The following is a 72089-nucleotide window of genomic DNA, read 5'->3' on the forward strand; positions in this document are numbered from 1 at the left end:
CAGTCTATTAACATACTTGGAACTGAAAATGATAGATGAATAGCTACAATATTTTGTGGTTTCACACTTGTAAGATAATATAAATATAACACACACAAAAGTTGTCTTCTTTATTCCTACCTAGATTACACGGATAGAATTTTTCTCTTTGCCAATTTTTTTCTCGCCGTCCAATTGATACTTGGCACTCTTGTTTTCTTTGACATTCAAGGTGTCTGTCACAAACAGTGTGTATTAGTTTTATATTGATTGTATGAATCAGCAGTGCCAAAATGTGGTATTAGTTAAATTGTGCAGTTCTAGATTGCAGAACTGTGCCAAGCTTTGATTTCATGACACAATCCATCTCCCTTTTGTTTAAATACCTCCTAATGACATTAAGTTAGTTTTCCACCTATTTCTTGTTTTATCCCACTGAAAGATTAAATCAGAAAATTAACTTTTAAATCCCTTAATTTCCTAACATGTTGTAACTGCGTGAAGCAATCAAAGATATGTTAAAGTAGAATCTATTTCCATTTTCTTGATTTCAGTAGAATTAGCAGTTTTCTGAGTTTTCGCACCAGTTGTACCCAATGCCTTTTTTCCAAGTTTTCTTTTACTATTATGTAAGGTATATTTAAGTAAAAATGAGGATTTTAAAGGGGACTTGTCAAGCTGGTGTGATGATAAAATATCTGATAGTAAATAGGTCCATTACAGGAGATAGGAAACAGCAGATTTCAGAATTTAACCGAGTTCATGATTTATGTTTTGAAGAATCAATGAAGATTCCACTCTGGTCAGAAATCAAATGAATATTATATGTAGATTCAATCCCCAAAGTGCCCTGTATGGAAAACAAACCTTATATAATAGAATTAGCTGCCTACAACACACAAGAAGCAATATCACTATTCCTACTAATGATATAAACTTATCATTAGCTTTTTTGTTCAAGGACTAAAGAACAAATATCACAAAGAAAGAATACATCCCAAGCCGTGGTCGATTTGAAAGGTTTTGATGACCTTTTTGTTTCAGAATTGTGAAAGACAAGCTTGTTTCTTTAAATGATTTTACCGCCCCTACAATATAACCTGCAAGGTCACCTTGGCGTACGGGATGGAAGAAACAATGAGAAACAGCAGCATGTGCAATTTTTTGTCTCCGAGCTTAGATTGACAAGTTCAACCTTTCTTGTAGGGCATGTATAAATTCAATTGTCTTTTTACATATGTAAATGCAAATTGTATGGATATTTGCATATACCTTTTTATAATATTCTTCTCTGTGGATGGTCTTCATGGGCATGTTTCTATACAGAAAGATATAACCATTGTAGGAGATCTGTGTATTTAAATAAACTGTTACGTGATAAATTTGCTTAGGTAACCAAGAAAATAGATTATATTCTATACAATGACCAAAAGTGTATTTTAAGATATTTATAAAATTTTAAATTATTAACCTCTTACTGAAAACTTATTAAGGTGGGTGTTTCCAGGGAAAATATTACTAAATTAGTTGTGAACAATAAGTTTTACAGTTACTAATATTGTTTTAGTAGCATAGGTGTTCCATTTATACCATACCTATACAATCCTAGGTCTCGGCAGCCTTAACCAGTTCTGTCTTTGACACAGGATAACATTTTAATATGTGTGTTAAAGGGCCGGTTGACTGCTTATTTTAATGGCATAGCCGGCGCTTTTTCTCTGTCAATAAGAGTAAAACAGCATTTCAGGTTGTATGGAATTAGAAAGTGGAAGCAGCACTTCAAGAAAATCTAAAGAAAGTTCAAGCATTGATCATCCAGTATTACAGCAAAGTTTCAGCTCCTTGGTTACTTGGAATAAATAAAAAAGAATATATATGAGAAGCTGAGAGTGTGCAAGTCATGATAGCACAGACTTGTCAAGGAGCAATACTTAGTCCTGACTTTGAAAGTATTTCCTGAAATTTCCCCTGGAGTGAAAAGTATTTATCTCAGAAATAGTGCAATATTTTTAAATGAAGATATTTACAAAGGAATTATCAGTTTTAGAAATAAGGCTATGTTCACACTCGGCTTTTTTGGTAAGTTTTTGCTGCGTTTTTTAGCTGCAGATGTGCCCTGGTTTTATCCAAATCCATGCTAATAAAAAGCTGCTTTTTACAGTCCCAGCAAAGTCTATGAGATTCCTCAAATCTCATGTACACACACACACACAAACACCTGCACATTTTGTTCCTGACTGTTTTGTCAAATACCTGCATTTTTGCTGCAGATTTCAAAGAATGAGCATGTCAATTCTTTGTATCATTTTTGCAACCTTTTTTTCATTGATACAACCCATTTTATAGAAAAAATGCACCAAAAACGCCACAAAAAATGCACCAAAAATGCAGATGACTCAAAGGAGATTTAGTGCCTCAAGATCAGGTTTTGGTCAAGAAAAAAATGTCCAAGAAATCCCTGTGTGAACATAGCCTAACCTTATTAACCCCTTCAGCCCCCGGGCACTTTCCGTTTTTGCTTTTTGCTCCTTTTCTTCCGAGAGCCGTAACTTTTTTATTATTCTGTCAATCTTGCCATATGAGGGCTTGTTTTTTGCGGGATGAGTTGTACTTTTAAATGAAACCATAGGTTTTACCATATATTGTACTGGAAAACAGCAAAAAAATTCCAAGTGTGGAAAAACTGCAAAAAAAGTGTCATCGCACAATAGTTTTTGGGATGTTTTATTCACCGTGTTCACTATATGATCAAACTTATGTATCTATGTGATGCCTCAGGTCGGTGCGAGTTTGTAGACACCAAACATGTATAGGTTTACTTGTATCTAAGGGGTTAAAAAAATTCACAAGTTTGTCCAATAAAAGTGGCGCACGTTTTGCGCCATTTTCCGAAACACGTAGCGTTCTTATTTTTAAGGATCTATGGCTCAGTGATGGCTTATTTTTTGCGTCTTGAGCTGACGTTTATAATGGTACCATTTTTGCGCAGATGCTATGTTTTGATCGCCTGTTATTGCATTTTGCGTAAAACTTGCGGCGACCAAAAAACTTAATTTTGGCGTTTGGAATTTTTTTGCCACTACGCCGTTTAACAATCAGATTAATTGATTTTATATTTTGATAGATCGGGCATTTCTGAACGCGGCGATACCAAATATGTGTATATTTATTTATTTTTTAACCCTTTAATTTTCAATGGGGGAAAAGGGGGGTGATTTGAACTTTTAGGTTTTTTGGTTTTTTTTATTTTTTTAAAACTTTTTTTTACTTTTTTTTTTATTTTACTAGTCCCCCTAGGGGGCTATAGCGATCAGCAATCCGATCGCTGATCGCTATCTGCTGATCACAGCAATACAGCTGTAATCAGCAGATTCAGTCACTTTGGTTTTCCCTCTGCTCTCGGCCGAGGGAAAACGAAAGTGAAACATCGTAGCAGCAGGCGTCATCACATGACCCTGTGGTACGATGGCAACCACCGATAGTCACGTGATAACACACGTGACTTCCGGTGGGGGCGGCGGTAAGTAACAAACATGGCCGCGCGCATTTAAATCTTGCTGCCAGACTTTGGCAGCAAGATTTAAGGGGTTAATGGCCGCGGGTCGAAGCGATTCCACCCGCGGCTAGCAGGCACACATGTCAGCTGTTGAAAACAGCTGATATGTGTGCCGATCCACGCCGCCTGCCTGCGGCAGGGGGCGGGGCTTAACGGGACACGATCCTGGACGGATAGATCCGTCCAAGGTCGTGAAGGGGTTAAAGAAGAGCAAATAGATTAATAATTAATTGAATTTGTTCCAATTATCAGAGTTTGCTATAATCTGTAATCTTAGAGATCTGACTTGCATGAAACCAGCAAACGGTAGATAGTTGGGGCCACTTAGCTGAATTAAAAAAAACTCCCCAAAAATAGCCATTAGCCAACAGGTCAAACAGCAAATGCACTAGCAGGATGCAGCCGGCACCCTATAATAAAGGTGGGGGCAGCCAGTCCCCTCCTTTATCATAGGTGGCCAGCTGCATCCTGTTAGTGCATTTGCTGTTTGACCTGTTGGCTACTGGCTGTTTTATGTTGTTGCCCCCACCTTTATCATAGGGAGCTGGCTGCATCCTGTTAGTGCATTTGCTGTTTGACCTGTTGGCTGATGGCTGTTTTTGGGTGTTGCCCCCACCTTTATCATAGGGGGCCGGCTGCATCCTGCTAGTGCATTTGCTGTTTGACCTGTTGGCTAATGGCTGTTTTTGGTGAGTTTTTTGACTTCTTGTGAATTTATATCCTTTTATGTGAACAACCTAGCAAGTTCACTGGACTGAGAGGATGTTATGAAAAATTGGTATACTTGTCCTAGGCTTGCCCCTCACATATCCAGTAATCACAGCTCACCTTCTAGTTGTTTACTCTCCAGATCGATCTTTGGTCTGGATCATACAGAGCTGACTAGGCCTCACATGGTCATATTATGCTAATAAATAAACAGACCTCAGAGCAAAAAAAAATATGTATTTCTGGGGAAGATTCAATTTGGACTGAATTTTATTCAAACTGAACCAAAACTGCCAAATGACTCAAGTCAATCTGCCCAAAACATATTGTGAGAGATTTACTTATCTTTAGACTTTATTAGCCTATCAAGAGTAATTGAAAAACTCCATTAAATTATAGGGGTAGTCTGGTTTTCCTAAGTTTTTTTGTGTAAAAAGAGACTCAAAAATATGTTTATCTCAGTGTATCTAGCTACTGGAACTGTATATCATTCAACTGTAATTGGTGGGGGTTGACAAGTAGAAAAAAAAGATTGCAGCGCTCCACTTGGTGGTGTCAAAAAAGCACCATAGGTATGTATTTCACCAATGATATGTTTTGTTATGCCTAGTTTTTTGAAGCATAACATTAACATGGATTGTGCAGCTTTATACACCATCCCCCATTCAAATTAAGTACTTAAACAATCTAATATGTAAAAAGACGTTTAGGCACTGAATACATTTTAAACATCCACACCTTGCATAATATCAGTCAGAGACAAATTGGCCATCTGTCAATTCTGGCAAATGGCAGATGGGAGGGTATGGCAGTGAGCTGCATAGCCCAACAACCTTTTAACTTTATCCTCAAGATGTGGATACTGTTATTAACTGTAGCAAAGTAGAGAGCTAATTGCTCTAACACTAAAGCCCGCTTTACACGCAGCGACATCTCTAGCGATGTCGCTCGTGAAAGCACCTGCGCCCGTCGTTTGCAAATTGCTGCCCGTGGCGCACAATATCGCTAGTACCCGTCACACGGACTTACCTGCCTAGCGACGTCACTGTGGGCAGCGAGCAACCTCTTTTCTAAGTGGGAGGTTCGTGCGCCGTCACAGCGGCAGCAGGCGTCCAATAGAAGCGGAGGGGCGGTAACCAGCCGCATGATCGACACGCCCACCTCGTTGCCGGCGGACGCAGTTAAACTGTTGTTTGTTGTTCCCGGGGTGTCACACGTAGCGATGTGTGCTGCCTCAGGAACGACAAACTACCTGCATCCAGCACCAGCAACGATTTTTTAAAAATGAACGACGTGTCAACGATCAACAATTAGGTGAGTATATTTGATAGTTAACGGCCGTTCGTAGTTGTTACACACAACGACGTCGCTAACGATGCCGGATGTGCGTCACAAATTCCGTGACCCCAGCGATATCTCGTTAGCGATATCGTTGCGTATAAAGCCCTCTTTAGACAGGCTGCAGGTTGGTGCCACCAGAAGACATCAGGTGATATGATGACATTCATGCATCGTTCTGCCTGCATTTACCCAAAGACTCAAGATGAAGAGGAGCACATCAATGCTTGTTGGGGAAGTGGAGTGATTTCAGTATTTTAGCTTATTATTATTATTACTATTTGCTGGACCCCCCGATTGACATTATTAATAACATAAAGTGGAACAATTGGAGGCATAAGAGAGGTGGCATTTTTATAGATAAGGATGAACTATACATAAATATATATATATATATATATATATATAGTCACAATAAGGAAAGAGGTGCATTATATAAAGGTACCGGAAAGATGGCATTTTCATAGGGAGGCACAATTGGGGACATTTTTATGAGGAGGAACAACTTGGGCATTAATTTAAGGAGACACATTTTTAAAGAGGCTCAATGGGGCCATAAGTATAAGATGGCACTATTAGGGAGGGTTGAATATAACAAAAGAGACACAAAGAGGGTGGAGTTTAAATAAGAAGAGACAAGAAGGGCATTATTATCAGGAGACACGGTTTGCTCAGCATTATAAAGAGATACAATGGGGGCAGTGGTGTAACTACCGTGGTCGCAGCGGTCGCGATCGCGACCGGGCCCGGGAGGTTAGGGGCCCGGCGGCCGCCAGACAGATCAGCAGCCAGCTCCTGTCAGTGTGAGAGGAGCCGCGCTGATCTGTCAGACCACGCGGCCGCTATTTGACCCGCTGCCGCCGACACCGGGCCCCCCTGCCTGGTGTCAGCGGCAGCACCGGGGCCCTCTACCTGGTGTTAGCGGCTGCGGCATCTCCCCCATCACCACGCACTGTAATGATGAAGCATAGCGCGGCCGGCGCCACGCTATGCATCACCATTCTCCCCTTATGCGGTGATGTCACTCCCGAGCGACTGCTGTGCTGAGTGCACAGAGTGCAGGACGGGAGGACGCCAACCGCAACACCGGGAGAACGAGCAGGGGGGAGGACAGCAGCGGTGGAAGGAAGAGAGAAGGTGAGTACTTGTTGGTTTGGTTTTTTTTGTTGTTTTTTTTAATATAAGTGAGTAAACAGTGGCCAGAGGCTAGGGAAGGCAGTTCTGTGGAAGCTGCATTATTATACATGGAAGCCTGGAGAGGCTGCTTTATACATGGAGGTCTGAGGAGGCTGCATTATATATGGAGGTCTGGGGAAGCTGCATTATTATACATGGAGGCCTAGAGAGGCTGCTTTATACATGGAGGTCTGAGGAGGCTGCATTATATATGGAGGCCTGGAGAAGCTGCTTTATACATGGAGGTCTGAGGAGGTTGCTTTATACATGGAGGTCTGGAGAGGCTGCATTATTATACATGGAGGTCTGGAGAGGCTGCATTATTATACATGGAGGCCTGGAGAGGCTGCATTATACAGGGAGGCCTGGAGAGGCTGCATTATACATGGAGGCCTGTAGATACTGCATTATACATGGAGGCCTGGAGATACTGCATTATACATGGAGGCCTGGAGATACTGCATTATACATGGAGGCCTGGAGATACTGCATTATACATGGAGGCCTGAGGAGGCTGGCTGCTACATTATACATGGAGGCCTGGAGAGGCTGGCTGCTACATTATACATGTAGGCCTGAGGAGGCTGGCTGCATTATTATACATGGAGGCCTGGAGAGGCTGGCTGCATTATTATATATGGAGGTCTGGGGGGCTGCATAATACAAAATGAAGGACACCTTATACATGGAATATAGGGGTGCATTATGCATGGAGGAGTATGGGGCTGCATAATGCAATATGAAGTTTTATGGGGTTGCGTTATAATACATATAGGACTATGGGGGCTACATTATAATATATGGAGGACTATGGAGGCTACCTTATACATGGATTATGGGGGTGCATTATAATATATGGAGGACTATGTGGTGCAGTATTATATATTGAGTACTATGGGGTGAATTATAATGCATGGAGAACTATGGGAAATGCATTATAATACATGGAGGACTATGGAAGTGTATTCTAATATATGAAGGGTTATGTGGGAACCTTTATACTATTTGGAAGGCAATGTGGGTGCCATTATTGTATTTGGAGAGCTATATACAAGGGGGGCCAAGATACAAGCAGGGGATGGGAACGTTTTGTGCTGAGGTAAAAAGGCTCTTTTCCCTCAGCACCCAGCTTTCCCATGCTCTGCTATACATCTCTCAGCACCCAGCTTTCCCATGCTCTGCTATACATCATTTCTCAGCACCCAGCTTTCCCATGCTCTGATATGGGAAAGCTGGGTGCTGAGGGAAAGATGTATAGCAGAGCATGAGGAAGCAGTGTGCCGAGGACAAGATGGTATCAGAACATAGGAAATCTGGGTGCTGATAGAGGGATTTCAGATCATGGGAAATCTGGGTGCTGTGGGTAAGAGCCAAGTGTCAGCATCATTATCCTGTACCCCGAGTGTCAGTGTCATTATCCCGTACCCTAAGTGTCGGTGTACGTGGAGGGGGGGCCCAGGTCTGAACTTTGCACCGGGGCCCATCAAACTCTAGTTACGCCACTGAATGGGGGCATAAGTATATGAAGGCAGTCGGCTCCTGCATCATCAAATTATACATCATACAAGTATACTGCAATGAATTAGACCAGAATTGGACCAGAAGAGACCAGAAGGTAACTGGATAAATAGACTCTGTAAACAATGTTTCTGGTTCTCTTCATTTTCACTCCTATAATACTTCCCTTCTTACTAACTCCACTGATCCCTAGACCCAGAAATAAACTGGTCATCTCTCCATCCGTCCTCCCCACCCATTTCACCTTCTTCTCAGATCTGTTTCTCCACATAAAACCTTTCTCTTCAGACACACATGGCCACCTAATGGCCTCTCCTGCTGTCACCTACTAACACTCTCTGCTTCTCCTCACTGCTGGTGATCTTTATTGTTTTGATCGCCTGTTATTGCAATTTGCGCAAAATTTGTGGCGACCAAAAACCGTAATTTTGGCGTTTAGAATTGTTTTTCCGCTACGCTGTTTACCAATAAGATTAATTGAGTTTCGATTTTGATAGATAGGGCATTTATGAATGCGGCAATATGAATTATGTGTACATTTTTTATTTTTTTAACCCTTTAATTTTCAATGGGCCAAATGCGGGTTGATTTGAACTTTTAGGTTTTTGGTTTTTTTTTAAATTTTTTAAAACTTATTTTTACTTTTTCTTTATTTTACTAGTCCCCCTAGTGACTATAATGCTGGCGTCACATGGTACGACATATCGGGCGATATGTCGTTGGGGTCACGTCATTAGTGACGCACATCCGGCACCGTTTGACATATCGTACCATGTGACACCTCCGAACGACTGTGAACGAGCAAAAATACTCACCTTATTGTTGCTCATTGACACGTCGTTCATTTTCAAAATGTCGGTCCTCCTTCTGTGCTCCGGTTGTTCATTGTTCCCGAGGCAGCACACATCGCTCTGTGTGACACCTCGGGAACGATGAACTGCAGCTTACCTGCATCCCGCTGGCAATGCGAAAGGAAGGAGGTGGGCGGGATGTTACATCCCGCTCATCTCCACCCCTCCGCTTCTATTGGCCGGCCGCTGTGTGACGTCGCTGTGACGCCAAACGTCCCTCCCCCTTCAGGAAGAGGATGTTTGCCGACCACAGCGACGACATCCGGGAGGTAAGTACGTGTGACAGGGGGTTAATGACTTTGTGCACCACGGGCAACAAATTGCCCGTGACGCACAAACGACGGAGTCGGGTATGATCGCTCGTGCAATCGCACGATAGATCGTACCGTGTGACGCCGGCCTTAGGATCAGCAACCTGATCGTTTGTGCATTTCTGATGATTACAGCTACACAGCTGTGATCACCAGAAATACTCATCTCTTGTTACTGGCAGCACTCGACCGGGTGAAACGGGAAGGGAGTCATGATAGCTACAGGAGTCATCCCATGACAATGTGTTACCATGACAACCATCAGCTCACAGTGATCACGTCACAGCGCCACTGATATGGCCAAATAAGTGAAGATTTATCACAGGGGGATTTAAATAGCGATGTCACATTTTGACATCCCAATTTAAAGAGTTAACAGGAGCGGGTAGATCACGGATCTACTCATGCCTGCGAGACATACATGGCAGCTGTTCAAATCAGCTGACATGTATATGGATTACCGGCAGCTGCCTGCAGCAGCCGCAAATGATTACAATTATATGGCTTAGGACGTACAGTTACGGCCCACGGTCATCATGCTTCCATAACACCCATCCTCAAAAAGCCCACCCTTGACCCAGCCTTTGGGTAAAACTGTTGCCCCATATTACTTTTAATAACTACTCAAAACCACTTGAACAGTATATCCATCCTGAAGTGTTATCCCAGCTCTCCTCCTGCTCCCTCTTTGAATAGTTACAATATGGCTTCCGACCACATCATTTCACTGAACATGCCCTAAGTAAAGTCACCAATGACCTAGTAACTGCAAAATCCATGCAACACTACTCTGTTTTCCTCCTCCTAGACCTGTTTCCTGCCTTTGACTCTGTGGACTAGTCCCTCTTGCTACAGATTCTCTCATCACTTGGTATCACAGACTTGGCACTATCCTGGATCACTTCATATCTAACGGACCGGACTTTCAGTTTCTCCCTCTCTCACACCACTTCCTCATCTCCCTCCCTATCTTTCTGTGTCCCCCAAGGTTCAGTTCTTGGACCCATGCTGTTCTCCATCTACACATTCAGCCTTGGACAGCTCATAGAGTCCTGCAGCTTTCATTATCAACTCTATGCTGGTGATACGCAGATCTACTTGTCTTTCCCTGATATCAGCTCCTTAGTAACAAAAATCCCACAATGTCTGTATACTATTTCATCGATCATTTCTGCTCAATTTCTAAAACTGAACATGAGCAAAAATGAATTTATCATCTTTTCCTCACCTCACTCTACCACTCCATCTGACCTATCCATCAAATTCCATGGCTGCTCACTCTCCTTAGTCCTGCGTGCTTACTGCCTGAAAGTAACCCTTGACTCTGCTTTCTCCTTCAAGCCACATATCTAAGCCCATTCCACCGCCTGCCAACTCCATCTCAAAAATATTTTCCAGATCCAGAGATTCCGTGACCAAGAATGTGCAAAAACACTAGTCCATGCTGCCATTATCTCCCGCCAGGACTACAGTAACCTCGTGCTTTGTGTCCTTGCTTTTAACACACTTACTCCCCTCCAATCTATCCTAAATTCTGCTGCCTGACTAATCCAACTGTTCGCTCCCAACTGTTCGCTCCTCTGGCTTCCCATTGCCCAAAGACTCCAATTGAAAACACTAACCATGACATATCAATTGAAATACTATGTCCCAAGAATGACAAAAGTATATTAGGAGTGATACCTTTATAGGCTAACCAGAAAAATTATATTAGCAAGCTCTCAGAGCACAAAGGCTCACACTTCAGGCAAATTACAAATGAATTACTGAGACCAAATCACAGCATTTAAATGAATGTTACAACAGGACATGGGAAAGATGATGCCTCCTAAAGATAAGCCAAGAAAATCAAATTAAGTTTTTTCTTAGAAATGCAGATGAGTTGTAAGTGGTCTGTTCAGATCACTTCTGAGGTTCTTCTGGTGGAGGCGTGAAGTGTGCCCATGTAGTGAGTCATAAAACCAGGTGTTAAATTGAGTCCTTTTGTTAAAGATCCAAACATCCTTATCAGTTTGAATTCCCAAATTTTTCTCTTTCTGTCATCTTTAAAATGAACTTTCAGTATTAGTACTTTTATATCTGTCATACTGTGTCCCTGTCTAGAGAAATGTTTTCCCACAGGTGTCCAGTTCATTTTTTATTGTGTGCCTGTGTAGATTCATCCTTGTTTGTAGTTTTTGTTCATGATCTTGTGCACTGTATCATGTATACCACATTGGAGGATGTACATGAAAAGAGGTCCATGATCTTGTAGTTCTGATTTGTGTTGGCTATGTGGACCGTATTTGTTGGTAAAATGTGGGTACAGGTCTTGCATTTCTTGCCATTACAGGGAATGTGACCGTCTCTGATGGTGATGAGAGGACACTTCTAACAAGGAGACTCCTTAAGTTTGTAGGAGAGAAGTGGTAATTCTGGGAATATTACTTTCAGTCTGTGGTCCCTGTGGAATATGGGTTGAAGATCAGCACCAATTTTCCTTAGGATGCTCATGTGGGGATTATATGTGACCACAAGCGGTACCCTATTGTTATCCTCCCTCTGTTTGTAATCCAGGAGGCTGCTTCTTGGGATCCTTGTAGCTCTGTGGATCTGTTCATCTATTACCAGTGGATGGTAACCTTGTTGTAGGAATGTATTTCTCAGGGAAAACAGATGTAGTTTTCTGTCCTAACTGTCTGAGCAGATACGGATGTTCCTCAGAGCCTGACTGTAGATGATGGATTTTTTTATGTGTCTTGGATGAAAGCTGTTCCACCTCAGATATGCCGGACGTCCTGTAGGTTTATGATAATCTGACGTTTGCATGGTATTGTCTTTGATGTATATGGTTGTATTCAGAAAATTTATTTGGGACTTTGAAAAGTTGAGGGTGAGTTTGATTGTTGGGTGGGATTAGTTGAAGTTGTTGTGGAAGGTGATCCGATCATCTTTTGAGGCTGTCCAGATTATTATCAGATCATCAATGTAGCGGAAGTATGCTAGAGGTTTAATAGCACAAGATTCCAAGAATTCCTCCTCTAGTTTAGCCATAAACAGGTTAGCATATTGTGGTTACATTTTGCTTCCCATAGCGCTGCCCATACACTGTTGATATATATTATTTCCAAAGGAGAAATAGTTGTGGTGGAGCACAAACCTGATGAATTGCAAAGCTGGTTCCGTAGCCAGATTGTTTTTTTGGAGGAAATATTTGCATGCAGCAATCCCATCTTCGTGTGGGATGTTAGAGTAAAGAGACTCTACATCCATGGTGGCTAATTTTGTATCCTCTGGAAGTGGACCCAAGGCTGACAATTTGCAGAGAATGTTTGTGGTATCCTGGATGTAACTGGGTGTGCTTCTCACCAGGGGTTTCAGAGTGTTCTCCACCGAGCCTGCCTGAGATATTCTCAGTTAATGTCCCAATACCAGAGATGATGGGTCTCCCTGGATTACCTTCTTTATGTGTTTTGGGTAACATGTTAAGGAAAAAAAGAGAGAAAAAGGCGATCATAAAGGCCCAAAAGACCAATAGACAGGAATTACAGTACAATGTACTTTTTATTAATATTTTATTATGTATTCTTCATATAAATACAACAAGTGTGAGTGTGGGCAGAAACCATACGCCAATGTATACATACAGCGGGAAATATCATAGTTCAGTCAATACAATTCATTACATAAGGCTGCGCATTCCTGCAACTTGTATGCAATATTCAAAGGGAGGACTCTAGTACCTGTACATACAAGGCACTCCAATTATATCATGTACATATACAAATCCAATAGCACAATCCTTATGATATATATATATATATGCCAAGGATAGATAGATAACCATATATATCATATTGGAGAACCTAAAAGCATGCAAAAGTACGGAGTCCCCCATCTCATTCATGGTTACAACTCAAGGTTCATAAAGTAGTCATTATACGGGACGCCACTAGGTGTCACTATGACCATGTGGGTGTATATAACTCTCACCTGGTTAATAGTAGCTCCCTAACTAACACTAAACGTATTTGCATCAATAGATACGATCAGTCAATATGGACCCGGAGCTAACTACTAGATAATACACAGGAGAACAATCTATTTACTTACAATGAGTAGATTCCAGCTAATGGTGATAAGGCTCCCCATTCATAGTTACAACTCAAGGTTCATAGAGTAGTCATTATACTGGACGCCACTAGGTGTCACTATAACCATGTGAGTGTATATAACTCTCACCTGGTTAATAGTGGCTCCCTATCTAACACTAAACGTATTTACATCAACAGATACGATCAGTCAATATGGACTGGAGCTAACCGCTAGATAATACACAGGAGAGCAGCCATAAAAACCAATCTATTTACTTACAATGAGTGGATTCCCGCTGATGGTGATAAGGCTCCCGACACGTGTTTCAGTTCACTACCTTCGTCAGGGGGCGTGTCTAATCAACCAAGAGGAGGCTTTTTATATCTCCTGCCTCCAATTACCAACAGATACTTCCGTGACGCACCCATCGTCATGGCTACTTGCCGACGCCAGTCAGGCCGCCGCGTCACCAGCCATCCAGCCCAGGACACCACATGGCCCATGAACAGAAGACCAGTAGAGACGCAGCGGCCGGACCAGCGCCGGCAGCCAATGACGGCCGTGCGTACATGTATCGGGTAATAGTATACAAAGTGCAAAAATCGTGAAGTGCATAACTAAATATAAATGTGGACATATTACCACCATGGAGGGAATATACAGATATAGACGGTGATCGGAAAGAACATCATTTTAGCAAAGCAGACACATGTGTGCATATATACACACACATGCATGCCACTCATAAAAAAAAATTTATTACCAACTTTTGTTCCCAAATTCCATCTATTCGGGCATGTCTCAATAGGGCATGGCCGATACTTCAAGCCGACCCCACCCTTAATAAAATCATCCCTGAACAATTATCAATTACTATGCGTCGCAGTAAAAATCTTCGCGATCATCTTATCCGCAGCCACTATACAAGTGATAGGAAGGATTCAACCTTTTTGGGTAAAATTAATCCCATTGTTAAAGTAGGTTGCTTCCCCTGTGGGGAATGCGTGGCATGCCCCAATATATGCCGCGAGAGTACCTTCACTGACGCTGACAACTGCAAAATCTATCATATACGCAAACGTATTACGTGTAATTCAAAAGCAGTTGTGTATTATGCAACATGTCCATGTCCTAAGATCTATATTGGACTTACCACGCGTCAGTTGAAGGTACGTACTCGCGAGCATGTATTGGCGATTGAGGCCGCACGAAATACAACTGATGTTGAGAGCCTCAAGACCCTTCCTAAACATTTCTTTAAATTCCATTCTTGTAATGGTGGTTTGCTTAGGGTTAAAGGTATTGATCAACTTGATTTGGGGATTCGTGGTGGGGAGGTTAGCAGAAGATTGGCCCAACTTGAGGCCAGGTGGATATACACATTGGGTACTGTGTGTCCATCTGGCCTCAACGATAATATCAGTTTCGCGTCTTTCTTATAGATACCGAGAGTCCTATGTCATCCAATATATGCCTCTTTTTGACTCCTATTGAATACATTTAAATTGTATTTTACACGCCTCTGGTTTTTATATGGTGTTGGTTAACTTTTGTCTAATCAACCCCCTTTTTTCTTTATTTATTTTAGTTATGTGAACATGTTACACATGTGTGTGGTGACCCGATGGACGTAGTATTTATATTGATCTACAGGACCTGTGTTCATACTCTCACATATGATTGCGAAGACGGCTGCAGTATCTGGCTATCTGGATGAAAGAGCGATGCTAAGCAGCAATTTTTGTGGCAGTCGTAGTGATGAGAGACAGAAGTATGAGATGTTACATCCTAACTGTGATTTCTCAATTCACTATTGGCTGTTTTGTATTTTTTGCTATATCTATACTTGTTCTTTCTTGTTCATGCCGTTTTTTATGAGTGGCATGCATGTGTGTGTATATATGCACACATGTGTCTGCTTTGCTAAAATGATGTTCTTTCCGATCACCGTCTATATCTGTATATTCCCTCCATGGTGGTAATATGTCCACATTTATATTTAGTTATGCACTTCACGATTTTTGCACTTTGTATACTATTACCCGATACATGTACGCACGGCCGTCATTGGCTGCCGGCGCTGGTCCGGCCGCTGCGTCTCTACCGGTCTTCTGTTCATGGGCCATGTGGTGTCCTGGGCTGGATGGCTGGTGACGCGGCGGCCTGACTGGCGGCGGCAAGTAGCCATGACGACGGGTGCGTCACGGAAGTATCTGTTGGTAATTGGAGGCAGGAGATATAAAAAGCCTCCTCTTGGTTGATTAGACACGCCCCCTGACGAAGGTAGTAAACTGAAACACGTGTCAGGAGCCTTATCACCATCAGCAGGAATCCACTCATTGTAAGTAAATAGATTGGTTTTTATGGCTGCTCTCCTGTGTATTATCTAGCGGTTAGCTCCGTCCATATTGACTGATCGTATCTGTTGATGTAAATACGTTTAGTGTTAGATAGGGAGCCACTATTAACCAGGTGAGAGTTATATACACTCACATGGTTATAGTGACACCTAGTGGTGTCCCGTATAATGACTACTCTATGAACCTTGAGTTGTAACTATGAATGGGGAGCCTTATCACCATTAGCTGGAATCTACTCATTGTAAGTAAATAGATTGTTCTCCTGTGTATTATCTAGTAGTTAGCTCCGGGTCCATATTGACTGATCGTATCTATTGATGCAAATACGTTTAGTGTTAGTTAGGGAGCTACTATTAACCAGGTGAGAGTTATATACACCCACATGGTCATAGTGACACCTAGTGGCGTCCCGTATAATGACTACTTTATGAACCTTGAGTTGTAACCATGAATGAGATGGGGGACTCCGTACTTTTGCATGCTTTTAGGTTCTCCAATATGATATATATGGTTATCTATCTATCCTTGGCATATATATATATATATCATAAGGATTGTGCTATTGGATTTGTATATGTACATGATATAATTGGAGTGCCTTGTATGTACAGGTACTAGAGTCCTCCCTTTGAATATTGCATACAAGTTGCAGGAATGCGCAGCCTTATGTAATGAATTGTATTGACTGAACTATGATATTTCCCGCTGTATGTATACATTGGCGTATGGTTTCTGCCCACACTCACACTTGTTGTATTTATATGAAGAATACATAATAAAATATTAATAAAAAGTACATTGTACTGTAATTCCTGTCTATTGGTCTTTTGGGCCTTTATGATCGCCTTTTTCTCTCTTTTTTTCCTTAACATGTCCTGCGATTTTTGCCCATAATCAGTCAAGTCCTAATTATCATGATTGACCTTATTCTAGTGTCTTAATATGAATAATACATCACAACTTGCTCTTTTTTATATTTCAGTTTTCACTGTGTTTAGCACAGATTTAGTGGTGATGATGGACTACAAGGCCATGGAAAACACATGGCAGAATCAGGTTGAACAAGTGTTTGGTGGGCCGTCTATTAGTATATCTAATGAGGAGTCACCTGGCCTGGATGATAGATTCTCGGAGATACAAAGATTGATTACCAGACGCACACGGTTGTGGTGGAATAGGGCACTATTGGAACGTTATATAGCTAAAAAACTAATCCCTAGAGGTCTTCGCATAAGAGTCACTCCTTCCTTCACAATTGATGATGAATCATTCATTGAAAAATGGGAGAATGCTTGTAATCTGTGTTCTACTACTTTGATGCAATTGTTAATTGAATTGGATTCTTCCTCTCTAAATAAATTGGATAAGATCTTGGATCAGAAACAAGCAGAATTCAGAACACTATGTTCAGAGGAAAGGTTAAAGATCTTTGATGATATGCTTACTCGAAGACTGGAATTGATAATCAAAAAGATCCATTCCACACAGACCTCTAAGCTACATAGAGATCAAAACGATTCCAATATGAAGTTGGTTTATGCATGGAGACGACCAAATGACGGTGCAGCCGGACCTAGCAGAGCATCCTCACAGTCATCTCTAAATACTATTAGTGATATTTCAGATACATCTGTATCTGGTATCACTACACGCTCTGGAGCCAGACTCGATGGTGGGACCCGATCTAATCATAGATTTTTTAATCAACAAAATGGATCTGCGTATAGGAGACAGGACAACAAGGTAATTAACCTTAGCTCTTATAAGCTATCTAACATTGATTTGCAACTTTTGGAAAAAGGGTTGTCCTTTTCTCCTACGTCTAGTTTTGATCTGTTCTCTGTCATTAAAGACCTGCATATATTTGCACGGTCAGTCATTTTCAAAAAACATTTTTTTGATGATACCTTGCATAATTTGTTCCCTACAGAAAAGGAACAAAATGCGGTGATTATCCTTGAGGATTTGGCAAGAGAACATAACACTGAGATCGGAGGTAAGATTCCTCCCACCATCAAACCTCGCTCCAAAAAATTCCTTCCGTTGTCCACATGTCCTAATATGGAATTATTTGTGAAGGTTGTCACTAAAGAGTTAGAAAAAATCTCTCCCAAAGTGGATAGCGACAATCTTACGAGAGCTGAGCGTGTCAGACTCCAGGAGCTCAAACAACTTCCGGGAGTGGTGCTGAAGCCGGCTGATAAAGGCGGCAATGTCGTCGTCTGGCCTACCAATATGTATGAGAGAGAGGTATTCAAACAGCTTCAGAATGAAACATGTTATAAAAAATTGACATTCAATCCCCTCTCAGCATATGTATTACAACTTAAAAACATTATTGGTAAGGCGACGGATGACGGCATTGTCGACAGTGGGCTGGCTTCGGCACTCCTTGTGGCTGAGCCAACCATTGCCACTTTTTACTTGCTGCCGAAACTACACAAGAATGCCACCACACCCCCCGGAAGACCTATTGTTTCGGGGTGTGGGAATTTTCTTGAGAGGGTCAGCCGGTGGATTGATTTTATTCTTCAACCTATGGTTGAATGTTTACCATCATTTATCAAAGATACCGGCGACTTCCTCAGGAGAATTGATGGCTTGCATGTAGGCAAGGATACGCTGCTGGTGACGGGGGACGTTGAGTCCCTCTACACCAGCATCATTCACAGTGATGGAATTGAAGCAGCAAAATTCTATCTTGATACTGCCGATATGCCTCAGGACTTTCGTGAGTTGGTGTTGCGCCTGCTCGAATTCTCTCTTACCCACAATTTTTTTACTTTTATAAATTCCTTCTACCTACAGCTCCAGGGTACTGCAATGGGGGCGGCTTTCGCCCCGTCTTATGCTAATTTATTCCTGGGGCTGTGGGAGAGGGACCTTCTCCTGTCAGATCGGGAGCCGTTGGTGTGCCGTGTCCTTCTATGGACGCGGTACATCGACGACATCTTTATGATCTGGCAGGGGTCGGTGGAAGAACTTAATTTATTTTTAGTAGGAGTGAACTCGAACACGCGCAACATCAAAATTTCATCCAAATGGTCCGCAGAACAAATTGAGTTCCTGGATATTGTGGTGAGAAAGGACGCAGGGGGTGTTCTGCAGTCTGACTTGTATCGCAAGCCTACATCTACTAACATGTTTCTACATGCATCCTCATCACATCCAACATTTATGATCAGGTCGGTGCCGGTTGGACAGTTCCTCCGGTTAAGGAGGATCTGCTCGACCGACGCTGATTTTGAACGACAGGCCTTGGACCTTAAGGGGAGGTTCAGAGAGAGGGGATATAGTGGGAGGATGGTAAAAAAGGCCTACCATCGGGCCAAATATACGCCTAGGGACTCCCTTCTGTATTCCCAAAAGATACCAGAATCCAGTAATAAAATTCGATTTATTACCAACTTTTGTTCCCAAATTCCATCTATTCGGGCATGTCTCAATAGGGCATGGACGATACTTCAAGCCGACCCCACCCTTAATAAAATCATCCCTGAACAATTATCAATTACTATGCGTCGCAGTAAAAATCTTCGTGATCATCTTATCCGCAGCCACTATACAAGTGATAGGAAGGATTCAACCTTTTTGGGTAAAATTAATCCCATTGTTAAAGTAGGTTGCTTCCCCTGTGCGGAATGCGTGGCATGCCCCAATATATGCCGCGAGAGTACCTTCACTGACGCTGACAACTGCAAAATCTATCATATACGCAAACGTATTACGTGTAATTCAAAAGCAGTTGTGTATTATGCAACATGTCCATGTCCTAAGATCTATATTGGACTTACCACGCGTCAGTTGAAGGTACGTACTCGCGAGCATGTATTGGGGATTGAGGCCGCACGAAATACAACTGATGTTGAGAGCCTCAAGACCCTTCCTAAACATTTCTTTAAATTCCATTCTTGTAATGGTGGTTTGCTTAGGGTTAAAGGTATTGATCAACTTGATTTGGGGATTCATGGTGGGGAGGTTAGCAGAAGATTGGCCCAACTTGAGGCCAGGTGGATATACACATTGGGTACTGTGTGTCCATCTGGCCTCAACGATAATATCAGTTTCGCGTCTTTCTTATAGATACCGAGAGTCCTATGTCATCCAATATATGCCTCTTTTTGACTCCTATTGAATACATTTAAATTGTATTTTACACGCCTCTGGTTTTTATATGGTGTTGGTTAACTTTTGTCTAATCAACCCCCTTTTTTCTTTATTTATTTTAGTTATGTGAACATGTTACACATGTGTGTGGTGACCCGATGGACGTAGTATTTATATTGATCTACAGGACCTGTGTTCATACTCTCACATATGATTGCGAAGACGGCTGCAGTATCTGGCTATCTGGATGAAAGAGCGATGCTAAGCAGCAATTTTTGTGGCAGCCGTAGTGATGAGAGACAGAAGTATGAGATGTTACATCCTAACTGTGATTTCTCAATTCACTATTGGCTGTTTTGTATTTTTTGCTATATCTATACTTGTTCTTTCTTGTTCATGCCGTTTTTTATGAGTGGCATGCATGTGTGTGTATATATGCACACATGTGTCTGCTTTGCTAAAATGATGTTCTTTCCGATCACCGTCTATATCTGTATATTCCCTCCATGGTGGTAATATGTCCACATTTATATTTAGTTATGCACTTCACGATTTTTGCACTTTGTATACTATTACCCGATACATGTACGCACGGCCGTCATTGGCTGCCGGCGCTGGTCCGGCCGCTGCGTCTCTACCGGTCTTCTGTTCATGGGCCATGTGGTGTCCTGGGCTGGATGGCTGGTGACGCGGCGGCCTGACTGGCGTCGGCAAGTAGCCATGACGACGGGTGCGTCACGGAAGTATCTGTTGGTAATTGGAGGCAGGAGATATAAAAAGCCTCCTCTTGGTTGATTAGACACGCCCCCTGACGAAGGTAGTGAACTGAAACACGTGTCGGGAGCCTTATCACCATCAGCGGGAATCCACTCATTGTAAGTAAATAGATTGTTTTTTATGGCTGCTCTCCTGTGTATTATCTAGCGGTTAGCTCCGGTCCATATTGACTGATCGTATCTGTTGATGTAAATACGTTTAGTGTTAGATAGGGAGCCACTATTAACCAGGTGAGAGTTATATACACTCACATGGTTATAGTGACACCTAGTGGCGTCCCGTATAATGACTACTCTATGAACCTTGAGTTGTAGCTATGAATGGGGAGCCTTATCACCATTAGCTGGAATCTACTCATTGTAAGTAAATAGATTGTTCTCCTGTGTATTATCTAGTAGTTAGCTCCGGGTCCATATTGACTGATCGTATCTATTGATGCAAATACGTTTAGTGTTAGTTAGGGAGCTACTATTAACCAGGTGAGAGTTATATACACCCACATGGTCATAGTGACACCTAGTGGCGTCCCGTATAATGACTACTTTATGAACCTTGAGTTGTAACCATGAATGAGATGGGGGACTCCGTACTTTTGCATGCTTTTAGGTTCTCCAATATGATATATATGGTTATCTATCTATCCTTGGCATATATATATATATATCATAAGGATTGTGCTATTGGATTTGTATATGTACATGATATAATTGGAGTGCCTTGTATGTACAGGTACTAGAGTCCTCCCTTTGAATATTGCATACAAGTTGCAGGAATGCGCAGCCTTATGTAATGAATTGTATTGACTGAACTATGATATTTCCCGCTGTATGTATACATTGGCGTATGGTTTCTGCCCACACTCACACTTGTTGTATTTATATGAAAAATACATAATAAAATATTAATAAAAAGTACATTGTACTGTAATTCCTGTCTATTGGTCTTTTGGGCCTTTATGATCGCCTTTTTCTCTCTTTTTTTCCTTAACATGTCCTGCGATTTTTTTCCCATAATCAGTCAAGTCCTAATTATCATGATTGACCTTATTCTAGTGTCTTAATATGAATAATACATCACAACTTGCTCTTTTTTATATTTCTGTTTTGGGTAACATGTAGAAGGTACCTATTTGGGGATTGTCTGGTATTAGATCCAGTAGAGAGGATGACATAGAGCCAAACTAATTGATGATATTTGTTAGTTCCTTTGTGTATTTTTTGGTGGGATATTCCTGGAGCGGAGTGTAGTATTTTTTATCCAAGAGTTGTCTGTGTGCTTCCTGGATGTAGTTTGTCATATTCATAATTACTACAGCTCCTCCTTTGTCTGCTGGTTTAATAATAATATTTTTGTTAGATTTTAACGATTTTATGGCTTTTCTTTCCTCCTTGTTAACACTAGAACTACTGAGGTAGTCATTTTGACTACTTTGCACTATGTATTTCTATATAGGTTTCACGAGTCCAGTAGTTCTAGTGTTAATATTGTGTGCTACTTTGTGGTGTTTGTCAAAATGTCAGATTTGACTTTTTAATGGAAACAGTCTATGTAGTTGTCCAAAGTTTGGTTTTGCCCAGGTTGTGGGGTCCAGTTTGTCCTCTTCTTCTTTTTTGATGTGTCTTTCACATTGACTTGTGATGTAATATCTGTGTGGTCATGGAAGAATTCTTTTAGCCGTAATTTGCGGAAGAATTCTTCAACATCACTACAAAACCGAGCCGTGTCAAGTTGCTTAGTGGGACAGAATGTTAGTCCCTTTGATAGAACATTCATTTCTACCGTGCTTGGCTCATCATGTGAGAGGTTCACAACAGAGGACAATGTATTTAAGTTGTTGTGGGACTTGGGCTTATCTTCAGCTACATTGAGGGGTACTTCACACACAGCGAGATCGCTACTGAGATCGCTGCTGAGTCACGGTTTTTGTGACGCAGCAGTGACCTCATTAGCAATCTCGCTGTGTGTGACACTGAGCAGCGATCTGGCCCTTGCTGTGAGATCGCTCCTCGTTACACACAGCCCTCGTTCATTTTTTTATTGTTGCTCTCCCGCTGATAAGCACACATCACTGTGTGTGACAGCGAGAGAGCAACAATCCTGAATGTGCAGGGAGCAGGAGTCGGCATCTGACAGCCTGCGGTAAGCTGTAACTAAGGTAAACATCAGGTAACCAAGGTGGTTACCCGATATTTACCTTCGTTACCAGCCTCCACAGCTCTCACGCTGCCAGTGCCGGCTCCTGCTCCCTGCACACGCTAAGCTAAGTGGTGTGTGCTGGTAACTAAGGTAAACATCGGGTAACCATACCCGATGTTTATCTTAGTTACCAGTGTCCGCAGCTTCCAGACGCCGGCTCCGTGCAAGCGCAGAGTCGCTTGCACGTCGCTGCTGGCTGGGGGCTGGTCACTGGTCGCTGGTGAGATCTGCCTGTTTGACAGCTCACCAGCGACCATGTAGCGATGCAGCAGCGATCCTGACCAGCTCAGATCGCTGGTGGGATCACTGTTGCGTCGCTAAAGTGTGACGGTACCCTGAGACCTGCTTTCTTCCTGAGTCTGCTAAGTTTCTTTTTCTTGTTGATAATCAGGCTGTTTTGTAATTTGTTGTAAAAATCCTGTAATGTGTCCTTAATTAGATGTGATCCTGGTCCTTGTATTCTGTCCTTTAAAAAATCTATGTTGTTTTGGATGGTTCTCTTTTTGTTGTAGAAAAATCCAATGAGGTGATTCTGTAGTTTCTCAGATAATCTGTAGCAGAGTTTCTGTGAAAAATGCGTATTGTAGGTGAAATGAGTTGGGTTCCTTATTGTGAGGCCTTTAGGGATCAAGTTTTCTTTTTTGCATCTGGATAGAAAGAAGATGTCGCTGTTCAGTTGTGCCAGTTTCTTCAGTAGGTTTTTCAGATCCATATGTGTTCGGTACACTGGGGTATCTTCCATTCTTACAATGTGCAATACAGGGTAATATTGTCGTACCGTGTTAGCCAGAATAATCAGTAATTCATTTGTAATTTGCCTGAAGAAGGAACCTTTGTGCTCTGAAAGCTTGCTATTATAATTTTTCTGGTTAGCCTATAAAGGTATCATTCTTGGGACATAGTATTTCAATAGATTTTTCTGGCTAACACGGTACCACAATATTACCCTGTACTGTATATTGTAAGAATGAAAGATACCCCTGTGTACCGAACACATATGGATCTGAAAAACCTACTGAAGAAACTGGCAGAACTGAACAGCGACATCTTCTTTCTATCCAGATGCAAAAAAGAAAACTTGATCCCTAAAGGCCTCACAATAAGGAACCCAACTCATTTCACCTACAATACACATTTTTCACAGAAACTCTGCTACAGATCATCTGAGAGACTACGGAATCACCTCATTGGATTTTTTTACAACAAAAAGAGAACCATCCAAAACAACACAGATTCTTTAAAGGACAGAATACAAGGACCTGGATCACATCTAATTAAAGACACATTACAGGATTTTTACAACAAATTACAATACAGCCGGATTATCAACAAGAAAAAGAAACTCATCAGACTCAGGAAGAAAGCAGGTCTCAATGTAGCTGAAGATAGGCCCAAGTTCCACAACAACTTAAATACTTTGTCCTCTGTTGTGAACCTCTCACATGATGAGCCAAGCACGGTAGAAATTAATGTTCTATGAAAGGGACTAATATTCTGTCCCACTAAGCAACTTGACACGGCTCGGTTTTGTAGTGATGTTGAAGAATTCTTCCGCAAATTACGGCTAAAAGAATTCTTCCATGACCACACAGATATTACACCACAAGTCAATGTGAAAGACACATCAAAAAAGAAGAAGAGGACAAACTGGACCCCACAACCTGGGCAAAACCAAACTTTGGACAACTACATAGACTGTTTCCATTAAAAAGTCAAATCTGACATTTTGACAAACACCACAAAGCAGCACACAATATTAACAAGGAGAAAAGAAAAGCCATAAATTCGTTAAAATCTAACAAAAATATCATTATTAAACCAGCAGACAAAGGAGGAGCTGTAGTAATTATGAATATGACAAACTACATTCAGGAAGCACACAGACAACTCTTGGAAAAAAAATACTACACTCTGCTCCAGGAATATCCCACCAAAAAATACACAAAGGAACTAACAGATATCATCAATTAGTTTGGCTCTATGCCATCCTCTCTATTGGTTTTAATACCAGACAATCCCCAAACAGGTACCTTCTACATGTTACCCAAAACACATAAAGAAGGTAATCCAGGGAGACCCATCATCTCTGGTATTGGGTCATTAACTGAGAACATCTCAGGCTTGGTGGAGAACACTCTGAAACCCCTGGTGAGAAGCACACCTAGTTACATCCAGGATACCACAGACATTCTCTGCAAATTGTCAGCCTTGGGTCCACTTCCAGAGGATACAATATTAGCCACCATGGATGTAGAGTCTCTTTACTCTAACATCCCACACGAAGATGGGATTGCTGCATGCAAATATTTCCTCCAAAAAAATCAATCTGGCCATGGAACCAGCGCTGCAATTCATCAGGTTTGTGCTCCACCACAACTATTTCTCCTTTGGAAATAATATATATCAACAGTGTATGGGCAGCGCTATGGGAAGCAAAATGTAACCACAATATGCTAACCTGTTTATGGCTAAACTGGAGGAGGAATTCTTGGAATCTTGTGCTATTAAACCTCTAGCATACTTCCGCTACATTGATGATCTGATAATAATCTATACAGGCTCAAAAGATGATGTCATCACCTTCCACAACAACTTCAACAAATTCCACCCAACAATCAAACTCACCCTAAACTTCTCAAAGTCCCAAATAAATTTTCTGGATACAACCATATACATCAAAGACAATACCATAAAAAAGTCAGTCCTACAGGACGTCCGGCATATCTGAAATGGAACAGTGTCACGGGGTCCTTCTCCCATATCACACAATCAACAGAGCGAGAGATAGCTGTATAATCCAAAGAGCATTTAATCCAAGCAAATCAAATGGTCCATAACATAATCCACGAAACAGGGTAAAATTAATCCAGTAACACAAATATCGTCCGGTAAGCGATAAATGTCCAGTTCTCTCTCTGAGAAGTCTCAGCTTCGACCAGAGGATCAATCTTCCTGCTTCATTTTTGAAGTTCTCTAACAGACTGCCAATCTTCAAGTAAAAAAGAGAGTTTAGTTGAATCCCTGCACCCCTCCCCCAGACCTAGGGACAGAAACACTGTAGGGGGTGATTATCTACAGACAATAGAATGTACACATAAGCAGTACAAATAATGGATAATGAATCACACCTAAACATGAACCCACACAAAATGGTACATGACCCACAATATCCCACCATCACAACCTGTCCCTCCTTTTTAATAAGTGAGTATGCCATGAGGTCTACACAGACCTCTAGCCATCTCACTTAAGTCCATGTTTCTCAGCCGTTAATAGTCTATGGTTCTTCTTGCTGGGACAGTCCATCAGTATTCCGGTGTTGGCTTCCACACTTGTATTGGATGGAAAAGCTTTAGATAGTCCCTTGTATAGCGGTAGGGTTGGAAGGACAAGCTTCCCTTTGTGTCCTCCTTCACTCAAACTGTGTTTCCTGCACCCACAAATCGATATTGTAGATCTCCCACATCATTTCCTAGGAGAATATCTGCAGGCAGGCCGCTCATCACCCCAACCACACATTGCTTGACCCCAAAGCCAAAGTCCAGATCCACAGTCACCTTTGGAATATTCTTTTTTTGTCCTCCAGCCAATTCAATAACAATCCCTGGTCCATGATGTATTGCCTCTGGCCAAACCACCCGGGGATCAGCTATTGTGAGAAATGCCCCAGAATCACAAAATCCAATGACTCTCTGTCCATCCAGCGCAACCTCCTGTAAGTGCTTGCTTTGATGGTAAGAGGAACTCTGGGCTGTGGCTTGCACCCCATGAACCCCTAGTGGCTGACCATGAGTGTCTGAATCATTAGGCAAGTCAACTTGAAGGGGTGAGAACTCTTCCCCCATTGTGTTCGGCTGTAGAGAAAGAACAGGTCGATTTGGTACAAGGTCATTCCTCAATCGACCAACAGGACAAGTGTTTTGTAAATGCCCAGGCTGTCCACATCGATAACATCTCCTCTGCGTCGTACTCCTTTCAGTGTGAATTCTGGAGAAGGCAGTAGGAGAACCTGGTGACAGAGGCCAGAGGCCATACATTCCAACAGGGGCATCTATGGTGCAGAGGTCAGCGGTACATTCCCGTTGAGGTGGTGGTAACTCTTCCTCAGGCAGGATAGAATGCACAAAATGTACTGGACGAGATGGAGGTGCGTGGGGCTCCCTCCGAGTCCTTGTGGGACAACTGAATTGCAGGTTCCCAGGTTATCCGCACCCATAACATCTCCTTTCCGTGATCCCCCAGGGTGTGGTCGGAACTGTTGAGGCCCAGAATTGTGAGCCATGGTTGTCATCGGCCTGTGGCTGGTTGGAGGGGCAGATATAACTGGAGAGGGGCGGGGAGCAGGAGCAGGCTGTGGCTTATTGTCCAGAAGCCCCCTCCATTGCGGTCGGATAGTAAGGGCCTCATCAGCCAGGGCTGCAGCTCCATCCAAGGTGCACGGCGTGTGCTCTCTGACCCAATCCCGTATTTCTGAGGGTCACTTGTACAGAAATTGTTCTATAAGAAATTCCTGTATAACGTCTTCCACAGTGAAGGCGTCTTCCGCTTCCAGCCATCTCTGACATGCCTGGGACATCTTCTGAGCATACATCCTAAACGATCCCCCCGTGGTGCATGGGAGGTCTCGGAACTGTGCCCTATGTGAGTCTGGGGTGATGGCATGGTAATCCAAGATAGTCCGCTTTACAATGTTGTAATCCCGGTTCTGCTGTGAGTCAATAGTGCCATAAGCCTCTGCCAGGCTTCTATTCGGGAGTCCCATTAGCAAACGCACCCAGCCAGAGTGTGGAACCTCCATCATGACACAATTCTGCTCAAAGTCCTTGAAGAACCCTTCCACATCTCCGGAAGCCTCATCAAATTGCTTGAAGTCTGCCCAGGTGATACGCAAAGGCTCCTGGATCGCTGGATTTACACTCCAACTCACATTACTCCCTCTGTCAGACTCCATTGCTTCTTGTCTCCTCTGTGCTCGGCGAGCAGCCTGCACTTTATATTCCTGAGATACACCGGGGCAAAGAGCTGCCTTCTCTTCTTCGAACCACACCATCCACTGGCTTTTTGGGGCAGGGAGGCCCGTCCCCAGTGTTTGTCCGTCAGACATCTAGGAGGAGGTGGACTGGCTCTCACACACAAGTAGATCAATTAAGGCTTCTTTACTCAGTCCCTGGTAGCTCAGGCCCAGATCTTTGGCTCTCTCCTTTAGACTGGAAGTAGTACAGTTTCTGTATTCACTCTGTTGGTGGATCTCCATTAGCCTGCGCTCTGTTGATCCCACTGCTGCCACCAGTTGTCACGGGGTCCTTCTCCCATATCACACGATCAACAGAGCGAGAGATGGCTGTACAATCCAAAGAGCATTTATTTCAAGCAAATCAAATGGTCAATAACATAATCCACGAAACAGGGTAAAATTAATCCAGTAACACAAATATAGTCCGGTAAGCGATAAATGTCCAGGTCTCTCTCTGAGAAGTCTCAGCTTCTACCAGAGGATCAATCTTCCTCTGTTTCATTCTTGAAGTTCTCCAACAGACTGCCAATCTCCAAGTAAAACAGAGTTTAGTTGAATCCGTGGACCCCTCCCCCAGACCTAGGGACAGAAACACTGTAGGGGGTGATTATCTACAGACAATAGAAGGTACACATAAGCAGTACAAATAATTAACCACGCCTAAACATGAACCCACACAAAATGGTACATGACCCACAATATCCCACCATCACAACCAACTTTCATCAGAGACACATAAAAAAATCCATCTTCTACAGTCAGGCTCTGTGGTACATCCGGATCTGCTCAGACAGTGAGGACAGAAAACTTCATCTGCTATCCCTAAGAAATACATTCCTACAACAAGGTTACCATCCACTGGTAATAGATGAACAGATCCACAGAGCTACAAGGATCCCAAGAAGCAGCCTCCTGGATTACAAACAGAGGGAGGATAACAATAGGGTACCGCTTGTGGTCACATATAATCCCCACATGGACATCCTAAGGAAAATTGGTGCTGATCTTCAACCCATATTCCACAGGGACCACAGACTGAAAGTAATATTCCCAGAATTACCACTTCTCTCCTACAAACAGCCCCCTAACTTAAGGAATCTCCTTGTTAGAAGTGTCCTCTCATCACCATTAGAGACGTGCACATTCCCTGTAATGGCAAGAAATGCAAGACTTGTACCCACATTTTACCAACAAATACGGTCCACATAGCCAACACAAATCAGAACTACAAGATCATGGACCTCTTTTCATGTACATCCTCCAATGTGGTATACATGATACAGTGCACTAGGTGCCCTGGAGGAACATATATTGGGGAAACTAAACAAAAACTACAAACAAGGATGAATCTACACAGGCACACAATAAAAAATGAACTGGACATGCCTGTGGGAAAACATTTCTCTAGACAGGGACACAGTATGACAGATATAAAAGTACTAATACTGAAAGGTCATTTTAAAGATGACAGAGAGAGAAAAATTTGGGAATTCAAACTGATAAGGATGTTTGGATCTTTAACAAAAGGACTCAATTTAACACCTGGTTTTATGACTCACTACATGGGCACACTTCAGGCCTCCACCAGAAGAACCTCAGAAGTGATCTGAACAGACCACTTCCAACTCATCTGCATTTCTAAGAAAAAACTTAATTTGATTTTCTTGGCTTATCTTTAGGAGGCATCATCTTTCCCATGTTCTGTTGTAACATTCATTTAAATGCTGTGATTTGGTCTCAGGATTTCATTTGTAATTGCCTGAAGAAGGAGCCTTTGTGCTCTGAAAGCTTGCTAATATAATTTTTCTGGTTAGCCTATAAAGGTATCACTCCTAATATACTTTTGTCATTCTTCGGACATAGTATTTCAATTGATTTTTCTGGCTAACATGGTACCACAATATTACCCTGTATTGCACGTTGTAACCATGACATACAAAGCCAACCCCAACCTGTCTCCTCCATAAATCTGTAACCCAGTCTCCTGGTACTTACCTGCACACAATCTCCATCTTCACAAGATCTCCTTCTCTACTACCCCCTTATTTCCTCTTCCCACAATCGCATCCAAGATTTCTCACGTGCCTCCCTCATACTCTTGAACTCTCTACCCTGAGACATGATGCTCTCGACCTACCATGGAAACCTTTAAAGAAACCTGAGGAATCACCTTTTCCAACAAGCCTACAACCTGTGTTAATGCTCAGGCTACCCTAGCGTCGCACAACCCGCTCTACCTTCACCTACTGCATCCTCAGCTCCTTCCCTGTAGACTGTGAGCCCTCCAGGTATGGTCCTCTCTCCTCCAGTATCAGATGGAAAGGGGAAATGTTGGAGGGATATTATTGAGCGGGGCAGTGTGGGGGAGATATTATAGAGAAGGACAGTGTGGGGAAATAGAATTTTGTAGGGGGCAGTGTGGAGGAGATATTATGGAGAGGGGCAATTTGGTGGGATATTAACCCCTTCACGACCACGGGCAGTAAAATTACGCCCTTTTTTTATGTGACTTAACATCCAGGAACGTAACTTTACTCTCTAAAGTTCATTTGATTATCGTGGATATAGCATGGGCTTTCCAATGATGTCCCCTGGTGTTTCTTACAGTAGGAGACCTTTGCTTGACCCCAGGGGCGGTGGCATTGCCTCCCCCCATCGAAGATCGTTGTGATTGGCTGTTTAAATCTGAACCGACAACCACATCGATCGCACTGGTTTCGGCTTAAACAATGCCTCAATCAGTGCGATCCTGTGAGATCCTGCTAAGAGGAGCTTCAGCAGCTGCAGCAGATCAAAGCTGGAGCACAAGCATGGTGCCCCCGACCCCCTGGAGCACTGATTGGAGTGATTGTGCTATGTTTCGCAATCGCTCCAATCAGCGTGCAGTGGGACGGTCTGATCTACAGGTGACCATCCTCCACAGGCTTGTGTGGGCCTGGGGAGCCCTCCCCCAGCATGTCTGCAGTGTGCCCCGGCTTGTACTTGTAGTACTATGCCGCCGCTGCTCCTGCCGCTTTCTGATCGCCGCTCCTGCTCCCCATGAGTATTGCGTGCTCCCATGATGGCCCCTGCATGCTCCTGTGATGGCCCCTGCACGCTGCCGCGATGGCCCCTGTGCGCTCCCGTGATGACCCTTCCCCCTGCCGATGTGCTCCCCCGATCTGCCTCCCCCACGATCTCAATTCTGCCTCCATTCTTCTGTCTCTGCTTCTCCGGTCTCCCCCTCCCCCCTCTCCATCTGTTGTCCCTCTCCGATGTCCCCTACCTGAAGTCACCGTATCGCCCGATCTTCATTGGTCCGATCACATCTGCCTCCATTGCTGGGTCCTTCCTGGGTCCTCACACATAAGCTGTCAAACTTCCTGCTTGCTACTCCTGTAAAAAGCTGTCCATCTTGCTGCCTCTATTCCTCCTGCAGTTCCTCAGGTCAGTGATCCTCCTGCTAATCCTCTGGGTCCTGTGAGTATATATTTTTTTTTGCTGTCCCCTGTCCATTTTTACACCACATTCGTTCGAGCGTCCTGGCGAGTGATGATCAGTGATGCACATAACGTATCTGCATCTGTGGTCAATTGTCGGCGAGACTTATATTTTTCGTCCATATCTTGCGTCGTTTTTTTGCACCTCATCTGTGTGTGCCTCCTGCAGCGTCCGAGCGCTGATCAGGGATGCACATAACGGATCGGCATCAGTGCTCAATTTTTGGTGTGACTTTTTTTTTCTTTTTCCGTATCCCCGGTCGCTTTTTGTATCTCATCCGTCCGTGCGTCCTGCAGCAGCCGATCACTGATGCACATCACTGCATGGCGTCTGTGCGTTTGAAAAGTCAAATGGCGCTTCTTGTCTTCCAAGTCCTGCCGTGCACCCACACAATTGATCTCCACCACATATGAGGTATCTGCGTACTCAGGAAAAATTGCACAATACGTTTTATGATGCATTTTTTCCTGATGCCCTTGTAAAAAAAAGCTAACTGGTTGAAGCAAAAATTTTGTGGTAAAAAAAAATAAAAATTATCATGGCTCAACATTATCAACTTCTGTGGAGCCCCTGGGGGTACAAGGGGCTCACCAAACATCTAGATAAATTCCTTGAGGGGTCAAGTTCTAAAATGGGGTCACTTGTGGCGGAGCTCCATTGTTTAGGCACCTCAGGGGGTCTCCAAATTCAACATGACGTCCGCTAATGATTCCAACCAATTGTGCTGTCAAATGGCAATCTGTTATGATCCGGAACCATGGAAGACCACCATAAAACATTGGTAAAAGGTGACAAGAGCATTGGCAACTAATCTGGCCGCCATCCCCTTACTAACCATCAACACTAGAAGTAGCCGAGGGGTGAACTAACATCCTGTGCACCGCGAACCCACCCGGAGAACTAGCTATCCTAAAGGAAGAAAAGATGAATAACTCTCTGCCTCAGACAATAGATTGCAAAAGAATAGCAAGCCCCCCACATTCAAAGACTGCGGTGATATAAGAAAACACAATACACAGATAGATGATAGGATTAGCAAAAGGGGAAGCCCTACTGACTAAATAGGACAGGATAGGAAAGGGACTGATGGTGGCCAGAGAAAAACCCTACAAAAATCCAAAAACCTGATAGTACAAAAAGCCCCCAGATCACTAGATCTGAACTCCGTCCTATACCAGGCGCTCTTGTCATACCAATGAACAGAAAGCAGGAGTCATTACAAATTCAAGAAGCAACAAATACATGGACTTATAGGAGCAATACTCCAAACATAGCTGCAGGGAGCTTCCCAGCTAAGCAACTGAGAGGGAAGATTCCTGCATGTAAATAAACTGACATAAACAACAGCAAATGACAAATTAAGATAAGAGCAAAAAGAACCAAACAACAAATAAAGAGCCAAGCACTTATCTAGGGTAGATGTGGTCTGGAGCAGGATGAAACAGGCTGGTGAACAAAGAACAACTGACATCCGGCATAGCCTGCCAGCAGACCAGGGTTTAAATAGGCAGAGAGTTAGCAATGCAAACGCCATTGTTCAACACACCTGGTCTCTGTCCAAACCATTCCTGGCCACAAGAGGGAGCCTCACAGCAGCAAAAGCATAACTGACATTCACAACAGTACCACCCCCCCTTGAGGAAAGGTCACCGAACCCTCACCAACGCCACCGGGTCGCTCAGGTTGAGTATGATGGAAGGCGCAAACCAACCTGTCCGCATGAATGTCAGAAGCCACAACCCAAAAGTTATCCTCCTGCCCATAACCCTTCCATTTCACAAGGTACTGAAGCTTTCGCCTACTGCGACGGGAATCCAGAATTTTTTCTACCTCATACTCCAGATCCCCTTGTACCAAAACAGGGTCAGGAGGCGCTGCTGCAGGAACTGTTGGCTCCACATGTCTCTTCAACAAGGACTTATTGAAGACATTGTGAATCTTAAATGACACAGGCAGAGTCAAACGGAAAGATACAGGGTTGATAATCTCCGAAATCTTATAAGGTCCAATAAATCTGGGCTTAAATTTAGGAGATGGAACTCTCATAGGAATATTTTTAGAGGACAACCACACCATGTCCCCCACTTTAAACCAGGGACCAACAGTCCGACGCCGGTTAGCAAGTTTTTGGGAAGATTCCTGGGATTGAAACAATTTATCCACTACCTGCCCCCAAATCTGCTGCATTCGGTTTACCACCAAATCCACCCCTGGACAGTCAGACACCTCAAGCTGCCCCGAGAGGAACCTGGGGTGATACTCAAAATTGCAGAAAAATGGGGACACCAATGTGGTAGAGCTAGCTCTATTGTTAAGTTCAAATTCAGCCAAAGGCAAAAACAAAACCCAGTCATCTTGATCCGCAGAAACAAAACACCGTAAATAGGTCTCCAGGGTCTGGATAGCCCTTTCAGTCTGACTGTTGGTCTGAGGATGAAACGCCGAGGAGAAAGACAGCTGAACACTCAATTTGGAAGAAAAAATCCTCCAAAATCTGGATACAAACTACACCCCTCTGTCAGAAACAATGTTTTCGGGAATACCATGCAAACGAACATGTTGGAAAAACTATGGCACCAACTCTGATGAAGACGGCAACTTAGATAAGGGAACCAAGTGGACCATCTTGGAGAATCTATCACAGATCACCCAAATCACAGTCATTTTCTGAGAGACAGGAAGCTCTGATATAAAATCCATAGAGATGTGCGTCCAAAGTCTCTTAGGTACCGGCAAAGGCAATAATAGCCCACTAGAACGTGAACAACAGGCCTTGGACCTAGAACAAACTCCACATGACTGCACAAAACTACGGACATCCCGGGACAGGGAAGGCCACCAAAAAGAGCGGCTCACAAGATCCTGAGTACCAAAAATGCCAGGATGACCCGCCAAAACAGATCAATGAACCTCAGAGACAACTCGGTCTCTCCATTGGTCCGGGACAAACAGTTTCCCCGTAGGACATCTCTCAGGTTTATCCCCCTGAAATTCCGCCAGTGCCAACCGCAGATCAGGGAAAATGGCCTAGAGAACTACACCATCTTTCAGGATAATAGACAGCTCAACAACCTCCAAAGAGTCAGCACAGAAACTTCTGGAAAGGGCATCGGTCTTAACATTCTTGGTGCCTGGCAAAAAAGAGACCACAAAATTAAACCGAATAAAAAACAAAGCCCACCTGGCCTGCCGAGGATTCAACCTCTTGGCAGATTCCAGATAGTTAAGATTCTTGTGGTCCGTAAGCACCACAACTTGACGTCTAGCTCCCTCCAACCAATGTCTCCATTCTTCAAATGCCCACTTCATAGCTAATAATTCCCGGTTCCCCACATCATAATTCCGTTCAGAAGGAGCAAACTTACGAAAGAAAAAGGCACGGGGCTTAAGTCTACCCAAAGTAGCATCTCGTTGAGACAGAACAGCTCCTGCTCCGATCTCTGAGGCATCGATCTCAACCTGAAACGGGCGAGACACATCAGGTTTCTGCAGGACTGGGGCAGAAGTGAATCGTCTTTTAAGCTCCTGGAAGGCCACAATCGCCTCTGGGGTTCAATGCTCAGCATCAGCTCCCTTCTTGGTCAAATCTGTCAGAGGTTTGACAATGGCAGAAAAATTGACTATAAATTTACAGTAAAAATTAGCAAACCCCAAAAACTGCTGCAGGGATTTTAGAGAAGTCGGTTGCACCCAGTCATAAATAGTCTGAACCTTAACCGGGTCCATTTCGATAGCGGAGGGAGACAAGATGAAGCCCAAAAAGGAAATCCTTTGCACCCCAAAGAGGCACTTTGACCCCTTAACGTACAGTGCATGATCCTTAGGTATCTGAAAAACAGCCCATACTTGCCCAACATGAGAGTCCCAATCATCAGAAAAAATCAAGATGTCATCCAAATAGACAATCAAAAATTTACCAATAAGGTCCCGAAAAATATCAGTCATGAAGGCCTGGAAGACGGAGGGGGCATTAGTGAGCCCAAAAGGCTTCACTAGATACTCAAAATGCCCCTCAGGAGTAATAAAAGCCGTCTTCCATTCATCACCCTCCTTAATACGGATGAGATTATATGCACCCTTAAGATACAGTTTCGTAAACCATTTGGCACTCTTTACTCTAGAGAAAAGATCAGACATCAGAGGCAAAGGGTACTGATATTTGATCGTAATTTTATTAAGAAGACGGTAAACAATACAAGGTCTCAACGACCCATCTTTCTTAGCAATAAAAAAAGCCAGCACCCAAAGGAGAAGAAGAGGGCCGAATGTGCCCCTTCTCCAATGATTCCCTGATGTATGACCACATGGCATCATGTTCAGGCACAGACAAGTTGAAAATCCGCCCCTTCAGAAATTTACAACCGGGCTCCAGCTCAATGGCACAGTAATAGACCCGGTGTGGGGGCAGAGAATCAGATTCCTGGTCATTAAATACATCACGGAAATCAGACAAGAAGGCCGGAACATCAACTGCCTTAGCAGACGTGGAAAACACGGAAAGGTCCTGATGCACACCTTCAAAACCCCAACTAGCTACCGACAAGGATCTCCAGTCAAGAACCGGATTAGGGGTCTGCAACCACGGAAGTCCTAGTACCAAGGTATCCTGTAAATGCAATACTAAAAATTTACAAGTTTCCTTATGCGCCGGTGCAACTCTCATAAGCACCTGGGTCCAAAATTGGGGTTTATTTTCTGCCAAAGGGGTAGAATCAATGCCCCTTAAAGGAATAGGAGTTTGCAAAGGAACCATGGGGAAACCACAATCCCTAGCAAACCCAAAATCCATCACATTGAGCACTGCCCCTGAGTCCACAAAGGCCAATGCAGAAAAGGAAGACAATGAGCAAATCAATGTGACAGACAAAAGAAACTTTGGTTGCAAAGAACCCACAGTAACAGAACTAGCCAATCTCCTTTCACGTTTAGGGCAGACAGAGATTTTATGAGAAGCGTCTCCACAATAGAAGCACAGTCTATTCTTCCGTCTGAACCCCTGCCGACCAGCATTAGAAAGGACCCTATCACACTCCATAGGCTCCAAAGGCTGTTTCACAGGCACAAAACCAGCAGGTATCTCCCTGCGCTCATGTAACTGCCTATCAATCTGAATGGCTAAGGACATAGATGCATCAAGGCCAGAAGGGTTGGGGAATCCCACCATTACATCCTTCACAGTATCAGCAATACCCTTTCGAAAAAGAGCCGCAAGTGCATCATCATTCCATTTGGTAAGGACCGCCCACTTTTGAAATTTCTGACAAAAAGTTTCTGCAGAATCCAGACCCTGAGTTAGGGACAACAAGGCCTTTTCTGCTTGGTCCACAATATTGGGTTTGTCATATAATAATCCCAAGGCCTGAAAAAAGGAATCCACATCACTGAGAATCGGATCATCAGACGCCAAAGAGAAGGCCCAGTCCTGAGGGTCACCACGCAGCCGGGAGATGACAATCTTTACCTGCTGTACGGGATTCCCTGAGGACTTAGGGTGCAGGTCAAAAAATAATTTACAATTATTTTTGAAGCTCAAAATCTCGACCTATCTCCCGAAAAAAATTCAGGAACGGGAATCTTAGACTCTGCAAGGGGAGTCTGTGCAAGATAAGACTCAATATGATGAACCTTAGCATCAAGATGAGAAACACGCTCACCCAATTCATCCATGCTATGAAAAAGAAATCTTCCACAGAACCCAAAGAAAAAGAGGAAAAACACCAAAAAAAAATTCAGCTGATCTTTTTTTTCCTTTTTTCCTTCTTAAGAGTACCCTTTAAATTTGTTGGCCGGATGTACTGTTATGATCCAGAACCATGGAAGACCACCATAAATCATTGGTAAAAGGTGACAAGAGCATTGGCAACTAATCTTGCCGCCATCCCCTTACTAACCATCAACACTAGAAGTAGCCGAGGGGTGAACTAACATCCTGTGCACCGCGAACCCAGCCGGAGAACTAGCTTTCCTAAAGGAAGGAAAGATGAATAACTCTCTGCGTCAGAAAATAGATAGCCAAAGTATAGAAAGCCCCCCACATTCAAAGGCTGCGGTGATATAGGAAAACACAATACACAGATAGATGATAGGATTAGCAAAAGGTGAAGCCCTACTGACTAAATAGGACAGGATAGGAAAGGGACTGATGGTGGCCAGAGAAAAACCCTACAGAAATCCAAAAACCTGATAGTACAAAAAGCCCTCAGATCACTAGATCTGAACTCCGTCTTATACTAGGCGCTCTTGTCATACCAATGAACAGAAAGCAGGAATCATTACAAATTCAAGAAGCAACAAACACATGGACTTATAGGAGCAATACTCCAAACATAGCTGCAGGGAGCTTACCAGATAAGCAGGGAGGGGAGGGAAGATTCCTGCATGCAAATAAACTGACAAAAACACAGCAAATGACAAACTAAGATAAGTGCAAAATGAACCAAACAACAAATAAAGAGCCAAGCACTTATCTGGGGTGGATATGGTCTGGAGGAGGAGAAAGCAAGCTGGTGAACAAAGAACAACAGACATCCGGTATAGCCTGCCAGCAGACCAGGGTTTAAATAGGCAGAGAGTTAGCAATGCAAACGCCCATTGCTCAACACACCTGGTCTCTGTCCAAACCATTCCTGGCCACAAGAGGGAGCCTCACAGCAGCAAAAGCATAACTGACATTCACAACAGCAATCCTTCCCTTCTGAGCCCCGCCATGCGCACAAACAATTACTTTCCACCACATATGAGGTATCTGCGAACTCAGGATAAATTGCACAATACGTTTTATGGGGCATTTTTTCCTGATACCCTTGTGAAAGAAAAAGCTACCTGGTTCAAGTAACAATTTTGTGGGAAAAAAATATATATATTTTCACGACTCAATGTTATCAACCTCTGTGAAGCCCCCGAGGGTTTAATAGGCTCATCAAACATCTAGATACATTTATTGAGGTGTCTAGTTTCCAAAATGGGGTCACATGTGGGAGCGCTCCATTGTTTAGGCACCTCAAGGGGTCTCCAAACCCGACATGGCGTCCGCTAATGAGTGCAGCTAATTTTGCGTTCAAAAATTCAAATGGTGCTCCTTACCTTCTGAGCTCTGCCGTGAGCCCAAACAATTGATTTTTACCACATATGGGATATCAGCGTACGCAGGATAAATTGCACAATAAATTGTGTGGTGAATTTTCTCTTTCCTCCCTTGTGAAAATGCAAAATGTTATGGCTTAAGTAAATTTTTTGTGTTAAAAAGTAAAATTTTCATTTTTTCCTTCCACATTGCTTTGGTTCCTGTGAAGCACCTGAAGGGTTAATAAACTTCTTGGATATGGTTTTGAACTGTGTGAGGGGTGCAGATTTTAGAATGTGTTCACTTTTGGGTATTTTCTGTCACCTCGGCCTCTCAAGGTCACCTCAAATGGGATGTGGTCTCTAAAAAAATGATTTTGTAAATATTGTTGGAAAAATGAGAAATTGCTGATAAAATTTGACCCCTTCTAACTTCCCAATGAAAAAAAATATTGTTTCAAAAATTGCGCTTATGTAAAGTTGACATGTGAGAAATTTTATTTAGTAACTATTTTGTGTGACATAATTCTTGGATTTATGGGCATAAAATTTCAAAGTTTGAAAATTGCAAAATTTTCGCAAAATTTCCAAAATTTTCAAAAATAAACGCAAAAAATATCGGCCTAAATTTACCACTATCATGAAGTACAATTTGTCACAAAAAAACAATGTCAGAATCACCAGGATCCGTTGAAGCGTTCCAGAGTTATAACCTGTCAAAGTGACACTTGTCAGAATTGCAAAAAATGTCCTGGTCATAACGGGGTTTTAGTGGCCAGGGGTGAAGGGGTTAAGGAAAAGGGCAGTGTACAGGGATGACATTATCGAGATGGGCAGTGTGGCGGGATATTATGGAGAGGGGTAGTGTGCGGGGTATATTTTACAGAGGGGCAACGTGGGGGGACAATATGGAGAGGGGAAGTGGGAAGAAGATATTATGGATGGAGAGGGGTAGTGTGGGAGGATATTACGGAGGGCAGCAGTGTGGGGGAAATATGATAGAGAGGAGCAAAGTGAGGGGTCAACATTACAGAATGTGGCAGTATAGGGTGATATTATAAATGGAGAGGGGCAGTTTTTGGAGGATATTATAGAGAGGGCAGTATGGAAGGATGCCATTATGCAGAGAGACAGTGTTGAAGGATATTATGGAGAGAAAATCAGAGAGAGGAAAATCTGCAGAGACGAGTTCTTGGCATAAAATGTCATCATGGCATTTGTACTACAAGGAGTCAAAAGGGACAGATATGATTAAAATCAGGGAAGATGTTGCCTATAGGATACCTGGATGTAAATGTTTATTTGTGATACTATGTTTCAGCAATACTGAGGTTCGTTTTAGTCAGCTGTCGCATGATGGCTGCTAGCAAAAACTCAACAACTCCCAGCATGTCCTTTCCATTTTTAAGGATATACTGGGAATTGTAGGTTCAAGTGATACAAATGTATATGGGGCTGACCTGACATTACGATTAATTGCTGCACTATGCTTGATGCTGTATACAGTAGAGCAAAAGTTTAGCATTTTCTTTAAAAGTGTGATTACGTCTGTTTGTTGTTGTGATGCCATTTTCCTAGTGATTTTAGTAAACTGGGAGCAAATGGTTGTCAGCTCTAAAGATGAAAATTGTGTTTGACAATGTTTGTTTTTTCCTTTATGTGTTATTTTTTCACATTTGCTTAGCGAAATGTTTAGCATATTTTGTCATGGGTATGCATAAATCCAATATAACTGGGGGCACACCCCAAGAAATACTGTAACACTAAGTTTCATAAATACATAATAGCTTTAGTAAGTAATTACTGTAATTAAAATCGCAAAATGCTCTATAGGGAAAATCTGGTGTGGGCACAAATAATGAGGATCCACAAAATAGTACTTGTATTATATCTTAAACATATAAGATGCAAATAGTAAGATCTGGATAACTTAATGACAAACCACGAAACTGTGCGTTATGTGGGGACTGGGGATTTACAGTGCAGTACCTTAGCCATGACGCATGTTACGGCTTTCATTGAAGAAGAGTACTGAAACGTGCGTCGGGGCTGAGGCACTACACTGTAGATCCCCACATAGCACCACCACTGAGTAAGAAAATTTGTATGCTGAGGTGTTTGTTTATATAAGATGTTAGTTTGGATTACATTATCAACAGCACTTCCTGCTGACACATGATTAAAGTGCCTCCTTTTATTGGGTTAGTTCCCTGATTACACTTTAATAGTACCCCCTGTTGTTAAACATTTTCATTACATTTACTAATAAGAGGTTATATACATTATTATGCTCTCTCCTTATAGCATCCTTTGCAGATAGGCACCTTTATTAGGAGAAATCCTTTATTAAGTAGCCTGTTATAGCTTAGCTGTTATTGGCATCGCATTGATATATTGTGTGGCACAGTTTGGTAGTTTATCATTAAGTTATCCAAATTTTACTGTTTCCATCTTATATATGTGTTTAACATGTAATACTAGTACTGTGTCATGGATCCTCATTATTTGTGCCCACACCTGATTTTCCCTATATAGCATTATGTGATTTTAATTAAATACCTAATAAAGTTATTTAGTATTTATGAAATTTAGTGTTACAGTATTTCTTGGGGTATCCCTCCACTTATATTGGAATTCTGTATAGTCATAGGTGGCAGTGTGGCGCCCCTGAGGCTGCCATCGGCACAGAGGTACTGCACCTCAGTCAGAGGTGTGGTGCCCCATCCTGGGTAAGAAAGAGGTCATCTATCGGTTCAGGCACCAAAAACCTGCAGACACCCAAATATTAGCTCACACATTAGATCAGGGCCGTGGCAGATCCCATTAATGCCTAAACGACCAGTAGTCTGGTTATGGCACTTAAGCCCCGTGCACTGTCTCTAGAACCGTCCAGGGGGTGGAGCTTAGTGGGTGAGCTGTCTGAGGTAAAAGGGTTGGAGCTAAGTTTGAAAATTGGCGGTTAGCAGAGTCAGTCAGTCAGGAGGAGACCGACTAGGGTTGAGAGCCCCAGGGATCCTGCTTAACTCTGAAAAGATGGAAGAAAAAATCCCAGTGACTTAGGGGAAGTATGTCAGACACACCTATAGTCACGTTTCACAGACAGTGGCTCAAAGTGAAGGGACTGGTCGCAAATGGGGACCCGGTTTATAGGCTAGGATGATACTTCAGGACTTCCTAGTAACACCAGAGGCCAGGATGGCTATACGCACCTTTGGGCCACAAACAGCACACAAATTCGTTGGAAGGGGGCCACAGAGGACCCGAAAGCCAGGCAGGAAGAAATCCCTTTGAAGGTCCCCAGAGGGAGCCAGGCAGGCAGAAGTCCCATTGCTGGTCCATGGTCTTTGGCTCAGGGCACTGTGTGTGGAGGCGCAGGACAGGAGGGTGAAAGTCAGCGCAGAGAGATGGCCAGGAGTGGCAAACAAAAAAAGAATGGTACTGGCTTCAGACTTATTTGGGATCAGTGGTTGCCCATTGCTGAGGATCCCAGCACACTGTGGGTGGACTAAAAAGTCTGTAAATCTTAAATCAATACAGTGAGTAAAAGACGTGTTGCCAAAGCCCTGGTGTCTTCTCCATGCCTCCTGCGTCACAACCTGCCTTCATAGACTTCCATTTAATCAGTGGTTATCTCGGGGCCTCACTCTACATGTGAGTAGTAAAACACCTCAGCTGTGCCCTGATCACCTGCCCGGGAAACCCACAGCGCAGCTGCGGCTCACATAGCTGCATAACCACAGGTGGCGTCATGAACTTTAAAAATCTCTGAAAATACAACTCCCATCATCATCTCCATTAATTATAAAGACACCGCCAGGGTCACGAAGCCGGACCCACGCCACCGCTGACATCCCCGGACTAGTCCGGCCCAGTTCTGAGTCTTCTGGCCTTGGGGCGGGCGTGTCAGTAACACTTTAATTTAGCAGAGATCTTGGGTTATTATTTTTATCATGAGTAGTCTAATTTTGTCTAAAAAATTGTTTGTGTTTTTTTGTTTAAAACATGGCAAAGACAAAGCCACATATATCACCAGATGTCAGGAAGCTTATTATTCTGAGAGTGAAGTCAGGCAAAAGCCAAGAATAGGTAGCTCTGGAATTCATCTCTTCTCAGAGTCAAGTGTCACATATAATGAAGAAAGAAAAAGGTTATGCAACAGCTGACAAACCTAGAAGTGGACGACTACAGAAAATGTCCTCCAAAGTTGATCACAATTTTAAGAAAAAGTCTGTATCTGATGTCCGTAACAATTCTGCATATAATTTGCACAAAATGAACAAAGAATATGGAGTCAAAGTGAATCTCCAAACTGCAATAGCAATAGCTAAGAGCAGTAAGCTTGAACACACAATTTCCAGTCAAGAAGCCTTTAATCTCTGCAAGCAACCAAAAGGTTTGACGAGTTTGTCAAAGAGCACAGCCAATGGAAAAAGACAGATTGGTTTAAGGTGTTGTGGTTGGATGAATCCAAGTTCAATCTGTTTTGGTAGTGATGGTAAGCACTATATATACTGCACAATTGGAAAACGTAATCATGTAAGGTACCAAACACCTACAGTGAAACGAGGTGGTAGCAGTGTCATGGTTTGGGTCTGCTTTTCTGTGTCTGCCATTGACCCTCTGCATATACAGTTAGGTCCAGAAATATTTGGACAGTGACACAATTTTCGCGAGTTGGGCTCTCCATGCCACCACATTGGATTTGAAATGAAACCTCTACAACAGAATTCAAGTGCAGATTGTAACGTTTAATTTGAAGGTTTGAACAAAAATATCTGATAGAAATTGTAGGAATTGTACACATTTCTTTACAAACACTCCACATTTTAGGAGGTCAAAAGTAATTGGACAAATAAACCAAACCCAAACAAAATATTTTTATTTTCAATATTTTGTTGCAAACCCTTTGGAGGCAATCACTGCCTTAAGTCTGGAACCCATGGACATCACCAAGCGCTGGGTTTCCTCCTTCTTAATGCTTTGCCAGGCCTTTACAGCCGCAGCCTTCAGGTCTTGCTTGTTTGTGGGTCTTTCCGTCTTAAGTCTGGATTTGAGCAAGTGAAATGCATGCTCAATTGGGTTAAGATCTGGTGATTGACTTGGCCATTGCAGAATGTTCCACTTTTTTGCACTCATGAACTCCTGGGTAGCTTTGGCTGTATGCTTGGGGTCATTATCCATCTGTACTATGAAGCGCCGTCCGATCAACTTTGCGACATTTGGCTGAATCTGGGCTGAAAGTATATCCCGGTACACTTCAGAATTCATCTGGCTACTCTTGTCTGCTGTTATGTCATCAATAAACACAAGTGACCCAGTGCCATTGAAAGCCATGCATGCCCATGCCATCACGTTGCCTCCACCATGTTTTACAGAGGATGTGGTGTGCCTTGGATCATGTGCCGTTCCCTTTCTTCTCCAAACTTTTTTCTTCCCATCATTCTGGTACAGGTTGATCTTTGTCTCATCTGTCCATAGAATACTTTTCCAGAACTGAGCTGGCTTCATGAGGTGTTTTTCAGCAAATTTAACTCTGGCCTGGCTATTTTTGGAATTGATGAATGGTTTGCATCTAGATGTGAACCCTTTGTATTTACTTTCATGGAGTCTTCTCTTTACTGTTGACTTAGAGACAGATACACCTACTTCACTGAGAGTGTTCTGGACTTCAGTTGATGTTGTGAACGGGTTCTTCTTCACCAAAGAAAGTATGCGGCGATCATCCACCACTGTTGTCATCCGTGGACACTCAGGCCTTTTTGAGTTCCCAAGCTCACCAGTCAATTCCTTTTTTCTCAGAATGTACCCGACTGTTGATTTTGCTACTCCAAGCATGTCTGCTATCTCTCTGATGGATTTTTTTCTTTTTTTTCAGCCTCAGGATGTTCTGCTTCACCTCAATTGAGAGTTCCTTAGACCGCATGTTGTCTGGTCACAGCAACAGCTTCCAAATGCAAAACCACACACCTGTAATCAACCCCAGACCTTTTAACTACTTCATTGATTACAGGTTAACGAGGGAGACGCCTTCAGAGTTAATTGCAGCCCTTAGAGTCCCTTGTCCAATTACTTTTGGTCCCTTAAAAAAGAGGAGGCTATGCATTACAGAGCTATGATTCCTAAACCCTTTCTCCGACTTGGATGTGAACACTCTCATATTGCAGCTGGGAGTGTGCACTTTCAGCCCATATTATATATATAATTGTATTTCTGAACATGTTTTTGTAAACAGCTAAAATAACAAAACTTGAGTCACTGTCCAAATATTTCTGGACCTAACTGTACAGTGCCTTGCGAAAGTATTTGGCCCCCTTGAATTTGTCAACCTTTTCCCACATTTCAGGCTTCAAACATAAAGATAAAAATTTTAATGTTACGGTGAAGAATCAACAACAAGTGGGACACAATTGTGAAGTTGAACAAAATTTATTGCTTATTTTAAACTTTTGCAAAAATTAAAATACTGAAAAGTGGGGCGTGCAATATTATTCGTCCCCTTTAAGTTAATACTTAGTAGCACCACCTTTTGCTGCGATTAGAGCTGCAAGTCGCTTGGGATATGTCTCCATCAGTTTTGCACATCGAGAGACTGAAATTCTTGCCTATTCTTCCTTTGCAAAAAGCTCAGGCTGAGTGAGGCTGGATGGAGAGCGTTTGTGAACAGCAGTTTTCAGTTCTTTTCACAAATTCTTGATTGGATTCAGGTCTGGACTTTGACTTGGCCATTCCATCACCTGGATATGTTTGTTTTTGAACCATTCCATTGTAGATTTTGCTTTATGTTTTGGATCATTGTATTGTTGAAAGACAAATCTCCGTTGCAGTCTCAGGTCTTTTGCAGACTCCAACAGGTTTTGTTCAAGAATGGTCCTGTATTTGGCTCCATCCATCTTCCCATCAATTTTAACCATCTTCCCTGTCCCTGCTGAAGAAAAGCAGGCCCCAACAATGATGCTGCCACCACCATGTTTGACAGTAGGGATGCTGTGTTCAAGGTGATGAGCTGTGTTATTTTTACGCCAAACATATCGTTTTACATTGTGCCCAAAAAGTTCGATTTTGGTTTCATCTGACCAGAGCACCTTCTTCCACATGTTTGGTGTGTCTCCCAGGTGGCTTGTGGAAAACTTTAAACAACACTTTTTATGGATATCTTTGAGAAATGGCTTTATTCTTGCCACTCTTCTATAAAGGCCAGATTTGTGCAGTGTACGACTGATTGTTGTCCTATGGACAGACACTCCCACCTCAGCTGTAGATCTCTGCAGTTCATCCAGAGTGATCATGGGCCTCTTGGCTGCATCTCTGATCAGTCTTCTCCTTTTTTGAGATGAAAGTTTAGATGGACGGCCGGGTCTTGGTAGATTTGCAGTAGTATGATACTCCTTCCATTTCAATATGATCGCTTGCACATTGCCCATTGGAATGATTAAAGTTTTGGAAATCTTTTTGTAACCAAATCCAGCATTAAACTTCTCCACAACAGTATCACTGACCTGCCTGTTGTGTTCCTTGTTCTTCATGATGCTCTCAGTGCTTTAAACAGAACACTGAGATTATCACAGAGCAGGTGCATTTATACGGAGACTTGATTACACACAGGGGGCTTATATTTATCATTATCAGTCATTTAGGACAACATTGGATCATTCAGAGATCCTCAATGAACTTCTGGAGTGAGTTTGCTGCACAGAAAGTAATGGGCCGAAAATATTGCACGCCAAACTTTTTAGTTATTTATTTTTTAAAAAAGTTTAATAAGCAATAAATATCGTTCAACTTCACAATTGTGTCCCACTTGTTGTTGATTCTTCACCATAAATCTAAAACTTTTTATCTTTATGTTTGAAGCCTGAAATGTGGGAAAAGGTTGAAAAATTGAAGGGTACGAATACTTTCGCAAGGCTCTGTAACTGATGGAAATATGAATGCTACCATGTACAAGAATATACTGAAGAATGTAATGCTGCCCGATGGTAAAACCAAAGTAGGTAGGAGCTAGAAATTCCAGCAAGACAATAAACATAAGCACACATCCAATTTAGTAAAAAAAAAAATGTATCAAAGAAAATTTTTCACCTGTTGCAATGGCCAAGTCAATCAACTAATATACACCCTATTAAGCACCTTTGGGATGAGTTAGGGTGATGAGTTGTGACCATACCCTAAGCACTTAAAGTTGAATTGTTTACAGATTTGCAAATAGAGAATGGAGCAAGATCCCTGAAGATGTCTTGAATACCCTAGTGGTTTCAATGCCCTGTCTGTGTGGTGCAGTATAAAAAGCAAGAGGTTATGCTACAAAGTATTAAGTTATAGCATTGTAAATAATGACTTACTCTCTATGTTGTGATCAATAAATAGTATATGCATAACTCTTGGCAGTCAGTTTTTTTTAATTAAATGACCACACACATATTCAAAAGCATGTTGGTTAAAATTAAGGTCTTGCCTGATAACTTCATACAGTTTCAATTCATCACCAGCAAAATGGCATCACAGCAACCAGACATAAGTAATCACACTTTTAAAAAAATGCAAAACTTTAGGTTGTTACTGTATATGGAGGAATATGGGGTGCATTATACTACTGTATATTGAGGAATATGGGGATGCATTATACTGTATGGAGTACATTATACTATATGGAGGAATATGGGGCTGCACTATACTATATGGAGGAATACAGGGGCTGCTTTATAATATATGACGGAATGTGCATTATACTATATGGAGGAATATGGGTTTGCATTATATTATATGAAGCAATCTGGGTGTGCATTATCTTATATAGTGGAATATGGGGTGCATTATACTAAATGGAGGACTATGTGGCTTCATTCATTATACTATATGGTGGAATATCAGTTGCATTATACCATATGGAGGAATATAAGAGATGCATATTAATACATATAAAACTATTGGGGTGCATTTTAATAAATAGAGGACTATAAGGAGTGTATTATTATACATGGAGGACTATGTGGAGTGTATTATAATACATGGAGGACTATGGTAAGTGCTTTACAATACATAGAGGACTATAGGGTGCAATAAGCTAGTTGAAGGACTGTGGAGTGCATTATACTATGGAGGACTATGGGGTGCATTACACAATATAAAGGACTATAGATGGTGCATTTTAATATATGGAGGGTTATGGGTAAAGCATTACAATATATGAATAACTGTTGGGAGTGCATTATAATATATGGAGGACTATGGGGGATGCATTATAATATATGCAAGACTATGTGGGAGTCACAGTTGGTGATCTTACTGTGTTGCTGGAGTAGTTGGAGGGGGGTACAGTAGGGTCATCATACAGTGCAGGAATTTACTGTGGGGTATCATTCAGTGTTTGTAGGGCACTTTTGTTGTCATCATACTTTATGGCTGCAATGAAATAGAAATATATGGGCTTTAATAGGAGGAAAATTACTTTGTAAGGGCTGTAAAGTTGTGAAGTTTGCTCTTCTGCGACGGAGATGAATATTATTATTATTATTATTATTATTATGTCTGTTTCACTGCAGAGATTAACTATAATGATGTACTTTGCACGCCGATATAGTTAACAGTGGCAGTAGCTTCTGGTAGGCCCCTGTGATCACGGGAAAATAGGCAACCTCTTCCTCTGTCACCCTGATAGTTACGCTACTGGCAGGACACTATAATGTGTCCACTTAATCCCACTGCCAAATCTTCCTAACTATAAAAGGTTAGTTCTACTTAAGGCTTGCTCATATGAGCATAAAACACGACCGAGTACTATTCAATATTTTATCAGACAGCCCTTAGACCAGCATTATACTATGTGGCAGCGCAGATCTGCAATTGTTTTCTCATGCCGATTAAAGGGAACCTGTCATCAGATTTTTCCTATGAAACGAAAAGAATCACCTTCTGCAGCTCCTGGGCTGCATTCTAGAAAGGTGCACCTTGGCCCTGACTCCCCTTTTAGACCCCAAAAATAACTTTATAAAACTGGGCCCTTAGGTATGCTACTTACCTTTGTGGGCCCCAGGGGCTGGCTCATTTTCTGCTCCGTTTCCCTCCTCCTGCCGCTGATCACCGGCCTCCTTCCTGATTGACGTGATGACGCCCTCTGTCATCCTCCTCGTCGCATTTTCAAATCTCACGCCTTAGGTCTGCTCGCGCAGGCGCAGTTCACTCTGCCATATCTCGGGCAGAGCGCCGGTGAGTTAAATGCGCAGGTGCGAGATTATGGGCGGGTACTAGGATGACGCTGGTTAGGTGTTTGCTGTGCATGACCTCACCAGCGTCATCCTAGTACCCACCCATATTCTCGCGCCTGCACATTTAGCTCACCGACGCTCTGCCCAAGATATGGCAGAGTGAACCGCGCCTGTGCAGTTAGGTCTGCTCGCGCAGATTTGAAAATGCGACGAGGAAGATGACAGAGGACGTCATCCCGTCAATCAAGGAAGGAGGCTGGCGATCAGCGGCAGGAGGCGGTAAACGAGCAGAAAATGAGCCAGCCCCTGTGGCCCACAAAGGTAATTTGCATACCTAAGGGCCAAGTTTTATAAAGTTATTTTTGGGGTCAAAAGGGGAGTCAGGGCCAAGGTGCACCTTTCTAGAATGCAGCCCAGGAACTGCAGAAGGTGATTCTTTTCGTTTCATAGTAAAAAAATCTGGTGACAGGTTTCCTTTAAAGGGGTTATCCGGCTTATTTTGATTTTTTTTATTATTACCCTATTGAGCTACATTGGGGTAGGTAAGTAGATAGTGACCACTTACCTGCCCTGCTGTCAGCCCCTCTCCCCCGGCACAGAGTGGTCATGTGACCACTCCTGACGCGATTTTGCTGCTTCCGGGCATTTCATGTCAACATGGGAAGGACCATGTTGACATGCAAATCTGGGAGCAGCTTGTTGCCACCCTGCAGGGCAGGTAAAGTGCATGAGTCCCCGCCCCCTTCCCTGCACCCTCCCACACATTCCCCCGCACCACGTACTCTCCCCACCCACGGTGTCACCGCCAGCATCGGGACCCCTGCTTACAGTGCTTAGGATAGCAGGAGTGCCCGTGCAGTCTGTGTCCCGCTCCCTGCCAGCCCCGCGGCTGCTCGCACTGCAGTGTATCAGCGGCTTCTCACACTGCGTGCAGCTGTAGGGATAACGAGCACTGCTGGCAGGAGGTTAGATGAGATCATTACCTGCTGTGACGATCTCCTCTTCTGCCGACGTCAGCGCTGTCACTGCCTTCTATGCCCGCCGCGTTCTCACATCACGTCTCGCGGGCAGCCCGAGACTGTCATTAGTGGTGACGTCACGGGCTCTCGCGATACTGCTGAGAACGCGGCGGGCATAGAAATCAGTGACGGCGCTGACGTCAGTAGAGCAGGAGATCATCACTGCAGGTAATGATCTCATCTAACCTCCTGACAGCAGCGCTCATCATCCCCTGCAGTGACCTGGGCTGACCTATTGATGTTAGCTCAGGTCACTGCACTGGTCTCCCAGACAATGGGGAACATTCTGTTCTTCATTGACTGGGACATTGACTATGGTATGGATGTCGTGGGACCCCCTTATTGAATTACGCCGAAACCTGATTTTATTGTTCTTTTCAATAAATTGGTAAAAGAGGGAATGTTTTGGGGAGTGTTTTCAAATAAAACTTTGTTGTTGTCTATTTTTTTTTTTATTACTGACTGGGTTGGTGATGTCGGGTATCTGATAGACGCGTGACATCACCAACTGCTGGGCTTGATGCCAGGTGACATTACACATCTGGCATCAACCCTGTATATTACCCCGTTTACCACCGTACCAGGGCAATGGGATGAGTTAGGGTGAAGCGCCAGGATTGGCACATCTAATGGATGCGCCACTTCTGGGGCGGCTGTAGCCTGCTATTTTTAGACTGTCCAATAACAGTGGACCTTCCTAGTCTGAGAATACCAGACCACAGCTGTCCGCTTTACCTTGGCTGGTGATCCAATTTGGGGGGGACCCCACGTTTTTTGTTTTAAATTAGTTATATAATTTAAAATAACAACGTGAGGTGCCTTCTGTTTTGGATTACCAGCCAAGGTGAAGCTGCCAGCTGTGGTTTGTAGGCTGCAGCCGTCTGCTTTACCCTAGCTGGCTACAAAAGATGGGGGGGACCCCACGTCATTATTTTTTAATTATTTATTTTTTGGCTAAATACAAGGCTAAGCACCCTTTTGTGCCACATGAAAGTCACTAAAGGGTGCCAGCTTAGAATATGCAGGGGGGTAGGCCATTATATAGTTCTTTCTCATCTATCTATCTATCCGATTCATTCATCAGTCTATCTCTCTGTCTCTATATCGATCTATCCCTCTGTTCATTCATTCATTCATTCATTCATTCATTCATTCATTCATTCATCCATCCCTCTATCTCTCTGTCTATATCTATCTATCCATCTCTTTATCTACTCATCTATTTATCTTTCTAGCTGCTTCCGTTTTTTGCGGTCCACAAAAAAACGGAAGGCACACAGATTACACGGATGCATCCGTGAAAAAAATGGACCTTTTTTTGCGGACTGCAAAAACAGAACGGTCATGTGAATGTAGCCTACATGTGCTCCCTATGGGGGTAGGGGTCGGTACAGAACGATGGTGGTGGGGGGGTCGGTACAGAGCGCCGTTTGTGTGTGTGTGTATGTGGGGGGGTTGCAGAGCCCGATGTGGGTGGGGGGCGCAGAGCCCAATGTGTGTGTGTATGTGTGTGTGGTGTGTGTGGGGGGGTTGCAGAGCCTGATGTGTCTGGGGGGCGCAGAGCCTGATGTGTGCGTGTGTATGTGTGTGTGTGTGTGTGGGGGGGGTTGCAGAGCCCGATGTGTGTGTCAGGTGCAGAGCCCGATGTGGGGCTGTTATTTCCAATGCTAGAGTGATAACAGGTCAGGTGCTGGGGCAGAATACTGGCAGGGAATGTGTGTGCAGGGTGCAGGCAGGGGGCGAGGCTGTACAGTGAGGGCGGGCAGGGGGCGACCCCTGACACTGAGGCCGGGTGGGGGGCGAGCCTGGATACTGAGGCCGGGCAGTGCCAGCTCTGACTGGGAGGTGTGGCACAGGAAGTGGTCAGTTTGCTGGAGCTGAATGTAAACAAAGCGCTGCAGAAAATAAAGGGATAATTCAAGAGGAACAATAGTTAGAAAACAAAAAATAAAAATGTAGGGGTGATTTATATGACAATACAGCATAGATAAACTCAAAAATGTTTGGTAAGCTAATGTCGGACAACTCCTTTAAGCAGTGTATCTCGGACCATGCAAGTATATGGGTGCGATTTGTAACGGGGTGCCAGGGGTGCCTCGGGGATTGTAGTCGTGGCCTCGTCGTATACCAGGCTAACCCCCGGCTCTGCCGTCACTAATGGGACAGGAGATGTTTTGGTGGGGCAGAGTGTGGTGGTGCAGGTGTCGTCCGACGTACAAACATTCTTCAGACGTGTTTCAGTGAAATCAGAAGGCATTTTATTGCTCACAACTTCTTCACACACTCGGCAGTAAAAGATGACTTTACACTTCTATGGCTGGGGAAAGCCTGTCCTGACGTCTCCTCCAGTGGGGATATGCCCGGCTACTCTTCTTCACCTGGCTCCCACTATGGCTACCCACAGACCGGACCCACACCGGCACTGCTTCGCACTTTGAGGTTCCGCCCGCTCCTTTTCTCTCCGGCTTCCCTTTTATCCAGCTCCCACACTCTGCCCCTGCTCTGCTTCTTCTCTCCTGTCCCGGACACAACTACCTTCAAACTCCCACTTTTTCTCCACATCTTTTCTCTCCCTCCCCTTTAACTTGCCGGCTCCTCCTACCCCTTGTTTCTATGAGACCGCCGTCCCACCCGGCCACTAGGGGGAAACCCTAACACACTGTACATACATTAAAACATTTTTATTAAATAACATCAGAAAAGGACTACACTCCCTTGTAAGGGGTCTGCCCACCCCTTACATACCTCCCCTCTTAAAGCCTGAGCCTCCCGGCAAGGCACAAACCTAAAAACACATTTAAAAACTAAACAAAGTCATTTTAATAGAACGACAACCATGTGTACCCTAGGGCACCCAACGGGGGTACGCCAGTCCAGCGCCCGGAGTTCCTCCTGGAAGCTCCCGGTCTTAGTCGTGCCCGGAGGCCGTCGGCAGGCACTCCCGGTCTTAGACGTTTAGATGGCAGGAACACACATCGGCAAAATCTTCTTAACGACGCGGAGGGAGCCCCTGGCTCAGTCCAGCAGCAGGCTCTCTCCGGGCTCAGCAACTTAAACGGTGGTAAACAGTAAAACTTCTTCCGGCTCAAAACAACGCCGGTCTCCAAACAAGCCGATCAGGACACTTCACTCAGGGTGCAAAGCCCGTTTCCATTCAGCTCGTTGGGCCCTCACGTAGTCCGACAAGGACTGACCGGGCAGCCGGCGCAGTCTCTGGAAGGGCTCATAACCGACGGTGGGCTCCGGTGTCTTGGTCTCCTCAACCCCCGATGGGGGTGACGGGGTCGCTGCACGAGGCGGCTGAGGGATGTCCATGACAATTACCGGGTGCGTCACCAGGCTCTGCTGTATAGCCAGCACCGCCAGGGTTCCCTTCTCTGCGTCAACGTCCGGTCCGGGCATGACTTCCGGGGCTACGGCCAGGGTGTTTCTCGGGTGGAAGATCTCCGCTAGTACCGGTCTTCGCTGTGCACGCCGGTATTGACATTCCTCCCACTCAAGTTCTTGCTGCCATTGATCAGCCTCTTGGGTCATAGGCATCCGGGTCACTCTGACCGCAAAGAGGCCTCGGCATCCCACCTCTCGCATGAACCGCACCTTTTCTCCCGGATATAACGTGTGGAGACGTTGCGGCAGGCCCTCGGTGTTAAGATTCATTCTGTTATAAAAGTAGTGGTCGCCAGTCTCCTCGTCCTCTATGAAACCGGAACCTTCTTTTTGATTGAACTTCACCACGGTCCCTACGGTACACTGGCGCTCGAAGTCTTCACTCCGGGGACCGGCCATCATTTCCCGGGCGACGGTCTCGGCCAGCAGCCTCTCCTGTACCGGGTCGGGTTCTGGTGATGGAGACTTCCGTTGCGGTAGGGGTGACGGCTGTACTGGGTCCCAAAAGAAACCCCAGTTGTCCTTTTCCAGCTCCCGGGCGTGTGGTTCTTCCGGGGCCGGGACGGTTACGTGGGTGGAAGATCCCACCGCGACTGGCGTGGGTATCTCCGGGCACGGGTATGGGATTCCCAGAAGCCGGTTCCCCGACGGCAGCTGAGCGGTGTATGTCGCTCGGACCTCGGTCGTGGTCTCTCCGGTCACAGCGTCCCAAGTCGTAACCCAGGTCACTTTGGTAGGGCGCTCTTGTCCTCCTGGTACAGCCGGTATGTTGCGAGGAAGTGCATCCGCAGCTGCAGCCGCAGTCTGCTTAGGACGTCCTCGGCCCAGGTTAGTTGCTGCTAGCGCGGCCACCACATCTTGCTGCTGTCTGGAGGTCTCCATCTCGTTTTCAGTCGGCGACTCTGATAATGGCGGCGGGGTCGGTGGAGATGCTGGAGGAAGTGGAGGCGGGCCTATTTTTCCCGCTCTTGGGTATACTCCACCCCCAGTCTCACACATCAGGTCGACCCCTCCGCGGCGGTTCTTCTTTTTCTCTGGAACACCGCCCACTTCACATGTCTTCATCCGTGCCCTGGGACCGGCACCTCCCCTCTTTGGGCGGAGTACTCCGAACTTCTTTTTCGGCACCGGCCAGCCCCAGGCTCTTCTTTTGGCGCCAATTTTCCGCGCGCTTTCTGTGTCCTTGAAGACGACGGCCATCTTGCCGCCATCTTGTGCCCGGTCCAACGCCTCAGGCACTCCTTCTTCTTCCCACCAAGGGATCGGGACTCTTCTCCAATAATCCGGATCCTGTGCCTTATGCACCACTTGTTCTCCGTCTTCTTGGGTCGGGACCCCTTGCATACAATTCGCATCCTGCCGACTACGCCACATGTAACGGGGTGCCAGGGGTGCCTCGGGGATTGTAGTCGTGGCCTCGTCATATACCAGGCTAACCCCCAGCTCCGCCGTCACTAATGGGACAGGAGATGTTTTGGTGGGGCAGAGTGTGGTGGTGCAGGTGTCGTCCGACGTACAAACATTCTTCAGACGTGTTTCAGTGAAATCAGAAGGCATTTTATTGCTCACAACTTCTTCACACACTCGGCAGTAAAAGATGACTTTACACTTCTATGGCTGGGGAAAGCCTGTCCTGACGTCTCCTCCAGTGGGGATATGCCCGGCTACTCTTCTTCACCCGGCTCCCACTACGGCTACCCACAGACCGGACCCACACCGGCACTGCTTCGCACTTTGAGGTTCCGCCCGCTCCTTTTCTCTCCGGCTTCCCTTTTATCCAGCTCCCACACTCTGCCCCTGCTCTGCTTCTTCTCTCCTGTCCCGGACACAACTACCTTCAAACTCCCACTTTTTCTCCACATCTTTTCTCTCCCTCCCCTTTAACTTGCCGGCTCCTCCTACCCCTTGTTTCTATGAGACCGCCGTCCCACCCGGCCACTAGGTGGAAACCCTAACACACTGTACATACATTAAAACATTTTTATTAAATAACATCAGAAAAGGACTACACTCCCTTGTAAGGGGTCTGCCCACCCCTTACAGATTGAAACATCATACTGCACTCGGTTGACATTTCAGTGCAGTTCAATATACTGTACTCTGAGACAGATAATGGAAAAGAGAGAAATGCTCAGTTTCTCGCACACAAGAGAATCGGATCACAGTGAATGACACTCAGCTCAGGCTTGCAGCAGAGTTTGAGCCGAGTGTCATTTGCATAATGCATCCAATTCTCTCGCATGAGACAATCATTTGGAGCTTTACGCCACTGGGAACCCCGGCCTTAAATCCATAATACAATATGTGCTAAGTGCCAATTTGCCTTTACTTAACCCTTTAGGATGAATTTGAATGATTAACAGTACTTGATCATACAGTGATAATTAGTTTGTGGTAAGGGGGTATTTCCCTCTATCTCCCCCTCCCATCTTCTTTTACTGACAGCTCTGGCTTTGTAGAATCAAAAAAATGTAGAGAGGGAAAACAAGTAGGTCAGAAGTTGCACTTAAACATTTGGCCATGAAAAGTATCTACTGAGTGTCTGTTACGAACCGGCGCCGCCATAGCCACAAGCAGCCTGCTGCGGTTCCTGTTGCGCCCAGGCGCCGGCTGCCATTCTTGGCTGTGCCTCGGGTCGTCCAGTGGGCTGCTCCTTCCACCATGTCTAAGTGTGGAGAGGCAGCTAGTGCGCATGCGTGCGCCGATTTACCCCAGCCAGAGTCTGAGCCCGGTGTTTTGCCTAGTGAGCATGCTCAGCCTGATTGTGTTATGTCTGAGACTAAGTCCTCAGTTCAGGCTACTGAGCATGCTCCCACAATTAACGCTAACAGCCTCTTTGCACAGGTACTTGGACTTCGTGCTGTGTCTAAGTTCTGGGATGTGCCTACTGAGCATGCTCAAACTGATAGTCTGCTTTCTGAGCCTGTTGCTTAGGCTACTGAGCATGCTCAGGCGCTTAGTGCATCAGAGGCTAGGTCCGGTAAGGACCTCACTGAGCATGTCCGTGAGGTGGCAGGCCCTGATAGGGCAGAGGGTGTCAGGTGTCCTGATGACGTGGCAACTCCAGACTGGCTCGCAGAGGCCCGCCCCTATGATCTGGCACCTCACCATTGGTCGGCAGACGATGACTGGTGAAGTGTTTGGGGTGTGGCTCCCATGAGATCATCAATGACGTGGCGTGTCCGGATAGGTCGCATGTGACGTCACTGATGACATGGCACTCTGCTATTGGACCTTGGGTTTGGGGCGGACCCAGGTTATAAAAGGGGCTGGAGACAACATGGAGGTGCGCAGTCTTCATTTAGAGTTTTTGGTGACATAAGCCTTGTTGGAAGCGGTAGGTAGGGCTAGGTGAACAGTGCCTGTCACACCAATATTCGTGGCTCAGCACATGAGGGTCAGGCGCCGTGCCTCCTTGCTACCGTTCCTGTTGTGCTAGATGAGTCCAGTGGCATTAACTGGGCTGCGGCTGCTGCGTCACCTGTTCAGTTGTGCCTCCTTCGCACACGGACAGAATACCTGTTGCGTCACCTGTCCGAGAGTGCCCTCTACGCACACGGACAGTGTACCTGCTGTGCCACCTGTCCGGTTGTGCCCTCTACGCGCACGGACAGCGCACCCCAGAACCCCTGTGAAGTTAACAGGGTGTTCCTGGATTGGGTGTGTGAACCCTATTATCATCCTCGGCTTCCCAGTCAAATGCTACTGATGTGACTACCTGGTCTGACGTGTCCTTTACACACGTGGCCAGTCGAGTGGTGGCCAGAAACGCTAATCGGAGGACTGCTCGGCCTGACGTGTCTTACACACGTGGCCGACAGGGTGCTGTCACAGCGGTCTTCTCGGTCAACGCTAACTGGTTACCATCCGGCCTGACGTGTTGTTACACGTGTGGTCGGAGTAGCGTCCGCTCCACCGAAACGCTAACTGGGTTGTCGTCCGGTCTGACGTGTCCCTACACACGTGACCGGTTCCTTGAGTTATCTCAGAGCCATCCAGCTCTATAGTCTCCGCCTACCCCACAGGGTGCTAGCAGCTCCATTACCATCTGGAGCACGGTGGGCCCCAACTGGTGATTGGGCTATATACCCCTGGTCCTAATCTGCCGGTCCCCCCGTAACAGCGTCTATACTTGAAAAGTCATTCTGTGCTGACAGTGTCCCTTTCATCATCAAAATTAACAAATCTGATCAAATTGGACCCGCAGATATATTTTTTTTTACTTCTTCATTACTATCACTGTTACCACAGTATAAAAAAAACATTCTGTCTGTATTTGAGCATAGTATCTCTTGCAATAATGTGGATGTCTGTATAGTTGGAAGGGCATTGAGCATGTAATCCTAATCCTATTACAATAGCTTTGGAGCCAGTTAATTTTATGGCAATCTATCAAGGTAACAAATATTTTTACCAAAGTACCAACAATTCCCAAGTGTATCTCTCCTTCAAAATATCATACAAATATACTGTCTTTCATCTTTATCAATCTCCTGCCATTCTCCCTCTGCTTAACATGATGAATAAAGCTAGGAATTATGCGGCTGCCAGCTACTATAGGATTTTTTGCCAGTTTTTATAGGATTGGCACTAGAAGAAACATTCTGTTAGAATCCTTTTCAGAATCATTATCCAGACATGCTTATTGAGTCCTTTGTATCGTACATAAACATAAGATTTTGAATGGTTTAATTACACAAATCATATACTGAGTCATTGTAGTATCTATCATTATCTCTATTTTGTCTAAAACTACTATCTTTACTCTTGTTCGAAAATTGGCATATATCTACTTACGACATGCAGACTGATCAGTTAACCAGATCCACAATATTTTGACAATATAATTGTGCCATGTGCACAATAACATGCATGGACAGGAAACATTTTGCAATGTAAATTGATTGCACATACAGTATACTGTAGAGTATTCATTTTCAGGTTTTACGTATGTATACAGCGGAGCCATATAAAGGATTTTCCTTTTTTTAATTCATGCAATATAAAGTCTTAACATATCAGTGTGAAGAAGGACCAGGATCATCGTAAAAATCAGCATTTGCAAACCCAGCATGGATACTTTTACTTCTGAAATGGTCTCTGGACACAATGAGGTGACAATGGCTTGTTTGCTAAAAAATTTTAATAACTGATACCATCATCTTTTACCATATATTTGGTTGCACCAAATTTATATACTCTGGTTACTCTGGGTTCTGGACAGGGTTGTCAACTGTCCAAGAGTTCCTGGACAGTCTGTAAAAATAGGACACTTCATTTGTTAAAAAAAAAATGTATTTGTGAATTTTTGGAAGCCTCTACAGATTATTATGACTTTAAGTATCAACATTTTATGGTTCATGAAGAATGCAGTTAACCCCTTAACCACCCCAACCTATATTCACTTTCCTAATCAGGCTAAATTTTACTATTCTGCCCAGTGCCAGTTTATAAAATATTACATCTGGAATGCTTCAATGTTTTCCAGTGATTCTAAAGGGTGCTTTACACGCTGCAACATCGCTACCGATATATCGTCGGGGTCACGTCGTTAGTGACGCACATATGGCGCCGGTAGCGACATTGCAGCGTGTGACGCCAAGGAGTGACGAACAACAATCACAAAATCGTTCAAAAACGGTGATCGTTGACACGTCGCTCCTTTCCTTAATATCGCTGCTGCCACAGGTACGATGTTGTTCGTCGTTCCTGCGGCATCACACATCGCTATGTATGACACCGCAGGAACGACGAACATCTTCTTACCTGCGTCCACCGGCAATGCGGAAGGATGCAGGTGGGTCGGATGTTACGTCCCGCTCATCTCCGCCCCTCCACTTCTATTGGTTGGCCGCTTAGTGACGCCGCAGTGACGTCGCTATGACGCCAAATGCACCTCCCCCTTAAGGGAGGGATTGTTCGGCGGTCACAGCGACGTCGCTGACAAGGTTTGTTCATGTGACGCTGCCATAGCGATAATGTTCGCTATGGCAGCAAGCACCACATGTCGCACGAACGACGGGGGCGGGTGCTATCACGCTCGACATCGCTAGCAATCGCTAGCGATGTTGCAGCGTGTAAAGCACCCTTCAGACTGTTGTTTTATGTCACATTGTACTTCTTGTTAATGGCTAAATTTTGGTCGTTTATGATTTGCATTTATATATGAAAATACCCAACATTTGATATAAAATTTAGAAATTTCACAATTTTCAAACTTTGAATTTTTAATCCTTTAAACCAGATAGTTACATCACACAAAATCTTTAATAAATAACATTTACCAGATGTCTACTTTACATAAGCACTATTTTTTCAATTACATTTTTTGTTAAGATATTATAAGTAGTGATGGGTGGACTCGCAGATAACTGGGACCGGTGGATCCCGGTTATCTTTTTTTTTTTTTTTAAATCTGGTTCCAGTCTGGAATCCAGTCCCCATGTAGTCTATGTGGGCCAGAATCCAGAGACTAAAAATGCTGGTAGAAGGGATAGGTTGATAAGAGCGCGCTCTGTACTTACAGAGGTTCGGTCATGGCAGTACGTTGCTTCCAGGTCGCGCATTAACTTCCAGATCCATTATTTAACCTTCTTTGAATATGCACTGCTTTCCCTGCACATCGGTGCCTGTGATTGGTTGCAGTAAGATGCATCCCTACTCTGAGTGTCAGGTGACTGATTTCAATCACAAGCGCTATGCGCGTCTATATCATACAGTAAAAATAAATAAAATAATTGGCTAGGGTTCCCCCATATTATGACACCCAGCACAGATAAAGCCTATGGCTACAGGCTGCATCCTGTAGCCCTGCTCTTATTTTGGCTGTGTAGCAAAATAAGAGGAACTGCATGTGGCTTTTTTTTTTAAATTGTTTAAATAAATCATTTTTAAAAACGGTGTGCGGTTCTCCAATTTTGATACCCAGCCAAGATATAGCCCGACAGCTGGGGGCTGGTATTCTCAGGCTAAGGAGGGATATGGTTATTACTCTCCCAGTCTAAAAATAGTAACCTGCAGCCACCGAGGATTGTCACATCCTTTAGATGTGACAAGTTCGGCGCCTTACCAGGCTCTTCTTGATTGCCCTGCTGCAGTAGAAATCGGGTAATGAGGGGTTAATAGCAGCGCACTGTCATCAAGCCCAAAAATAGTGATGGGTAGGTGTCTATGAGACCCCATTTACTAATCCTATAAGTGAAAAGAAATAAACAAACACTGAAAAATCCTTTATTTAGAATAAAATACAAAAAAAAACCCTCTTTCACCACTTTATTAACCCCAAAACACCCCTGAAGGTCCAACTTAATACAAGGTCCCACGGCGATTCAGCTCTGATAAATCTGAGTCACAGTGAGTGCCATAGAGCATGACTGAGCCGCGCAATCAGCGGTGAAATCACTTAGTTTATTTGTGGTTACATTGGAGGTTCCCACGGTCCTCTTCCTGTGACTGCAGGTAACCTGATCTCAGGTGACCTTAGTAAAGTCAGTGACCTCACCTCAGGTAAGACCTGCATCTCCTGCTAGAAAACCACAGGGGTTTTTTTGCTGGAGATGTAGATTTGATGCTAAAAATGTTACACCATATTCCTGTACTCAATCTACATCTCCTGGCAAAAAAAAGTGTTTTTGTTGCGATTATTTGCTGCATTATTTTGATGCAGTTTTGATGCAGTTTTCTGCCAGGAGGAGAACATTTGGTGCTACAATGTCTGCACCAGATTTCACCACCAAATTTGCACCTCCTGACAGAAAAAACATTGTTTTGCATTTTTGAGCCAAGAGATGCAAATTTGGTGATGACATTTTTACACCATATTTATGCACCCAATCATCACCTCATGACTAGAGATGAGCGAACCGGTCCCGGTTCGGCTCGAGGTCGGTTCGCCGAACGGAGGTCCCGTTCGAGTTCGGCTCGTTGAACGTTCGACGAACCGAACTCGAACTGCATAGGAAACAATGGCAGGCAATCACAAACACATAAAAACACCTAGAAAACACCCTCAAAGGTGTCCAAAAGGTGACAAACAACTCACAACACAACACAAACACATGGGAAAGTGACAAGGACATATACTCATGCGAAAACAAAACAGCTGGACAAGGAAAAAGAGGAGGACACACAGATATAGGCATGGCACGCCCTTCTAAAATCATGTAAAACACCGCAAGGTGACTCCAAGCGTAGTCTCCCTTTTTTCCCAAAAATTGGGCCCCACACACACCCACCCATTCAGTGGCAGCAGTTGTGCCCTAGTTGTACACTTCACAGCTAGATTTGCATCAAGCACATTCAAAAATACGCCATAATTAACCGTCCCCAGCATGACACCGGGGTAGGTAGATAAAGTCTTTGCTGAACCATGACTTGTTCATCTTGGCTTCTTTTAAAAACAATGTAAGCAAGGGTTACTCCAAGCGGAGTCTCCCTTTTTTTCCAAAAATTGTGCCCCACACACACCCACCCAGTCAGTGGCAGCACTTGTGCCCTAGTTGTACACTTCACAGCTAGATTTGCATCAAGCACATTCAAAAATACGCCATAATTAACCGTCCCCAGCATGACACCAGGGTAGGTAGCAAAGTCTTTCCTGATCCCAGCTCTGTTCATCTTGGCTTCTTTGAAAAACACAGCAAGCAAGGGTTACTCCAAGTGGAGTCTCCCTTTTTTTCCAAAAAGTGTGCCCCACACACACCCACCCATTCAGTGGCAGCACTTGTGCCCTAGTTGTACACTTCACAGCTAGATTTGCATCAAGCACATTCAAAAATACGCCATAATTAACCGTCCCCAGCATGACACCGGGGTAGGTAGATAAAGTCTTTGCTGAACCATGACTTGTTCATCTTGGCTTCTTTTAAAAACAATGTAAGCAAGGGTTACTCCAAGCGGAGTCTCCCTTTTTTTCCAAAAATTGTGCCCCACACACACCCACCCATTCAGTGGCAGCACTTGTGCCCTAGTTGTACACTTCACAGCTAGATTTGCATCAAGCACATTCCAAATCCACAAGCATTTACTCTCCCCAGGATGACACAGGGGTTGTAAATTCCTTCTGGATCCATGACTTGTTCATTTTGATGAACGTCAGTCTGTCCACATTGTCACTGGACAGACGCGTGCGCTTATCTGTCAGCACACACCCAGCAGCACTAAAGACACGTTCAGAGACAACGCTGGCAGCTGGACACGACAAAATCTCCAAGGCGTAAGTTGCGAGCTCTGGCCATTTTTCTAGGTTTGAAGCCCAAAAGGAGCAAGGCTCCAGTTGCACAGTCATGGCATCGATGTTCATTTGGAGATACTCCTGTATCATCCTCTCCAGCCGTTGACTATGTGTCAGACTTGTTGTCTCTGGTGGCCTTGCAAAGGAGGGTCTAAAAAAATCATGAAAAGATTCCATAAAATTGCTGTTACCAGCACCAGATACGGTCCTACTGGTACGTGTAGACTGTTGAAGATGACGAGACCGTCCCATGTTTGTCAAGTTACAACTGGGAGATTCACTCCCTGCACCTGCACGGTTGTTTGGTGGAAAAGCGGATCTAAGATCGAGTAACAGATTCTGCTGATACTCCTGCATACGTGCGTCCCTTTCTATGGCTGGAATTATGTCACAAAATTTGGACTTGTACCGGGGATCTAATAGTGTGGCAAGCCAGTAGTCATCATCACTTCTAATTTTGACAATACGAGGGTCATGTTGGAGGTAGTGCAACAAGAAGGCACTCATGTGTCTTGCGCAGCCATGCGGACCAAGTCCACGCTGTGTTTGTGTCATAGAGGTGCTAACCGTTCTTTCTTCCTCTGACATCTCCCCCCAACCTCTTTCAACTGAAATTTGACCAAGGTCTCCCTCATCTGCTGAGTCTTCCATGTCCATGGACAGTTCGTCCTCCATTTCTTCATGTCCTCCTGCACCTTCCTCAACATCTCGCCTGCTACCATGCGCCCTTGTTGATCCCTGTCCCCCATGCTCCCATGCCTGGTGCCTTGGTGATGATGAACGTCTGGACCTTGGTGATGTTGTTGTGTTTTGCGCATATGAATCCTCCTGTAGTTCCTCCCCTTCCTGTTGTCCCACCCCCTGACTCCGAATAGTGTTTAGCGTGTGTTCCAGCATGTAAATGACTGGAATCGTCATGCTGATAATGGCATTGTCAGCGCTAAACATATTCGTCGCCATGTCGAAACTGTGCAGAAGGGTGCATAGGTCCTTGATCTGAGACCACTCCATCAGGGTGATCTGCCCCACCTCTGCATCTCGTTGGCCCAGGCTATACGTCATGACGTATTGCACCAGGGCACGGCGGTGCTGCCACAGTCGCTGTAACATGTGGAGAGTTGAATTCCAGCGTGTCGCCACATCGCATTTCAGGCGATGAACCGGCAGGCCGAAAGACTTCTGGAGCGATGCAAGTCGCTCAGCTGCGGCGCTTGAACGGCGGAAGTGAGCAGACAGTTTTCGTGCCCTGTTCAGAAGTCCATCTAGGCCGGGATACTGTGTTAAAAATTGCTGCACGACAAGGTTCAACACGTGAGCCATACAAGGTACGTGTGTCACCTTGCCCAGGCGAAGGGCCGCACCCAGGTTTGCAGCATTGTCGCACACGGCCTTACCAGGCTGCAGGTTGAGTGGAGACAACCATTTATTTAACTCGGACCGCAGAGCTGACCACAACTCCTCAGCTGTGTGACTCTTATTCCCAAGACATGTCAAGCTAAAGACCGCCTGATGACGTTGCGCTCTGCTGCCAGCATAGTAATGAGGGGTGCGTGATTCCTTCTGCGCAGTGAGAACGCTGGTGGCCTGACCAGGCAGGCTTGGGGCGGAGGTGGAGGACCCAGATGAGGTGGAGGATGCAGAAGAAGTGGCGGAACTTGGACAGAAAGAGGATTGACACACAAGTCGTGGGGACGGCAAGACTTGTGCAGCAGACCCTTCACCATCTATCACCATAGTTACCCAGTGCCCAGTCAGCGACATGTAACGTCCCTGTCCATGCTTACTGGTCCAAGTATCGGTGGTGAAATGCACCCGTTGACACACAGAGTTTCTCAAGGAAGCGGTGATGTTGTGTGCGACATGCTGGTGTAGCGCGGGCACACCTTTCTTAGAGAAGTAGTGTCGGCTAGGCATCTGGTACTGGGGCACAGCTGAGGATGCAGTTGTAGACGTGCTACCAGTACTCCGACTCTGTCCAGGAAGGCGCAAGGTAACTTCGTCATCAGTTGCATCCTCCTCCACCACCTCTGTTGACCTCCTCGAGTGCCTGACTGTGGGTTGACAGTAGGTGGGATCTAGAACTTCATCATGAATTGTTGTGTTTGCACTCCCCTCCCCCTCTGACCGAGCCTCTTCTTGCCCTGACCGAATATTTAAGTTGTCATCCCAATCGGGTATCTGAGTCTCATCTTCATCAGTATGTTCCTCATTGTCTATAACCACAGGTGTTACAGTTTGTGACAAAGGGTCAACATTATGCTCCGAAACTTTGTTCTCACGGCCTGAATCAGAGTCACAAAGGTTCTGGGCATCACTGCAGACCATTTCCTGTTCTGTACTCACTGTAGCTTGGGAGCAGACCTCTGATTCCCAGGCTATAGTGTGACTGAACAGCTCTGCAGACTCAGCCATCTCAGTTCCACCATACTGTGCAGGGCGGATGGAGACTTCAGAGCTGGGAGAAATCAAGTTTGATTGGGATGACAACTCAGAGGACTGGTGTTTTTTGGATGCGGTACTTGAAGTGGCTGAGAGGGCACTTGTTGGACCACTTGAGATCCATTCAAGCATTTTCCTTTTTTGCCCATCATCTACCTTTGTTCCTGTTGTTCGTGTCCGTAAAAAAGGGAGCACATCGGATTGTCCACGGTAAGTAGTAGACATCTTACTTTTGCTGGTAGATGGTCTATCTTCAGCAGATGATAATGGAGCTTTGCCACCTTCCCCACGGACAAAACCTTTTTTGCCTTTTCCACCACGCCTTTTCCCCTTTCCACCAGCATCTGTCATTTTGCCACTCATGTTGATTGCGACAAGATTGTGGACTGAAAATGTGGTAGTAAAAATTGAGAGGTGGTGTAGATTGCAATGGGGGTCTAGCTTTATTAACAGCAGAATAATGAAGAATAAATATCCCTGACAATGCAACTACGGCCCTTAAACTTGCAGCAAAAATTGCTAGTATAATGGCTTAGTTATAATGAGTTGGAGTGTGCAATGCAGGCAGACGCGCTCTGCAAATGTCTTTGCACTATTGTGACTATAGCAAAGTCCAATAGCCACGTTTAGGATGCCACTAGGTACACTGAGTGTTTGCTAGTATAATGGCTTAGTTATAATAATGAGTTGGAGTGTGCAATGCAGGCAGACGTGCTCTGCAAATGTCTTTGCACTAGTGTGACTAGACAACAGTCCAATAGCCACGTTTAGGATGCCACTAGGTACACTGAGTGTTTGCTAGTATAATGGCTTAGTTATAATAATGAGTTGGAGTGTGCAATGCAGGCAGACGTGCTCTGCAAATGTCTTTGCACTAGTGTGACTATAGCAAAGTCCAATAGCCACGTTTAGGATGCCACTGAGTAGTGTTGTCTTGTTCCTGGCCCGTGCTTATTGTTGTTTCCTGTGTGCTAAGGACATTCTGAAGCCAGCCCTTCCTTCTGTGTCTACCAGAACTCCTTTCAGATAAGTTTGGTCTTTGTACCTCTGCTGGTGGTTGCCACCTCCTTATTGTTTTTCTGTTTAGGTACTAAGGCTTACTTCCTATTTTGTCTGTGTTGAGTTCTGGGTGGAGTGGGATCATTCCCTGCTGGGAATGTCTGTGTACCTTGCTCCATATTCTGCTATGTATTTTGTTTTGTTATGCTTGGTACTAATTTCAGTCCCTCCACTATAAGCGTTTTGTTTCCGTGTGGGCTCAGTATTTTTCCATATAAGGCGTGTTGGTTCTTTTTTTTCTAGGGTATTGCACAGCTGCAGACAGTGCTCTTTTCTGTCCTTTCCTATTTAGATAGTTTGGGCCTCATCTGTGCTGAATCTGTTTTCTACCTGTATATTGTGGTTTCTTACATCACCGTAATCTTTGTATGTGGTGGGCTATCTATATCTTTGTGGACTGCTCCGAGGCAGATTAGCCTTTCCTGTATTTCTCTCTGTCGGAATAATTACTTTTCCGTCTGTTTTGAGGCGACCAGGTCATCGTAGGCACGTAGGCACCTCCCACGGCTACTTCTAGTTGTGTGTTAAGTGTTACGGTTCGCTGAGATTCCAACCACTCTGGTAATATTCTGGGTTTTCTAGTTTTTTGTCCTTTTTCTGATCCTCCTCGGTCAATGAATCATAACAGCACTGTCAAAAAGGAATTCAAAATGCATCCAAAACACAGTGTTTTTGATGCGTTTTGAAACGCACAAGCAGTGTAAAGTATGAGGAAGGGAACGTGAATGAGCAGAGCTGCAGTGTAAAGCATGAGGAAGGAAACATGAATAAGCAGAGCTGCAAAGTAAAGCATGGGGAAGGAAACGTGAATGAGCAGAGCTGCAGTGCAAAGCATGAGGAAGGAAATGTGAATGAGGAGAGAGAGAAAGCGAGAGAGAGAGAGAGAGAGACCAGGCATGATTCCAGATGATTTCCCACCTTCTACAGGCTGTGCCCCTACTGTTTCTTACCAATTTCCCCTCTTTTACTTTGGTTTGAGAGCTGTTCTGGCGACTACGTAAAAGCCGCGTGCTGCTCTGAGCATGTTATTCCAAGACACCAGTAATGTAGTCACGCATCTTCAACAGGCTGTGCCTATACTGTTTCTGCCTTTTCCCATTCATTTCAGCCTTTTCCTCAATCACCACAGCTCACCGTTAGGTCCAACGTGAAATTAGGCGGGTTTCCCATAGACTTACATTGCGCATCGAATATTCACGAATAGTCAAATAGTAGCGACCTATTTGTCGGATACCCGCGAGTCATATATTTTGGTATTCGATCATCCCTATTTATTAACCCTTTGGGTGCTTCACAGCAACTATGGCAACATGGAAGGAAAAAATTAAAATTTCACGATTTTCCCGCAAAAATATTGCTTTAGCCCCAAATTTTGCATTTTCACAAGTGTAAAAGGAAAAAAATGGATCTAAAATTTGATGTGCAATTTCTTCTGAGTACACTAATATTCCATATGTGGTTGATAACTACTGTTTGGCAGAGCTCAGACGGGATGGAGTGCTATTTGAATTTTGCCTGGAAATGGTAGCGGATGCTATGTCACATTTGCAGAGCCCTTGATGTTCCTAAACAGTGGAGACCCCCTCACAAATGACCCCATTTTGGAAATTGCAACTCTTTCGGAATTTTTCTAAATGTGTGGCAAGTAACTTGAACCTACAGGTGCTTTACAGAAAAATACATTTTAACCACCAAAATGTTGCTTTATCCCAAAATTTTTACAAGGGCAACATTAGAAAATTGACCATACAATTTGTTGTGCAATTTCTCCTCATTCCCCCAATACTCCATATATGATGGAAACAACTGTTTGGGAGCATGACAGGGTTCTGAAGGGAACAAGAGCTACTTGAATTTGCAAGCACCATTTGGCTGGAATAGATTGAAGACACCATGTCACATTTGAAGATCGTCCCTGATATGACAAAACAGCAGAAACCCCCCACAAGTGAACCCCTTCTGGAAACTACACCTGTCAAATAATTCATCCAGTAGTGTAATAATTATTCTGAATTTTAGGTGATTCACAGAATTGTATATTATTGACCTGTGGAAAAAAAAAAATTCACTAAAATCTTCCTTTGACCCCAAAGTTTTAATTTTCAAAAAGGGTAATAGGGGAAAATGGACCATACAGTTTGTTAATTTCTCCTGATTTCATCAATACCCCATATGTGATCAAAAACTTTTTTTGAGGCAGAGTGCAAAACTTAGAAGGGAAGGAACAAGGAAGGATTGGAGGTGCATGTCACATTGGCAGAGCCCCTGACATAACAAAAAAGCAAAACCCCATAAGTAACCCCATTTTACAAAGTACACTCCTCAATTAATTTGTCTAGTGGTGCAGTGAGCATATCGACACCACAGATGTATCACAGAATTTTATTCCATTGGGTGGCGAAGAAAGAATAATTACATTTTTTTAATAAAATGTTGCTTTGGCATCATGTTTTAATTTTTATAAAAAGGCTTATAACAAAAGCAGTGGACCACAAAGTGTGTTGTGTAATTTTTCCTGAGTATGCCAATTCGCTTCATGTAATCTGGAACAACTTTTGAGATACTGTGCAAGGCTAAGAGGAGATGGAGCACCATATAGAACTTCAGAATTTCCTGGAATGGTTTTTGGTGCCATGTCACATTGGCAAAGCTCCTGTGCCTGTGGTACAGCGGAAATCACCCACAAGTTACCCCATTTTACAAACTGCACCCCTCAATGAATTTATCTAGGGGTGAAGTGAGCATATTGACACCAAAGGTGTGTTACAGATAGTGTACTATTTTGTGGTGAAGAATTAATAATTGCATTTTTAGCACTAAAATATAATAATAATAATTAATAATAATAATGTTTTATTTCTATTTCACCAACATATTCCGCAGCGATTTATAATTCAGAGGGGACATGTACAGACAATATGAGACAATACAAAATAACAAAATTAACATACCAGAAGGAGTGAGGGCCCTGCTCGTAATCTTACAGTCTATGAGGAAGTAGGGGAGACACAAAAGGTGAATGGGGCGAGAAAAGCTTGTTATATATGGTCTAGTTATCGATTTAATAGGGTATTCAAAACCAGCTGCATGAACCCGTCATCGGGACCATATTTTTTTTGTTTTCACAAGGGGAAATGACAAAATAAGGCTGGGCAGTTTGTTACATAATTTCTGCTGCATGTAGTAATACCCAATATGAGGCTGTACCATACTGTTTGGCCACATAGCAGGGCTTGGGAGGGAAGGAGCCCTACACTGTGTTCCAAATTATTATGCAAAAAATATTTTCTTATATTTTCCTAAATTAACTATATGAATTGCAGTCATTGTTATTTTCCAGTCATCTACTAATCGAGTATAAATGAAATGTTTTTGATCAAACTGCCTATGAAAACAGTATATTTTTAAAAATAATAAACACTCAAAATGCACTCAAATTGCATGTTCCAAATTATTATGCACAGCAGAGTTTTCAACCTTTTTATTTTTATTTTGAAAAACAAAATGGTCAATTGTGAAATTCTAAGCATTATCAGCTTATTACAAAATGAATTCGAACAGTTTTCAAGTCAAATCTTAATTCTAGGTGATGTTACATTTGCACATAGGACCCCTTGTTCAAAAGAAGCTTCTGAACTCTCTCGTCCATTGAATTTGTCAGTTTTTGGATGGTTTGTGCTTCAATTGTTTTGCATGTGGACAGAATACCCTCCCAGAGCTGTTGCTTAGATGTGAACTGCCACCCGCCATCATAAACACTCCTTTTGACGATTCTCCAGAGGTTCTCAATGGGGTTGAGGTCAGGGGAAGATGGTGGCCACACCATAAGTTTGTCCTCTTTTATGCCCATAACAGCCAGAGATGCAGATGTGTTATTTGCAGCATGAGACGGTGCATTATCATGAATGAAAATGATCTTGCTGTGAAATTCCTCCTGAACCATGGCAGGAAGTGCTGTTTTAGAAACTCCACATAGATTATGGAGTTCATCTTTACCCCTTCTGGGATCCTAAAGGGGCCGACAATCTCTCTCCCCATGATTACAGCCCAAAACATTACTCCACCTCCTCCTTGTTGGCGCCTTAGTCGTGTTTTCATGGGGTGTCCATCAACCAGCCATCCCCCACTCCATCCATCTGAACCATCGAGCATTGCACGGCACTTATTGGTGAACAAAACAGTTTGGAAGTCAGTCTTCATGTATGGTTTGGCCACTGGAGCCGTTTCTGCTTGTGTGCAGTGGATAGAGGTGGCGACAGGATGGCTTACTCACAGTTGCAAACCTCTGAAGGACCCGGCATCTTGTTGTTCGGGGGATGTTGGAGGCACCAGCAGCTTCAAAAACTTGTCTGCTGCTATGACAAGGCATTTTAGCAGCTGCTCTTTTAACCTGATGCAATTGCCTGTTGGAAAGAGTCCTCAATTTTTCCTTATCAGCACGCACACGCGTGTGCTGTGAATCAGCTACATACTTCTGGATTGTGCGATGATCACGATGAAGTGTCTTGGCAATGTTGATTGTAGTCATGCCTTGACCTAAATACTCCACAATTTGTTGCTTCTCAGCAGCCGAAACATCCTTTTTCTTTCCCATTTTGGCAAAAAATGTAGGCTGCTTAATAATGTGGAACAGCCTTCTTAAGTAGTCTTGCCTTTATTTGGACACACCTTCCAAACTAATTTTCACAGGTATCTGCAATTGCTTTCAGTGATATAAAGAGCCCTGACACACATCACCAGCAATGAGATTAAATGACAAACAAAAAATTTCTAACCTTATCACTCCTAAACTCTTTTTGCATAATAATTGGAACACAGTGTATTTGACTTTTGAGGTACAGATCTTTCTAGAATAGTTTTCAGACTCTATTTGCAGAGCCCCTAAACATTGGACCCCCCCTTCCAATCATGCCTTATTAGAATATACAGTACACCCTTCTTGGAATTCATCTATTGGTATAGAGTGCAACTTGCAAATCATTGTAGTGCCCAATACAATGTAGCACCCAAGACATTGTGCCAGCATATACTTCTGGATCTACAGACCCATAAAATAATTGTGCTTCTTTACTACGTTGTTAACTCAAGTTTAGGCACATTATGGGGCTCAGAAAGAAGGGGGAATTTGGATTAAGGAGCATAGATTTCTTTTGGTGCTAGTCGAGACTCTTTTCCATAGCCTGTGTGCTACCAGTAACTTGGACACCGCCCATTTTTCTGTTAACAGATGACAGACCTGAGAGGGGACTTGTTGTTTGTGTGTTAAGTTGAAGCTTTAATTTGTGGTAGAGAAAATTTTGGATCATTTCACATGTATTCGATTTTCTTCTCTGAGCACTTACTTCTGGGTTTCTAAATATCTGAAACACATGATTCATTTGAAGCCTCCGATGGATCCATTCAGTAATGAGGCAGGCAGCGTTACTTTGGACTCTGCTTGGTCTCTGTTTAGTGGTGTCCACCTTTTCAGAGGTACACAAATGTCTGGCTTAGTGTGCGTTTGTGCACGTCTAAAAAAATGGACATCGCTAGATCATATGCTGACAGCCAGCGTTCCACTGTCTCCATTTGCCTCATTATAGTGAATGTTACTTTAAGGATTCTGTAAGAATAATGTATTTCAGACATTTACAAGGAAACCCCGGTTTAAGCACTCAGCGCAGGACAAACATTTGCCAAGCCTTACTGTGATCTTTGGAAGAAAGAATGAACAACTCCACAACAACAGGTCAAGAATTGATTTTATCAATTTTTTTCACGCAGTTAATCATTTGGTATAAGTCATTAGACAAATTTATTCTTTGGGTGTGGGTATGGTTCCACTTGCGCATGGCTTCCGATGCGAGAGCGTCGGAAGGGATATGCTAATAACCCTCTGCTGTGAGCGTCAGCCACGGGTCATGCAACTGTGATGCGATCTTGTGATCGCATCACACGTGCAGAGAAGAGAGAGGGAACACTTTCTCCCCATCTCCTCCCATGCTTGTCTCTGTGTGCACCGAACTGCACTCGGATTACATGTGACTGCAGTGCGATGTTTCACAAGCCCCTTTAGACTTGTATGGGGGTGTGTGAGCTGACAACCGCTGCCAAATACAGCATGTTGCGATTCATTCCGCATGCTCTTATGACATGGGAAATCAATCGCAGATGGACACTGCCCCATAGTTTTGCACTAGAGAGAGCAATCCGATGTTTTATCAGATTGCACTTGTCCGTGCAAAACGCAAGTGGAACCGTACAC

This window comes from Anomaloglossus baeobatrachus, chromosome 2 (assembly GCF_048569485.1).
Source record: "Anomaloglossus baeobatrachus isolate aAnoBae1 chromosome 2, aAnoBae1.hap1, whole genome shotgun sequence".
NCBI lineage: Eukaryota > Metazoa > Chordata > Amphibia > Anura > Aromobatidae > Anomaloglossus > Anomaloglossus baeobatrachus.